The 72,089-nt window shown below is 35.2% G+C and overlaps 1 protein-coding gene across 1 annotated transcript; it reads right to left on the reverse strand.

The window, feature by feature from the left end:
* Positions 1–24,519: 24,519 nt before the first annotated feature.
* On the reverse strand, positions 24,520–56,824 carry LOC149542505 (semialdehyde dehydrogenase family protein). Its single transcript, XM_089797439.1, has 11 exons — positions 56,112–56,824; positions 55,923–56,008; positions 54,272–54,371; positions 54,048–54,170; positions 36,547–36,633; positions 36,390–36,434; positions 36,220–36,315; positions 35,980–36,081; positions 25,585–25,671; positions 25,257–25,324; positions 24,520–25,165 (listed from the first exon to the last, which is right to left on the reverse strand). The coding sequence occupies exons 1-11, from the start codon at positions 56,418–56,420 to the stop codon at positions 25,084–25,086; spliced, it is 1,185 nt and encodes a 394-aa protein (XP_089653565.1). The 5' UTR covers positions 56,421–56,824; the 3' UTR covers positions 24,520–25,083.
* Between the last annotated feature and the right edge of the window lie 15,265 nt (positions 56,825–72,089).

The following is a 72,089-nucleotide window of genomic DNA, read 5'->3' on the forward strand; positions in this document are numbered from 1 at the left end:
TGTAGAAACCCTTGTCAATAAGGATTTGCAATCCTTGTATCTTGTAGATGTTGAATTTGCAATGATGTGTGAAATCTCTATAAATGCAATGGATATACCAGACCCACATCATGGATCCATGGATGTCAATGTGCATCAATGAAGAAGATGATGAGTGTCTCAATGTAGATCTTATCTCTTGATGGCCAACAAAATACTAAATCTTGAAGAGGAAATGCTCACAAAGGATCCTTGAATCTTTGAATATCTTAAATGCTTGATGAAAATATGTTTTCTTGAATGCTTGAAATTATGGCTTGCAATTACTTTGATGTCTCATGATATTCATAGATGTCAAAATGAGGTTTCTAGGCTTCTTTTTATACTAGTTTTTGGGCATAAAAATAAAGCAAGCCAACGAGGTCACCTAATTTTACAATTCACAACCCTAAGACAAATTTGGCTTCAAGATTTAAAATTCCCTAGGAATAGTTCAACCTAGGTTCACTTATTCTATAAAATGATGATATGGGTCAATCTATTCCAAAATAGGTCATCCTAGGTTGACCTATTCTAGGGTTGACACATAAGGAGCCACCCTTAAGGTCTCACAAACTACATTGGTCAAAGTGAAAGGTATGAGAAAGAATAAGAGAAAGACATAATTAAGTACAATCCATCCTTGGTCCTTAAGGTCACTAAAGGATGGGAGATAAAAGGTCTTAAATGATGGGTATTTCAATTTTAAGATGGTAGATTTATTCCCCACTTTAATGGGAGTATGATTTTCCTCAATCTCATAGTAAAGTAGATCAAAAAGAAAAAGTTGATCTTCTCATGACTAAGGAGATGAAGAAACCATAAATCCCAAAATAGACTTGATTCTTCACCATATCTAGATCCATAATAAGAGAGATGTCACTAACAAGAAAAATTGTAGCCAACTCATTGTTGTGGCTTCACAATGCACACCCCATTTCTCCTTGAAATGGGGACCCCCTAGTAAATTTTTTGTTTCCTAGACCTGTAGTCTAGGGCCTAAGTCATTTTGGGAACTCCACCTAGAGTTTGGGTCAAGCCTTGGTCCTCTAACTAAGAAACCCAGTGGTCAGAACTGGAGAATTTGAGTGTTAAAGGATGATTGTTATTGCACAAAAAAAAAAGCTTATTGGGGGAAAATTATCTATTTTGACTAGTGTTGACCAAATTTTGTCAGTCTGAGTTCTGGAGAGTCCTCATTTGGGTCTTATAACATGAGCTAATTAATGTTTTCTTCTGTGTGCAGATAAAAATGTGTCCTTAACTTGTCAGGGTCATAACTTTTGACCTAGAGCTTGGAATTCAAAATTATTTACACCGTTGGAAAGAAGGACTAAGAATCTAATTTCAGTCCCTAAAATACTGAGCTTTTGGCTACCCAACTTTAGGGATGGATGAAAGTTTCAAGTTGAAATTTTTTGCAGAAGACCTCTGAAAAGGCTAGTTAAAAAAACCTAGAAAATCTTGTTGAAAAAGGTATGGAAGAGTTTCAAACATTTGATCATTCTAGAAAATCTAGATTACCTGACCTCTGACCCAAAAGGATTGGGTAGTTGGAGAGAAGAAAAGATCAAAAATACAGAGGTCAGACACATGAACTAGAATAGGTTCCTCATCTTATGCAACTATTAATGACAAGATTCAACACAGGTACCTTGGAATTTCAGGTAGAAGAAGCTGAAGGAGTTCAAGTTTATGAAAGCATTTCGATTTAAAAAGGGTAAATCATCAAAAGGATCAAAGTGCGCAATTCAAAGGTTTGGTGAATGAATTATCTCTTAAGGTGTGCAAGTGCACATATCTAAAACATCTAGAGGCCCCCTGAGATCATGAACATTACCATGGCTTCATTTTCTTATGTAGCAGCTAAGATCACACTCAAACCCATGAATTTCAAATTCCAGGGAATGACCAAGAAGTCACACTTCATGATTTCCAGAGGGATGTAAGGGTAAAGTATGAAGCTTTAGACTTATTATCTCCTCAATAAATCACCTCTCTTTTCAAAGGGAAACATCCACACATCATTTTGGTTGAAGGTCAATAAGACCCAGAAGTTGAAAAAAAATCTAACTCTAAAAAATTCTAAAGTTGAAAAAAATCTAACTTTGGAAAATTCTAAAGTTGAAAAAAATCTAACTCTGGAAAATTGTGAAGTTGAAAAAAATTCTAACTCTGGAAAATTCTGAAGTTGAAAAAAAATCTAACTCTAGAAAATTGTTAAGTTGAAAAAAATTCTAACTTTGGAAAATTGACACTTGGTGAAATTTTGCATTTTTTGCACTAGCTTCTAAGCTTCCAAGGTGCACTTCTTCCTAAAGTGTTTCACTATAAAGAGAGTATAAATCATCAAAAAGGACAAAATAAGTACACTAGAGTGCTTCCAGAGCTCCTCTCAGAAAAACCCAAAAATCATTTTCAAAACTAAGAACTTCAATTTTTTGGTGAATTGAGCTTCCAAGCTTCTGAGGTGTGCCAGGTGCACTGCTTTCGAGGTGCGCTTCTTCAAAGGTGCACCATAAGTTTTTGAAGAAGTCAAAGGTGTGCCAACAGTTAACTGTCAGTTCCAAATTTAGAGCTTTCCATGCATTGAAAAGGCATTCTGATGGCAATTTAACTCCTACAAACATCCAATGAAGATTGAGCTTCTATTTTTGGCACCTTCAAAGACTCCTACATCATCTAATGGCTTTCTTCTTCTTATTTTCTAATGCTTTCTTTGTTTTAAGACATGTAAAGGCTCATGCATCCATTAAATGATATAAATAAGAATGCAGTCCTACTTAGCACTAGTTAGAGAGTCAGTTTATACATAAATAGATTTGTTTTATTAGTTTAGAAGCATATGTTTGCATAAGAGATCTCTCACTCTCAACACAAATTGAGGAGAAGATTTCTCATAAATTCAGGAAAGTAACATGTATTTTAGGCTGCCATTATTTGGATGCAATAATATATGCTATTGGTGCTCCCATTTGGAGTATAGTGATTATTGCCTAATTGTGTTATATTTTGTGGATGTATGTTCATAGAATGTAATTGAGCCAACATTTTTATTGTGTTGTTCTAGTTGTGTGATCTTTTAATTCTAGTGCTTGCTACAGGTCTACAAATTTTGTTGACGTACTTAGTTTGAGAAGAGATCACCATATTGTTCCTACATAGCTTTTCATCTCACATGAGCGCACTTTTTGTGGCCTTGCAATTGGATGAAAAGTAAAACATCTTACAGTTATTAAATTCCCATCGAAAATTCATCAGCAAAATTAAGGAAGCATTGCTCCTATTTTCATGGGTTACCCATCGATCTTTTCAAAGGCTTAACTCGCAAACACATTGTTTCCATGGCTTATGCCCATTAGGATTTTACTTTTCATGTTATTTGCTTAAATTTTTTGTTACCCTATCTTCATTATTTGCTATACTAACCCCTTGGTTAAATTAGGAATTCATGTAGTTGTATTGTTAGATTGCACTCATCATAAAACTAAAGAATACAAAAATATATTTCTTTTTGTGTGGTTGTTATTTTGAGATAGCAAGTAGATTCAAAATCTTATCCAAATTGTTTAAGAACTAGCAAAGGCCTCCTCATGAACACTTAAATTTATCTTCAACTAAGTGGATTCTAGTAGGTCACAAGATTGCCCGAAACCTTGGAGTTGATTCCAAATTAACTTTTCAACAGAGGAGTTTGAAAGGATTCCTGTTGTTAAACATCATACAAAATGACAGCTCAACACTCACCTAATATGGTTTGTGTTACTTATTATAAACTACATGAAAAAGAAAGGTATGCTAGTAAAAAAAATAACATTCAATGGTCCAGTAAGTGTATGTGGCATGCTAGTAAACCCATCAAAGATGAATTGATGGTATAGAAAGTGTGTGTGGTACGATAGTCAATTCATCCTCTAAGGGACTGCATGTCCCAAAAAAAAGAATAAAAAATATGACATAAGGATAAGGATGTGTGTGTCCTTAATGGATTGGAAACAATATTAGGTTTATTAGATTGCTTATAGTCCAAAGAATGATCAACCTATGATCAGGCCTCCTACACTATTAGTAATCAAAAGAGGAATCAAAATTAAATATTGGGTCCCCAATAAATCAATAGTCCAAAGAGAGATCAAAAGGAATCAACAAAGACCAATTCCCCATGAACTATCATTTGTTCAATAGAGGAAAACTATCAGTGTGTGTGTGCACTAAAGTGAATGAAGTGTATGCCCCCATGTTAAAGAAATTGTAAATTCTTAATGGGAACAACTTTAACAAAATTGTACATGAATCAACTATAATGTTTCCACTATGAATGCACCCAAGAGCGACGACTTCAAGGGAAATAAATACAAGACAACAAGAGAGAGCACGAAGGGATCTACTAATTTTGGGGTCAATATGATCATTTGATATTATGTAATGTTATATCAAGTATGAAATGTCATCATTCCCCAAATGAAGTACAACTATAACACAATGGAGAAAAGGCACATAAGAGATATGAAGAAGAGTCTTTTTTGGGTCGGTAACATAGAAATTAAAAAGAACTGGTTCTACCATGTCTCAAGAATCCAAGTTGACTATACAAGGGAACATATATGAATAATAGAACATATACAATATAACATGTAATGACATATAAAAGAAACGAGGTACAAATAGAAGAATGTGTACGACATGTTTGATTACTTTATCATCTTATACCAATGGAGCAACAAGAATCACCTAAAGAAATGTAGACAAAACATATTAAAAACATCACAATATAGGGGAAATACAACATGAACACACAAAGAATACTAGAGAAGTGCACTTCAAGAAAGATGTGCCTCCCCTCATATTGGTTTGTAAAATAAGGTAAAGGTAGGTGACTTGCAAGAGGAGCATCCAACACAATAGGAACCACAGTTAGATCCAAGAAAGGACTTTGGTGGGAGTCATTATGCTCATCACTAGTAGTATTTATTAATTGTGTAGAAATCATATTAGGCAAATTATATTCCATATCAATATTTTCATTCATCACCACTAATATGAGAATTAGAATCATTATCAAGAATATCTTCCATATCAAGATTAATAGAATCTAAAATAGAAATAGAATGATCTTGTTTATCCATTTGCATATTGTTACTATGATTAACTTCCTCCAAAGGCTCAAGCATGGATTGATGAAAGGAAGGCAAAGGTTGAGACGAAGAAGTAGTTTGAGAAGCAAGAGTGTGGGTTTTAGCCTTAGCTTGAAAATTCTTGGGATGCTTACGAGCATGTTGGTTGTGAATGGTTTTACGATATAAACTTGAAGGATTAGTATCAATGGTCCTAGGCTTTGAGGAGGGAAAAAAAATGAGTTGATGAATGATAGGAAGAGGAATGGGTGGGGTAGGTAAGATAGATTTAGGAGGATTAACCTTGGGAAGGCTAAGTCCAAGAATATTTTCTACTTTATATAAAATATGATCAAGATGTTTAGGTAGTATTTGAGGGAGAGATGGCCAATAGACATCTATCTCAATACAATCTCAAGGATGTCAGGTTTTATAGAAAGAATGGTTAATGGTGACAACTTCTCAATCCTCCTTGGGAAGGCTAAGTCCAAGAATTTTTTCTACTTTATATAAAATATGATCAGGACGTTCAGGTGGTGTTTGAGGGAGAGATGGCCAATAGACATCTATCTCAATACAATCTCAAGGATGTGAGGTTTTATAGAAAGAATGGTTAATGGTGAAAACTTCTCCTTTATGGGGAGATTTTATGCACTTATGAATAGGAGAGGCTACAACTTGCATGGAAGAGAGTCACAAGATATCAAGCTTAACTTGAAACTGACTAGAAGTGGGAACGAAAAAAAAAAATAGTATAAACAACCATACTAGAAAGATTCATAGGAAGAATAACATAACCTTAAGGACAATAAAGAAAATCATTACAAGTTTGAAGCCAAAAACTAGATGTATTGTAGGTATCCTTATGCAATCCTTTATTAAAAAGATGTTCTTCACTGATAACATTCACAGAGGAAGAGGGGTCAATCAAAACACCACAGGAATAGATTTTGGGCAACCCTAGTAGTAATGTAAAGAGGACCATTAGGTATTTTAAACATATCATAACGATCAAAGGTGATAGGAAGTCAAGTTTTAGGAAGGTAAAATTGAAGGTTGAGGTTGAGACTCGACATTATTAACCACATGATTAGCTTCTTAAACCTTATCATCATAACTAATATTAGTAATAGGAGAAGAAGGTTAATTAGTGGCATTTTTTGAATGTGAAGGAAAAGGGTTGGTGTATATTTGTGAATTGTGATTAGGAAGTGCTACGCATTTATGCATACTATTAACTTTAGCATCAACATATGTAGAATTTGAATCAATGAGATCTCGAATAGTATTTTTCCAAGAATAACACTTTTGAGTATCCTACCTAGGTTGACAATGGTGTTGACAAAAAGAATTTTGATCAAATGACTTGAGTATTGGTTTGCTAGTGACAATAGGATGGATAGGAGGAAGTTTTAGAATGTTCACATGAATCAACATCGTCATCACTATAGGCAAAGGTTCAAATAAAGGAGTGTACTTATAATTATGATGATACATGGAGGAAAAAGTAGTTGTACCTTTATATGTAGTAACCACTTGATCATCAACTTTGTTGGTTTATTTGTGAACTTTAATGTAGTTGTTATGATTGAAGAATATGTTTTAATGAGCGGTAGTTTCACTCTTATCAACAATAACAGGAATCATTTTAGTAGATCTCTCAAGCTAGCCCACTTGTAACTAATAATGCTGAAGCATTGCACAAATATATGCAAAGGAAATATACTCAGTAAGGAGAATATTTTATCTAATATCTCTCTAAAAGTTAAAAATGAAAATACATTAAATATCATGATTAGGCATAGGATAAGATATTTGAGCATATAAGTGTTTGAATCTACCAATAAAGTCACTAATTTTTTCTATAATATTTTTCTTATAATGCATTAAATCAACCAAAGAAATTTGAGGATAAATGTTGATTTGAAATTATTGAATGAAAGCATTAGCAAGAATTTGAAATGAGTCAATTGAATAAGGGGGTAAAGAGCAATACCACTATAAAGCTTTATCCTTAAAAGTGTGTGTGACCAACTTAGCCATGAGAAAAACCAATACATATAGTTTAGAATTTTCTAACATGAATCATAGGATAACTCTTACCATTATAAGTCTCAAAACATAGTATTTCAACATGTTGTGGGATAACAACATCAATGATGTCTAAGAAAAGGGGATTAACAACGTCATGTGTAGGGATGTTATATTCAATTTGAGTGAATTAAGCGACTTGTTATAAAGAAGTGACGGTTTGAACCAAGCTACTAATGGTAGGATTATAAGACTTAATAGTAGAAATAGACATATTGGATGTACTAGAAAATTTTTAAGGAGTAGAAAGAAAAGATGTTGGTGGAGGATTGGAAGGAACCGGAAGAGGGTTGGAATACATGAAAGGAAAAACATTATATGAAGTTAATAAAGAAGGTATGGAAGAAGGAGGAACACTCGAGGGAAGTGAAGGGTTAGGGAGACCAACACTTAAAGTATTAGAGACTTGTTTATAATTTTTCATGGGAGGTGGTGTGTAAGTGGGAGTGCTAGGAAGAGTAGTAGAAATAAGAACAGAAGGTTCAATGATTGTAGGAGGAGTATGTTCTAACTCTTGAGAACAATCCATCAAAGGCTTAGTGTACATGAGTGTTAATAAGGTGAAACATACCATGTAAGATAGATATGTTATTTTCATCATGAGTGATAATATAATTAATAACCTCAATAGAGACAACACTATTAGAATTTTGGTTCTAACTCTTGAGAACAATCCATCAAAGGCTTAGCGTACATGAGTGTTAATAAGGTGAAATATACCATGTAAGATAGATATGTTATTTTCATCATGAGTGATAATATAATCAATAATAACCTCAATAGAGATAACACTATTAAAATTTTGGTTCTCTTGTGCAAGACAATTTTCCAATTTATCAAATTTATAAGAGAGCTTGTCAACTTGGGAAGGAGGAAATCTTAAGGCTTTATATTCATCATGGGAAGAGTGAGAAGATTTATAATCCATGATAGGATTGAGATCTTGAGAAAAAATATTAGTATCATCATGGGTCCTAGGAAGAAAAGATGAATCATGATCAAAAGAGCCCATAAGTCTATGACTTCTCCTAATGGGAGTGCTAGAGGTTGCACTTAACATAATGAAGTTCATAAAGTAGATATCACAAAAGGAAATTCTAATGAGATCTAACCACACAAATATCAATGTAACAAGGAGCATAAAAAGAGAGGTCTAACTACACAATATAGCTAAATCTAACTCCCAAAATTATAAAGAAGAGATGTGTTTGTTGGATACAATTGTTCAATTGTGTGTTGTCTTTGATGTTACACAAACATCATATTAGTCATCAGACAGAGTCTACCGAGCTCAGTTGGTCAGCAAGGCAAAAGACAGAGTCTACCGAGGTCAGAAGGTTAGCAAAGAAGATTTACAATGTCTATCGAGTGTTCTCGGGCTTTACCTTGTGTATTCAGTTGTTACCGAGCTCACTTGGTCATCAAGAGAGAATAGTGCAAGAAACAGTTCTAACCAAGATTTCATGGACAGTGAAGGAAATTTAGTTCTTACCGAGTTAACTCGGCAACCAAAGGATTTTGCAAATTTTGTAGTGTTAACTGAGTTAAGATGGTTAACATAGGAAATTATTTCTGGAAGTAGTATTTACCAAGCAGGGTTGGCCAGTGAAGGATTTCATTGTTTTGTGAAAGAAAGTTTATTTGTTTAATGTAATATTTGTAGCCGACTGATGTATGGTTTATTGGTAAATGTAACTTGTGAATGAACTGACTTGATAATCTGAATGGTATATATAAGAGGTCAAGTTGTGAATTGTAAGTGTAAGTGATGGATTTGATGTGATGTGAATGAGAAGGAGGACTAATTATTGTGAAAATGAATAGAGGACTAATCATTGAGGAGTAGCAAAGCTATATTTGATCAAAAAGGATCTAATAGTGTAGAATAGAGATTTGTAATCAACAAATTCAGTTGCATCTTATTCAGGTCAATTCATTGTTACTTTCTAACCATTGCAGCAGTGATTTCAAAATCTCTTAATAAGGTGATTAAATTCTCTAGCAGGGTCACACCTAACAGTGTGTATTGTAACCTTTAACAGGGTTGGCTCCTAACAGGGCTCACTTCAGAAGAGTGAAAATTGGTAGCTAGTTACTTGGTGGTTTTTCCCATATTGGGCTTCCACGTTAAATTTGGTGTCTCTTGTGCTCATGTTATTTACTTTTGGATGCATGTTAATAATTATGAATGCTTGAAGATCAGTAACAAGTTAATCTATCGAGTTACAGCATTTTTATAGTGTTTACCGAGTATTAGTAGTAATTAGTTATTTAAGACATCTAAGGGATCTGTGGATTTTTTTTTGTGGTAACTGATTCACCCCACTTCCCCCCCCCCCCCTCAGTTACTCAATCTATAATTCCAACAATTGGTATTAGAGCTCTTAGTGCTTGCAGGAAAAGATTTCAAGGATCTAAGCTAAAGATCAGGATGTCTTACAAGAGGGAAATTCCAAGACTTAACAAGGACAACTTCTCAACATGGCAGGGATTGATGAGACTTCATCTGGCTTCTATTGGTGATTCAAGGCTGAAGTACCTTGATGAAAAATATGCAGAACCTTTTGGTACATTATTTATCAATGATATTGCTGAAAAAAACTTACAACAACATGATGATAGATATTGCATCTGCTCTAAGTTATGAAGAATTTGATGGCATCAAGGATTGCAACACTGCCTTTGAAATGTGGAACAAGCTGAAAGAGATCTATGGAGGAGATGATAATGTGAGAAGAGCCAAAGCAGAAAGTTTGAGAGTACAATTTGATCAAATGAGGATGAGAGAGGATGAAAACATTGCAAACTATGTTGAAAGAGTTAAAGCATGTGTTAGTGCAATCAAAGCATCTGGAGGAGATATCAAGGAGGAGACAGTTATAAGTAAAGTTCATAGAACTCTACTTCTTATCTACACAATCAAAGTCTCTGCAATTCAAGAAAGAAGATGTGAAGCAAATCATAAGATAAATCTAGAGGCCATAGTTAGAAGATTGACTGCATTCGAGCTAGACAACTATGATAATTATGTTCCAGCCACCAAGAACATTGAATCAGCATTTGAAGCCAAGCTTTCACTCAAGGAAAAAGGAAAGAAGATAAAAGATCCTCAATAAAATAGTGATGAACAATCAAAACAGAGTTCAGACAATGATCTTGAGGTGGTTGAAGCTCTGCTAGCAAGGAAATATTCAAGAGGCAAAGGGAAATACAAAGGTAAGGTTCCTCTAATCTATTTTTCTTGTGAAGAAATTGGACACATTGCTGCTAGGTGCCCAAATAAGCAGAACAAGGATGAGAAGAAAGGTCACAAGTGCAATGGCAAGAAAGACTTCAAATCATTCAAGAATAAAGGTAGAAAACATGTTTTATGGCTAAAGATTCTAATGATTCTGATGATGAAGAAGATGATGAAATTGTTTACATTGCTATAAAAGATGAGTCAGATAATGATGAAGAAATGGCACTCATTTCTCATGTGAGCAAAAATGATACATGGATTATAGATAGTGGTTGTTCTCATCACATGACTGGTGATAAAACTAAGTTTGAACATTTTGAAGACTATGATGGTGGCAGTGTAAGATTTGGTAGCAATGAACCTTGTTGTATAAAAGAAAAAGGAAGAATCTCACTGACCAAGGAACTTGTATGTGATAATGCATATTGGGTAGAAGGACTAAAGCACAATCTATTGAGTGTGGCACAGCTACTCAATAATGGATTCAAAGTAGAATTCATGCATGGAAAAGCAAGACTGTTGGATGGCAAAGGAAAACTGATTGGATCAGGCACTCAAACAAAAGGTAACTTGTTTTATCTTGAACTTGGTGAATGTTCATATTTTATTGCTCAAGTTGAAGAAATTTGGTTATGACATAGGAGGTTATGTCATGTGAACTTTGATAACTTGATAAAAATAAGTAAATTCAGAAAAGTAAGAGGCATTCCTAACATAAAGAAACCTGAGGTTAGTCTATGCAAGAATTGTCAAATTGGCAAGATGGGAAAAACTAGTTTTAAAAGCAAGAACTATCAGTCTGAAAAAATTTTAGAAATTGTGCATACTGATTTATGGGGACCTATTAGCATTGAAAGTTATACTGGTGAAAAATTATTCAGTCTTGTTGTTGATGATTATTCAAGAATGATGAATGTCATATACTTAAGAGAGAAATCAGAAGCATTTGAAAAGTTCAAATGGTATTTGGCCAGAGTAGAAAGGGAAACAGGCAAAAGACTAAAATGTTTAAGGTCTAACAGAGGTGGTGAATTCATTTCACATGAGTTCAATAACTTTTGCATTGAAAGGGGAATCAAAAGACAAGTTTTAGCATCTAGAACTCTTGAACAAAATGGAATAGCTGAAAGAATGAACAGATCTATCATGGACTATGCAAGAACCTTAATGATTGAGAAAAGCATTGCTATCAAATACTAGAAAGAAGCTATCAGCACTGCAGTTCATACCTTGAACCGAGTACAGCTGAAAAAGGACTCATTCAAAACCCCCTATGACTTATGGTAAGGTTACAAACCCAATGTAAGTTACCTAAAAGTATTTGGAAGCAAATGTTACATTTTGAAAGAATCTAGAAAAGGTAAATTTGATGTAAAGGGTGATGAAGGAATATTTTTGGGATATTCTTGCAAAAGTAAAGCATATAGATGTTTGAATTTGTCTACTCACAAAGTCATAGAAAGTGCACATGTGAACCTTGATGAGTTTGCAGAAAGAATTGAAGAAGAAAGCAAAAGGGAACCTGAAGACTACAGGAGATTTGTTTACATTGAACCTTATACAGTGCCAAATACACTTGTCAATCAACAATCTTCAACTCCTAGGTCTTCAGTAACCGAGTCGCGGGAAGTTCAAACTGAGCTAATACCTACCGAGTTGCAAGAACCTGAGTTGCAAACAGAAGCTATCGAATCAATAGCTACCGAGCTCGAGCAACCAAAACCAGAACTAGAAGTTGAAGCATAGAAGGATAACAATGCAAGTCATTCAAAAGGCAAGGAGCTTGTGTTAGCCAAGTATGTCAAGAAGCATCATGCACCAGATCAAATCATTGGAGATAAATCAAAAGGAACAATGACAAGAAGTAAGTTGAAAGGCAATTGTTTACTTGCTGATTTTGAACCTAGAAATGTCAAAGATGCATTAGAAAATGAAAGCTAGATTGAAGATGTGAATGAAGAAATAGAATAGATAGTGGAAAAAAAAACATGTACTCTTGTACCTAGACCTAAAAACAAAAATGTGATTGAAACTAAGTGGGTATTTAGAAACAAGTTAAATAAAGATGGTAAGGTGTCAAAGAGAAAAGCTAGACTGGTATGCAAAGAATACTCTCAAGGAGAAGGTGTAGACTATGGAGAGACTTTTGCTCCTGTTGCAAGATTGGAAGGTGTCAGAACCTTACTTGCATATGCTACATACAAAGGATTCAAAGTTTATCAGATGGATGTCAAGTTAGCATTTCTCAATGGCATATTGGATGAAGAGGTTTACATTGAACAGCCTGAAGGTTTTGTTGATCCAGACAAGAACAACATAGTCTGCAAATTGCATAAAGCATTGTATGATCTAAAACAAGCCCCTAGAGAATGGTATGAAAGATTGCATAACTATCTTATTCAGATTGGTTTTCAAAGAACTGATGATAACGGTAGTTTGTACATAAAGGAAGGACTAGATAATAAGATTGTTTTAGAAGAGATATTTGTAGATGATACTTTGTTCACAGGAAATTACGATCTTTGCAAAGAATTTTTAGAACAAATGAGCAAGGAATTTGAAATGTCAATGTTTGGAGAAATCAAATTCTTTGTTGGTCTTCAAATTCATCAGAGTAAGAATGACATCTACATCACTCAATCAAAATACATCAAAGAGATACTGAAAACGTTTGGTATGGAATACTGCAAACTAGTTGGAACCCCTATGTGTACTAGATTGAAACTTACCAAGGATGATGAATCAAAGGAAGTGGATCAGACATTGTATAGATCTATGATTGGAAAGTTGCAGTACGTAGTGCACACAAGACCAGACATTTCCCTTGCAGTAGAAATTGTAGCAAGATTCTCAGCAAAACCAAAAGAAAATCACATGATGGCAATCAAAAGGATCATGAGATATTTAAAAGGAATTGAAGATTATAGATTATGGTATAAACTTGGAGGAAATCTAGATTTAAAAGTGTTCACTAATGCAGATTGGGTAGGGAATTTTGATGACAGAAAGAGTACAAGTGGAGGAGCTTTCTTTCTTGAAAAGAGGTTGGTTTCTTGGACAAGTAAAAAGTAGAACTATACATCCCAGTCCACAGCAGAGGCTGAATATGTTGCAACAGCAGTAAACTGCTCAAACATTGTGTGGTTTAAACAGTTATTGGAAGGTATGAAGCAAGAAATCAAAGAACCTGTTATTATGTTTTGTGACAACACAAGTGCAATTAACATATCCAAGAATCTAGTGATGCATTCAAAAACCAAGCATATTGATAGAAAGTATCACTTTGTTAGAAAATTGGTACAAGAAAAGGAAATTAGATTGGAATATGTCCATACAAAGGAATAAATTGCTGATATATTCACAAAGCATTTACCTAAGGATGCACTATTGTATCTAAGAGGTAAGTTAGGGGTCATTCCCCTATTTGAAGCTCACTAAAATACATTTTTAGTGATGCATCAACAGGAACATAATTGAAAATCTATCAGTTGATGCAGCAAAGTAATGAAGACATTGCATATGAATCAGTACATCAAGTACAATGCTATTCATTTGATTTGTGTTGTCTTTGGCATGTGTTGTCAAAGAGGGAGAGTTTACTGTCATATCTTTCTTAAATTTGCAAGAAAAAGAGAATTTGTGCAAGACGGAGAGATTATTATGAAAGAGAGAGATTATTGTATTTGAGGAAGAGGGTGAAGTATTCTGTCAGTAAAGATTTGTTTTCAAATTTCATTTTGCTATGACATATTGTGTTGCCATCAATGCCAAAGAGCGAGATTTTTGGATACAATTTTTCAATTGTGTGTTGTCTTTGATGTTACACAAATGTCATATTAGTCATCAGACAGAGTCTACCAAGCTCAGTTGGTCAGCAAGGCAAAAGACAGAGTCTACCAAGCTCAGAAGGTTAGCAAAGAAGGTTTACAGTGTCTATCGAGCGTTCTTAGGCTTTACCTTGTGTATTCAATTGTTACCAGGCTCACTCGGTCATCAAGAGAAAATAGTGCAGGAAACAGTTCTCACTGAGCTTTCATGGATAGTGAAGCAAATTTAGTTCTTACCAAGTTAACTCGGCAGCCAAAGGATTTTGCAGATTTTGCAATGTTAACCGAGTTAAGATGGTTAAGACAGGAAATTATTTCTGGGCAAGGTCAGCCAGTGAAGGATTTCATTGTTTTTTGTAAGAAAGTTTATTTGTTTAATGTAATATTTGTAGCCAACTAATGTATGGTTTATTGGTAAATGTAACTTGTGAATGAGCCGACTTGATAATCTGAATGGTATATATAAGAGGTCAAGTTGCGAATTGTAACTGTAAGTGATGGATTTGATGTGAGGTGAATGAGAAGGAGGATTAATGATTGTGAAAACAAATTTTGAAGGATGATCAGAGATCATTGAGGAGCAGCAAAGCTATATTTGATCAAAAAGGATCTAATAGTGCAGAATAGAGATCTGTAATTAGCAAATTTAGTTACATCTTATTTAGGTCAATTCATTGTTACTTTCTAACCATTATAGCAGTGATTTCAAAATCTCTTAACAGGATGATTAAATCCTCTAATAGGGTCACACCTAACAGTGTGTATTGTAACCTTTAACAGGGTTGGCTCCTAACAGGGCTCACTTCAGAAGAGTGAAAATTGGTAGCTAGTTACTTGGTGGTTTTTACTATATTGGGTTTCCACATTAAATCGCATGTCTCTTGTGCTCATGTTATTTAATTTTGCATGCATGTTAATAATTATGAATGCTTGAAGATCAGTAATAAGTTAATCTACCAAGTTACAGCATTTTTATAGTGTTTACCGAGTATCAGCGATAACTAGTTATTTAAGACATCTAAGGGATCTATGGATTTGTTTTTGTGGTAATTGATTCACCCCCCATCTCAGTTACTCCATCTATAATTCCAACAGTGTTGGGTTCACCAAAAGAAGGTAAACACCTAATGGAAAAGGGAGATCAAAGGATCTAACTCCAAATTCAAAAGGAAGGGATGTGTCATGTTTGCCAAAATATTTAGGTGAAATTGATGCAAAATAAGAGAGATCTAGAGAGAGCAAGATCTAACTCCTAGAAAGAGGCATAGGACATCGAGTTCACCAAAATGTTTAGTGGTGAAATGAATAGGGCTAATGAATTGAATAATATAAATTATATGGAGTGAATTCATTAATTAACCATTTCCACACTAACATTAAATACAAGAGAAAGCGGGGCTTCCAAACATAACTCTCAATACAACTCAAGGTAGATTAGCCAATCCCAAAGGGATAAAGGGATGCTAATGCTAAACTCAAATTATATCAAGGAAATACACAAGAAAGCCCTCTTTCAAGCAATGTAGGATTTGATTAAAGATATAAAAATGTAAATGTGCAATTGAGCTAATTGACTTAATGAAAAGTGTAACATAGCTCTAAATGTTTTGATTACATAAAAATGGTTTTAAAGGGCCTGAAACCTTTAACAAATTATCAGAGAAACAAGAACATAAAATTTCAGAGAATAGAAGGCCTCAAAGCCAAAAGAGAACAGATAGAATAAGCCAGAAAATAAGAGGTCAGACTATAGCTATGCACTAAAAGACAACAAAAGAAAAGAAAAAAGACAGCCCCCGGACAACTACAGTGTCTTAAAAAGGTCAACTACTTGGTTTGCTAGGATGTTCATATTTTCCATAGAAGCTTCCATGTCATCCAACTTTTTTCCTTCCACTCCTTCACTATTCTTGGAGTTAGCCCTTGTGTGCTTTCTCGAGGCCTGGTCCTCATTCACAGCATGGGAGTCTTGGCCTTTACTCTGTTCCAAATTGTTCAGCAGGGTGTTGAAGTTGTCAACCATAGTCTTCAAAATAATACAATTTTGATGTGCCAGTTTCTTGATTGTTTTCTCCATGTTACTCACTCTAGAATCCAGACCATCCATCCTTTTTTGAAGATTTTTGCCTAACTGATCTAAATTCCTATTCTTAGTTTCAATTGTTGGCACATGCTTCATCAAATTCTTTAAGTGTTAAATGTATGCAATCAACCCAATTAAGATATGAAAATAGGTCTAGACTGAAAAGTGAAATGAAAGTTTAAGTACTTACCTTGAAATGTGTAGAGGAATGTTGTTTTTTCTCTAAAAAATGAGGATTTGGACCTATGAGGGAACTTTTGGCTATGAATTCGCAATTACAATAGAAAACCAAAATGATGTTTTTCTCAAGGACTAATGAAGGCATCAACCTCATACAACATGTTATGGATGCTTTATGATAAAGTCATCATTTTCCTGGGACACAATAACAAAATTGACCTAACTTCTATGAAAATGTTTCGAGGAATTATTTTCATATCTATGATCGCAATTTGGCTATCATGTTGTTGCACACAGTAAAACTTGTTTTTTTTTCTTTTGGGTGGATGAAGGCTTGCCTTGGTCAAGCCCTAGATTGAGGAATCAACCTTGAAATTGAAATGTAAATATGTAAAAGAAATCAAGACAAATGTAAGAATTCACATTGTTTGTAGAAACTCTTTGTCACTAAGGATTTACAATTCTTGTATGTTGTAGATGCTGAATTTGTAGTGAAGGATGTGGGAAATCTCCACAAATGCAATGGACCTGCCAAAACGACATCATGGAGCCATGAATATAAATGTGCATAAATGAAGAAGATGATGAATACCTCAATGTAGACATCTTCCCTTGATGACCAACAAAACTCTAGATCTTGAAGGAAATGCTCATAAAGGATCCTTGAATCTTTGAATGCCTTGAATGCTTGATGAAAATATGATTGCTTGAAGCTTGAAAGTATGTCTTGCAATTGCTTGGATGTCTTTTGATGTTTATAGATGTCAAAATGAGGTGTTTAGGCTTCATTTTATACTAGTTTTTAGGCACGAAAAAGTCGCATCGAAATTGAATTCCGATTTGTAATCGCATAGATCATCAATCTACAACCTCCCCCCCCCACCCATTAGAATAGTAGGGCCCTTAGAAGCCACCCCTTTCAGATCCTTAGAATAGGAGGGGGCCAACTGATTTTAGGATTTACTACCTTGAGACAAAATTGTCCTTGGTTTTTAATTTCCTCAAGGAACAAGTTGATCTAGGTTGACCTATTCTAGGGTTGACCCACAAGGAACCATCCCTGAGGTTTAAGAAACTACATATAACGCCCTTCTCAAGAACCCAAGAGAAATAAACCTAACATGTCACAATGTTTATAGAACTTTTTTTTAATAATATTTTTTTAAAAATTGTAATTAATAATTAGTAATAAAAAGTTTATTTTTTGTTTATTTTTAAAGAGAGAAATGTGAAAAAAATTGTAGATTTACTCTATGTAATTTTCCATCAAACCCTAGCCCATCTAATTTGTTTCCTCGCTAATTATTTTGTAGAAAAAATAAATAAGAGTTTCATTTCGTTCACACATATTTGAGCTAATGAAATAGAATAACAATCAAGTTTCAAGAACCCCTAAGACACGAAACATATAGATCTTTTCAAATGAAATATGGGTTTTAAACGCTACCTCACATTGATGCTAACAATCTGGCAACCTGGTGAAACCCTAGCTTAACTGAAACCCTTCCAAGCTTCCAAAATTTCATTTTCTCAAAATCCTAAAAATTACTCCCCGAAAAACATGTGTGTAATAATGAACAAAAACCTCTAATATAGAGCCCTAACTTTTCTTTAAGGGTTTTTAATCTCTAAAAGGTCCAAAAATATTATTACTTTATCTAATTAATCCTTAAATAAAATTTTGACTTGCATTATCACTTCCAGTTGAGATGGGATCTTGACATGGAAAAAATGTGGCAATTTAAACAGCGCGGGGACCACATGCTCAAGAAAAAGCAAGTTCAAAGGATCAATATAGTTTGGCAGGCTTCGCCGATTGGATGGAAGAAGTTGAACTTCGATGGTGCCAACAGAGGGAATCCGAGAAGAAGTGGTTGAGGAGCTATTATTCAAGATGAGCAAAGTATAATGCTACAAGGAATTGCTAGAAATGTGGGCATCACTACCAACAATGTGGTCAAGATATCTTCTCTAGAGGCAAGGCTAAGATGGTGTTCTAATAATGGTATAGATAAATTAATCATAGATGGGGACTCACAAATCATACTCAATGGCGTGGCTAGAACTGAGTTCAATAATTGGGTATTGGCCAACTGGTTGCTGCAGATTGAAGAGGCATTGAAAACCTTGTATGACTTTCACATTCAACACGTTTTCTTGGAAGGGAATAGATCTGCAGACCACATGGGTAATCTGGGAATCAACTCTAAATCTGAGTTGATGTTCAAACAAATCGATCAAATCCTAATGGGGCTGCAAGAAATCATTTCACTTGACATAGCCTCACTCCCGAGAATAGGGATCGGATAGCGGAGGTAGGTCTTGACGACTCTACAGGAGGGAGGTGGCAATTGGGCATAGTGAACAATGCTAGTCACATGGCCCTCAACCTTTCATTTTTAGTCCTTCATATCCTCTTTATAGATTCTGCAGAATCAGCACTGAGGAGGGACATCACCTAGCATATTTTAAGGAAATTGTGACTTCACCATTCTTGCAGTAGCAAAATGGCAAGTTTCATGGGAATTGATTGTCATTGCAAGTAGGAGTCGCTAGTGGAGACGATGGAAGAGCAGCTCAACTGCATATTCAAACATGCCAACAAATAGGAGAAGGTGATCATGATAGTCATACTGGGGGTCGAATACTAATCAAGCAACTACGTACACGATGGGAGGCTCGTAGCGGACCTCTTTCAGCCCATCATTCAAAGTTATGGGTAACCCATTGACTGCTAACGGCATGATTCGTAGAATGGTAGAAGAGGAGTGGAGGTGGCTAATGTGATGGATTCTATAGACATCAATCTTTCTAATGGTTGTATGTTGGACCATTTTTTTCTTGAAGTAGAAGGGAAGAAGTAGCTCATGAAGAAGGCATGGGCATTGTATAAGACGTGCATCATGAAGGAGTATAATATAGGCAAATTTGAGGCCTTCTATCAGGCTAATGACAAACTCTTTCCAACAGAAGTAGTAGCTAGGCTAATCTCCATTGGTAAAGGGATTGGTTATCTATATCATTGAGTTTGGTAGCCTAGCTTGTTTTGTAATTGGAGAGATATCTCCTCCTCCATATGTAAGTTTTATTTTGGCAATATAATGGGTATTGCCCCCCTAGGCAAAGCTTGATTAAGAAATAATAATAATAATAATAATTTGTCTCGCTTTTTAATTAAAAAACTATTTTATTTGATTTTCACTTTGATATTTAATATAGCATGTTAAAGGCAATTGTGTATTATTTTAATTAATAAAGGTAATTGAAGGGCATTGTTTAAATGTAACTCAAATTAAATCAATATTAATTAAATATTTATACTTAAACAATATCTAATATCTAATATCTAAATTGTTTTTAATATAATTTTCTAATTTAGAACTTTAAATTGAATCTTTTAACTTAGTCATATATTCAAATGATTTCAATAAATGAAATATCATCTTACTTTAATATTTTCCCTTTTTAAATCAAACATCATTTAATAATTCAAATATCAATGATTAGTCCAAAAATCCTAAACAAGCTTTCAACCAAGCAAATCATATTAGTCAAGACCACATAAAAAGCATAAGGAAAATCGACCAAAGCAAAAGTCAATCAACATAGGCAAAGAAAGACTCACGCATTTAAAAAAGAGTAGAGAGTTAGATACAAGTCCTCCTCGCAAGACAAGTATTTAGGCTATGGTTGATATTGGATCTGGTCATTAACTTCTCATTCTTACCATTGAGTTATTGTGATAGAGCATGCTCATCTTGGCAATTCAGGGAAGTTGATGCCCAGTACTTGCAACCTACATAAAAGATGAGCATGTACATATGCATATATATTTAAGCTAAATAGGCAATGGTAGGGAGTGGTACATCATGTAGATCCCAACTAGCAGGTGACGTCGACTCCCTCCCTTAACCACATCAGACATGTCAAACAAAAAAGTAAAATGAACATGCACACCATACACATGCAAGTATGGGGTAAGTGCTATGATAAATCACGAGTCAAATCATTGAATGCTCAGATATAAAAAATGCATCATTATGAATATAAGATAATCATCATTTAGAGACCTATCACATGACATCATCATGAGAGAAATCACCTTTACTAACTAATCAAAGCATCATTAATACTCAAGTAATCATAATCATCAATTAACAAGTGAAATATAATCAAATAAGTAATCATTACTAATATATAAGTAAACCAAGTCTTGAAACAATATCATATAACAGTAAATTAAATATCTCTGAAACTAACACATGCATGAAATAGGCCTAAAAGAGTTTGGCAAATCAAAATAGAAAGACAAACTACGGGTGGGCATTAGACTACATTGGTGAAAGTGAAAGGTATAGGGCAAAACAAGATAAAGAAAGTATTGAGCACAAATCATCCATACAACATCACTAAAGGACAAGAGCTAAAAGGTCTTAAATGGTTGGAGCTTCCATTTTAAGATGGTATAAAAAGTTCTATGACTTTTGAGATTTTGAGAAAATATATATCACCTAATTTTATATTTCATGTTGCAAAATGTAAGACAACCAAGGATACATGGGATAAGCATGGACAATTGTATTGTCACGTGGATGAGATTAGGAGATGTGCACTTGGTATTGAGCTTCTTAGCTTGGATCCTAAGAACTTCGACACAATTCAAGACTCTGTTAGTAAGGAAAATAAGCTAAAGACACAACTAAGAAGAATAGAATTAGTTTGCCTTAGAGAATGTCTACTCTAGCTTTTTCACAACAAACAAAAATTGACAAGGAAAAGAGTCACGCATTTGGGACAAGTAATGCTAAAGGACAAGCTCCTTATGCACTACAAGTAATAATTCAAGATAACGACTTCTAGATTTAGGGTCTTCTCATCATATGACACCTTCACAGTCTATGTTATCTTCATTTGAGCAACATGCCACTACTTTTGATGGGCAATCATGCATAAAAGAATGTGATTGGGAAAGGATCCATTGATATTGGGTAGGGCACCTTTAATGATGTATTTTATGTACCACAATTAAACAATTATCTTCTTTCCACCTATCAAATCACTCATAGTGTAACAAGGAATAGTTCACACTTGATTCAGTTATCATTATAAAAAAGTGAAGATGGGGCTATTATTGCTACTAGGTGGTAGATCACTCATCTCAATTGTACTCATTTTTTGAATTTGTTTGTATTGATTATTGTGGTTTTGTAGTTGATGGTCACACTTCTAGTGTGAATACTAGTTTTGAGAACTTCGGTTACTTGAATTTGGGCATACTTGCATGTGATCCAATTCATGAGACTTGTATTTCATCTCTTTCTATTGAGATCACATATGTTGTTTCTTTTGGTGACAATTGTGTTGCTATAGTTTTGGCTTCTAACGATTCAATACAACAAGATATGTAGTCCTCTAAACAGAACTCCTTAGGATGACTACTTGACAAACATTAAAAATTTGTTTATGGGTTCAATCTTGCAAATTTTGAGAAATTATATTGACGATCATCTTCTATGTGATGGAAATGATCCTTCTTGAGTTGTTGTGAGGGAACACCTTGACCCTCTTCTTCATTCTTTATAATTTGACATGAGTGTAGATCCTTTAGAGTAGCATTTGGAGGAGGCCTCTTTATCTTCGAAGAGATACTTAAGTCTTTGGATATTGTTTTATATCTATTTCCCCTAGAACCTAGTATGTCTTTTTCAACAACATAGTCTAGTACATCAAATTTAGAGGGGGCAACTTTTAGCACATACAAGGCAACACTTGGTAGTTTTAAAAGACTTCAAACATCTTGAGATATTTTCGTACATATTACTTTTGAGATTGGGGAGTCTTCATTCATACACCTTTGACTTGTTTCTTCCTAAGGGAAGGATCATTGTTCAACAATCGTGGAGCACCTTCTGCATCCAACTTACAACATCTACAAATTGTGTACATTCTACATTCAAGGCAAGGGGGCTACTTAGTCTCTCTTCTCTCTTATGGTTAACTTTTTCCTCGTGTGGGGTTTTATTGTGCTTGTTCTTCTTTGAGAGTCTTTAATTATTTTTTCCTAATATTTCATTCTCCAAGGACTTGGACACACAAGTTAAGTTTAGTTAGTGAACATATAGGAATCTTAAGGAACATTTCAAGTGGTGTTATCATGTTATCACATTCCACATTATCTATCAACTCCGCCTTTAGTGCACTTATCACTTTATCATTCTCTACCTTTGACGTACATTCTTTGTTATATTTTGGAAGATGATTAACCTCCAATGGACATGTGATTCCACCTTAGATGGGTGACATGTTGCCCCTTGACTATCATGTAATGAAACAACAACACTTGCCATTGTCTCATCAATTCTTACATTTGTACTTTGTCCATGCACTTTCAATTTATTCTATTGCATTCTTAGAAAACAATTTATTCTCATCACATTCATTCTCTCTTGTTAATGTGCTTTCCGTTTGACTTCTAGATCATGGGTGGCTACATTCATAAGCCAATTTTACAATAGCAATGTGGCAATACCTCTAGTTTGTGGGTAGCTACCTTCATAGCCAATTTTACAATAGCAATGTGGGGGTGGGAGTGGCAGCAGGGGTATTTCTATATTTTATAGGAAGTTACTAATATGCCATTTTCCCTTACAAGGGCAAAGTTGTCAACAATTCCTTTTTGGTGTGGTGCTTGTGACTTTTATTGTAGCTACTTGGTTTACATTTTTTTCAATTTATGCTTGTTTAAGTCTCTAACCCTTGTGACTATTGTATTTCTCCTTCAATTTTTTCCTTGGAGTTATTTTTTTCTATAGGAATGTTCGAATACCCCACTGTTACCACTATCCAATGTTTTTTTTTTTAAATTAGATACTTGAAAAATTTATACGCAATAAACTAAAATAAATTTCCTTGTAAGTTAGATATTCTTATCACATAGAAGAACATTATGGTATAATTTCATAAAAAGCAGATGACACAAGCCATAGCTATTCGGCCTATTGTTGAAGAAAAACATTCTAAAATAAAAAGAAAAGAATTGCTCGTTTCTCATATATCCAGAAAATGATAATCCCTTATAACACAACCAGCATTATTATACTCAGGAGGGTAGTGGCAATTTTAGTCTATGAGAAGAAACCTTATAACCTAACAACCTAGAAATTTCCAGATAAAGAGCATAACAGGACTCATTTTTATGATTAATTTAAGTTGAACTCGCTCAGGTAAACAAAGACATTGCAGGTGGGTCCAGAAATAGTTTCCAAATACGACATTATATCAAAGAACTCCAAAGAAAGCAACAGTAAACAAAAACCATGGCAATCAAAAAACAGAATTATCAATATTGTATCATGGCCTCGGGCACTCTTTAATAAGTAAATTGTGAACTTCAATACTATCATAGTTGGAAGGATTGAATTGTCTTGCATAGACTGCAAAATTTTTACAATTTAGTGATGTTGAGGGTAATCTGAGTTTTGAATAATCTTCACATTCACCAAAAAACAAAAACAAACTGAGAAACGCCTATTAGTCCAGCTTGCAATTAGCTATTGGTGAAACAGGTGGTATTGATAATAGTTTCATATAACAGAAAACATATGAATAACATCATATCAGTCTGTTAAAACTAAAACATATATTTTTAATTATAAAACAGCACAAATGCTGTATTTACTATTTATTCTCTTAAACCAGCTAAAAAAAGATCTGAAATTTAAGGTAAGTTATCATGAATCATTTTTTCCTAACTCACATGCTACACACAGGCTGTACTGAATGCAACCAGATCTTCATATATGCATGGTGGAACTAATTTTACAAAATTATAATAATTAGTATTAACTTTAATTTTAATTCATTGCATAAAACTAAATCTACTCAGCACAAGGTTAGGAGCTATCTATATCAGCAGTTGCAGTTGACCCAGCCTGAAAGAGAGAACATCCTATTCCTGACATCCTCTTATTTATCTTTAAAAATATGCTTATCATTCAAATAATCATTAGGAAACCCTGATTGCAGAAAAGTCATGAATATTATGTTAAGGAAGAAATCGAAGAATTTTTTGCATCAAAACATGTAATAAAGACTCTGACACCCCTAATTTATGGCCCTTCTAGGAGAGACTTCACGACAACATCACATATCACTATTTGAACCAGCTTCTCAACTTGATGTCCAATGTTCATTAATATGCAGATATAGGATGGCCATTCTTCCAATACCTCTTTGACTCAAAAAAAAAACTTACCCTGCCTTTTACCTGGATATGCCAACAAATAGAGATAGGACACGGAAATCATATTCCCATTTCCTATAATTTTTATGGACCAACAAAGCGAGAAAAACCCTTCCATCTGGCATAAAATCCTCAACAAAATTGAATGAGATAAGAAATCATTATATAGCTACTGCGTACACTCTTGTTTCGTGTTCTAATTTTCAAAAAATGACTTCCATCTGGCAAAAATTCCTCCACAAAACTGAATGAAATGAGAAATCATTACACCGCATACAGTACTGTTCTCATAAAAGTTTCTCAGCAATTTGTACTGCATTAAGAGCAGCCCCTTTGCGTATTTGATCCCCACAAACAAAAATATCCAACCTGGTGAGCATAAACAGCAGTGCCAGAATATCAGATATGATAATAGCCACGCATAGTTTTGGAGAGGGGTGCAAGGATAATAGAGACGTACCCATAATTGCCATTTTGAGAAGCATCTTGCCGGATCCTTCCAACAGCAACGTCATCCTTGTTTGACACCTGTTGAAAACAGTTATGAAATGTGTTAAATGCCATATGCAACCACAAAGCATCAAGTTGAAATCATTACAAAAAATCTGACCAAATAGTACAGTGAGCATAGCAATAATGACTTTAAGAAATTTATAGTATTTCATATAATAAAGGCTAACATAACTCTAAGAGATTTGTTTATAAAAGTTTTTTGTATTACCTATCCAACGGTTACATACTCATGAAGAGCAAACAGACAAGGCAAATAAATGGAACAAAGGAAGTACCTCTAGAGGAGTTGGAAAGTGGTTAGCAGCTCGATCATCAACAACAACAACACCATCAGATTTCCTAAGAATCTCTCTAGCAGTATTCTGCATAAACATAGGGAAAATAATTATAGGTCAACGAAAGCATTGTATTTCTTGCAGAAGTATTACAGAATGAATGAAAAGTGAGAACTTGACACAATGATAGCTAAGTTCAGTCCAATCTGAATCACCACTGCCATTGTAAAGGCAGATATTAAAACATAGAGGACATCACAGAATTTTACTTTAAAATCACATAACTAAAAATACCATTTTTATGTTAGTTGTTTGGACTTACGGAGCATATTAAAGCAAGATAGTGTTTGTAACGTTACTGGTGCCTGGCATTTTAGTGCCCAGATGACTGAAACAGTTATCATAAAAGATATAACTGAGTTTGGGACTAAGAAAAATTGGATGGTTCAGCAAATTTTCCCAAGGAGACAAGGTGCAAGAAACTTCTTTTCAAAGCCCTAAATTCTACTACTGTAGAAACTTAAAATTTCAAGTTTTGAACTTAAAATAGAAAGGAATTATCAATAATTAATCTGTTGTAACAAGATTAATCATGGAATGACCACATAAAGCAAATGCCAAAATCTACATTGCAGCCTTGAAGCAACTAAAATGACTGCCTCACAGTATATAATCAGAAGCTGAAAATAGATGTTCAGAAAACTACAGTCAATAGTATTATATCAGCAACAAGATATAACAGCCATGCACATCTTGAACAATTGTCCCTATTGGCATTGGCATCCAAATATAGAAACTCAAAAAAGTTACTCACACAATAAAACATCTTCAATCATTCCAATCAAAGATCAAAAAACCATCATTAACCAACTTACATTAAAATAAATATTGTTATCCCGCAGTTCACTGTCATCTACATGGATTTTTCGGGGATCTGGTGTTATGTTCCTTCATATGACAACCCTGTTATGACTTCGCTTAGACACCTTGACTTCATGCGATGATATACGGAGCTGCTTCCGCCTGCCAATTTACATGCCCAGCTTGTATGGTAGAATGTCATACAGTGATAATCTTCACCATACGGTGGAAATGACTGGTCCATACATGGAAATGGTTGGATTGTATGGTGGATGGAAATACCTGTAAAGTGGGGAACAAATATGTCATACGGTGTTATTATTACACCCGTACAGTATGGTCTAGGGCACACATCTTCACTGCTGAATCTGTATGGTTTGCATAGGGGAAATTATGAGGTCCATTGTCATACGACAAGTCAGCTCATTCTGTACGACTTCTTTGTTAATGTTTTAGCATCAGTAGAAGTAAATGATGTTTATCTGATATACTAATCTGTGTTTATGTTTCCAGATAAATGTTCATTATGTTTATTTATACATATATCTGTGTTTATGTTTCCATTATATTGTATGGAAAAGATTGACAGATTTATACATACATACATACATATACATACATACATACATACACACACACACACACACACATATATACATGTCCATTGTCATACAAGAAGTCAGCTCATTCTGTACGACTTCTTTGTTAATGTTTTAGCATCAGTAGAAGTAAATGATGTTTATCTGATATACTAATCTGTGTTTATGTTTTCATTATATTGTATGGAAAAGATTGACAGATTTATACATACATACATACATACATATACAGACACACGCGCGCGCGTGCACATATATATATGTATATATTCTTTAAATTAATGAAATTATAGGCTGAGAGAATATCGACTGATTATACATCAGCAGAGATCATAATATACTTATCATTGCAAGTAAACATAGTAATCACCGACTACATTGTGTTAAGGTTAGTTTGTATTAAACAGCGGTTGTTCATGACTCTACGGGGGTCATGACCCTTCGCTGTGGTATATATACAAGCATCAGATCACTGTATTACAACACCTATAAACGGCATCTTGTCTCAGCAATCTGCATTCAGATTATTATCAGCACTTCTCTATATTATCTAATTTGCAGGGGCATCAAGTATTCATCTCACTTCATCAGCAATATACAAAGAAGTAGATTCTGCACACAGGTCTCAGAGATCATCAGTATTTGAAGAACAAAACTGCTCAACAGTAATCCAAGTAAGAATTCTATTGTTCTCATATTTATAGTAACAGTTTTATCTATCAGAGATCCATAAATCTTAACATTCTTCTCTCCCTCTTGAGTGTGCAGCGCATGTAATTATAATTATTAATAGATGCACAAAATAATCAACTCAGGGAATAATGCACAAGATCTGAAATATTAGTTTCTGGAGCTTCAATACAATTCCTCAGATACAAAATATCACAGACTGGGACCACCAGTAGAATAGAATGACGAGTTACTCCCACAAAACCTGCAGATGCCAAGTAGGGAGGATCTTTCACCTCCAAAATGGCAATTAACAGAACTTCAATGGGAATTCACACATACAAAGAATAGGCCTATAATTGAAAACTATATCTTGGAGGTGAATTTGCACAAACTTGAATCTGGTCACTTAAGAAGAAAATATGGTCTACAACTCATTACCCTAACAAGTCTGGGAGGATTTTCGTTCACTTTATAGCTGTGTAACATATGATAGATCTACCATTGGTACAATAAACAGTGTTTCCCAAGTGTAACCAATGGACCCAGACCTTCAATTGTGTTGAAACTTAGTTCCTGAATAACCCTCTAGCCATTTGTTCACAAATTTTGTTTGTCCATCTGTCTGCGGTTGGTAGCTCATGCTTGGTGGCAACTTTGTTCCTGTCAATCTAAATTAACTCCATCCAAAAAGTGTTGACAAAGCAGCTATCACTGTCACTCCCTATGTTCCGCATAAGACCATGCAAGCGAAATACCTCACGGAAGAGGCACTCAGCCCACTTAAGATGTTTGGCATCTGGTGGAGAGGGCAAAGAAATGGGCATATTTGGTCAAACAATTCACCACAACAAAGATGCAATCCCTCCCTTGCACTTTGGGAAACATGATATTGAAATCCATCGAGATGCTATCTCACTTTTGGTCCAGGATTGGCAATGACAGAAGCAGTCCCACAGGTAAGGTGTGCCCAAGAGATCCTTACTCAGATTTGTCAATAGGTCTTTAGGTACCCTAAGAGTCTGACCAAGGGTGAGTCATACATTTCTTTTAGAATGCTTTCCTTCATATTGGCCTCGGGTACCAAATAGATTCTACCCTTATAGTAAATAATGTTGTTGACCACCACCTTGTATCTTTCATCCTGCACTTGACCATCCATCAGCTGGCACGTGAATGTATTCTTGAAGTATCCAACCAACTAATGTCTTCCAATCAGCCAAAATCTGAGATAGAGCGCATATGACAGGTCTTCTTGACGGAGCGTCAGCTACTATATTATTCTTTCCCTTCACATACTCAATATCAAAGTCAGATGCTTGGATTTTGCTCACCCACTTTTGTTGTTCGTTCAAATCCTTCAGCTCCAAGAAATACACACGTTGTTGTGGCCTGTCTACACGACAATTTTTGCTCCAACAAGGTACTGTTGAAACGTTGTTAGTGTGTGCATGATGGCAAGCATCTCCTTGTCATAAATGGAGTACAACCACACCGCTCCCAAGAGCTTTCCGCTCCTAAATGCAATGGGGTGACAAACCTGCATTAACAATGGCTCCTCTCAATGCGTCACACTCCAAGATGAAGGGACAAATGAAGTCTGGCAGTGCCAAAACCGGACAAGAACTCATGACTTCCTTCAACTAGTCGAAGGGGTGTTGTGTCTGCTCATCCCAATGGAAATATCCTTCTTTGTTAGATCTATCAGTAGTGCACTGAGCTGTGAAAATCTTTCACAAACCTTCTATAAGAACTGCACAATCCAAAAAATCCATGCAACTCCGAGAGAATCTTAGGAGGCGGCTAGTCCAGAATGAAAAAAATCTTCTCTTAAAGTGTTTGAACCCCTTGAGCACTGATGTTCTCTACCAAGTACAATATCTCTATCATTCCAAACTCTCATATGGACCTCTTGGCAAACAATGATTGTGACTCCATGATTCCCAGCACTTCGTCCAAATGCCTCAGATGTTCCTCCCACATCTTGTTGTAGATAAGTATGTCATCAAATAACACCAAAATGAACTTGCGCAACTACTTGTTGAAGATGTGATTCATATAGGACTGGAAGGTGGCTAGAGCATTGGTCAACCCAAACAACATTACCACGAACTCATAGTGTCCATAATGGCAACTAAAGGTTGTCTTCTCCACGTCTTACTCCCTCAGGCAAAACTAATAGTAGCTGGAGCGAAGGTTTATTTTGGAAATAGATTGAGCCGTGTAATTCATCCAACAAATCATCAATCTTGCGATGAGATTCCTATTTTTTATAATATTTTTGTTCAATGCGTGGTAGTCCATGCACATCCTAAGGGATTCATCCTTCTTTACTAGCACTACTTACGATGCAAGGGGGATAGAGTTGGGCCTGATCCATCCTTTGTTGAAGAGTTCCTAGATTGTCTTATCTATCTCATCCTTGAACTTCTTACAATGGTGGTAGGCTTTGGTGATGACATGCTTGGCTCCTTCCTTCAACTCGGTGGTGTGCTCAAAGCCACAATGCGAAGGTATGCCAGGTGGGATGTCAACAACCATGCTATGCTTATCCATCACCACCTAAAGCTCCTCATCTTGGGAAAAATAAAAAAAGTCATCTACCCTTGCATAGATTTTGTTGAGACCAGGCAGTGTATCACCTAGACTACATCACGATGTCTAAAGACTGCCTCCATCTATCATGCGAAGATTTCCTTTCGGCTATCATTCAACATTCCCCTCAACACTACCTTTTTGCCATCCACTTTGAAGGAGAACTCCATCTCCTTGAAACTCTGTGTGTACTTGTCAAGAGTCTTCATTCACTGGAAGCCCAAAATGATCTCCATGTCATCCAGATCTACTGCAAAGAAGATGCTCAATTGCAAAACTATATGGGTACATGACAAGAGATTTCATCCATCTTGCCACCTTGACTTGAAATTTTTTGTGTGCCTCCGTACGCAAACCCCTTCGGTTCACAAGTGATGAGTTTATAATGTTGAGTGTAGTGGCCATGACTGTTGGCACTTAAATATCTCATTCATAGATCAGCATTCCTCCAATCTTGCCTTAGTTGCTCTTGCAATTCTTGGAGAGCAGGCTCTCAATCTCTACAAGGGGCTTTGGTTCACAGCAAAAATGTCAACATCGATGGTTAAGAGCTAAGTCACAAGGTTCGAGTTCGAGTTCAAGTTCGACAAGGATGAAGTTCGGATGAAGTTCGGCAAGTCAAAAAACTCGAAAAAAAATTCGACATTAAATTCGCCTCATGTAATTCTCCAAAAAATATGTTATTTATCATTATTATTATATGTTTGAGTTTAATGCAAGGAACTTTCAATTCATAACTACAATAGAAAACATCTCTTCATGTCTAACAATATATCCAATATATAATCAGAATAGTTTGAGATTACAAAATAGATTTGAAATCATTACAACAAAAGATATCACATTTATAAGATATAACCCATAAGAAACATGTGAAATCATGATTACAAAGTTCTTTTACTATCCAAAAGATAGATCAGCGTTTTATACTTCAAAGTTTAGAACTTCAAATAGTTCAAAATTAGCAAAAGTACGAAGATAGTTCTTGTCAAAATATTATAGTCAAAAGTCAATACTATTAAACTTCAAAAAAGCTCCAGGTTATCAAGAGCACTTGGCTGATCTACTCTAGAATCATCATCAGTGTCACTACTAAGCTCATCATCCAAGAAGTCTGGTTCCTCTAGAGGTCCAATTGCCATGTCTTCTAAAATTCCTTTTTGTGAGGAAGATGTGGAGTCCTTTGCTGATTGGTTCATGAGCAATTTCAAATTGCTACGAACATAGACAAGATCTCCCAACTTTCCGGACAGCAGCTTGTTCCTCTTTTTAGAATGAATGTGGTCAAAACAACTCCAATTCCTCTCACATGCTGATGAACTTGCTCCCTGACTCAATACTCTAATAGCAAAGCGCTGTAGTTCAGGAGTTTGTGCCCCATAGCTCATCCACCATCTAGACCCAGTTACCTCAGCTCGTGCCATGTCATATTGTGCTGCTTGCATTCCAAACATCCCTTCTGCTTTCTTGTATCTCCAACATTGGTCCCTGATCAAAGCTGCAGTGTTTTGATCCAGCTCATACTTGCTAATGGCATCATAAAGCCCTACCATAATTTCACTATCACTTTGTCTATCAATACGAAATAACTTGAGCTCCAAATAGCAAGCTGCTGCATGTAGAGGTGTGTGCATCATTTTCCACCTGAAATCAACTGCCTCCCATATCTCCATGTAGTCTGCTTCCACATTCTTCAATGCTCTCTGAATGGATTCTTTACAACGGTCCATACTTTCATAAAGCATGCCAAGGCAAGGAGCGTCACCATCCACCATACGAAGAACCTCAACAATTGGACCACATATGTTCAAAACCTTTGATCCACTTTCCCAAAAATTGTTGTTTAAAATGATTTGCTCTATGTTTTTCCCCTTAGCACTTTTAGAAAGTGCTGAACCTTCCCACTCATTAGAACAAATCACAGATCTCAAAGCTGCCTTTTCTTCAAGTACCCTCCTCAATGTGATATAGAATGAAGCAAACCTTGAGTCACAAGGCCTCAACAACTCTCTCGATGCATGTTTCCTGTAAAGACTCAAGGTGAGACGATGGTTTCTAATGAAATTTGCAACTGATCTCCCTCTATAAATTGCTTCATGTATCCATGGGAACTTGGCCAAGTCATGAAGCAACAAATCCAAACAATGGGCTGCACATGGGCTCCAATAAATCTGTGGGTACTTCTCTACAATCAGCTTCCCGGCTCCCACACAATTCGCTGCACTATCAGTAACCACCTGAACCACATTTTCCACCCCTACTTCAATAATGGCTTTGTCTAATATCTGGAAAATATACTCTGAAGTTTTCTTTTGATTGATCGTGTCAATCACTTTCAAGAACACAACTCCTTCAGGGGAAGCCACTAAAACATTAATCAAAGGCCTCTGACATATATCTGACCACCCATCACTCAATATAGTGCAACCAGTTGCCTTCCAAGTGTCTTTAACCACAGTTAACTTTCCTATCACTCTGCCTTTGGACCTCTCTAGAAGAGTTGTTCTGAGAGCCTCTGAAGATGGAGGTGTATAACCTTTGCCAAACTCTGCTGTTTTCGCAACTACATTACGGAAATGAGGATTCCTTGCCGAATTGAATGGAGTAGCACTTGTAAAAAAATAATCACCCCATGCATCATCCACCTCTTGTCTCTCTATTGGTTTCCAAAAGCTGTTTAATGTTCCACTTTGTTTTCCTGCGCCTGTAGACTTGAGCACACTAGAAGATGACACAGATGTGAACCTAGATATATCCTCTTGAATTCTTTGTTTTTTTTGCATGTTTATGTGGTCAGCTTCCCCCAAATGGGTTAGTTCTCTTTCTATATCAGCTACCATTTCATTAGTCACATTTGGACATGCTTTAACCCCTCCTCCTGTGCCCCCACTAATACCAAGTAAGTGATCTCTTGCCCTTGTTAGACTTCCTGTAAAATCTTTCTTACAATTCGTACAATAGAGTTTGGCACCATCTTTTGTCACATATTTCCATACTTCAGACTTCGATTTTTTGGGAGCCATTCAATTACAACCTGCATGATACAAAAGAAAGAATTAATACTTTTATTTCAAATCATTCAATATTTTTTTAATATATTAAAAGGAGATATAAAAAATAATTTTTTTGAACTCTGTAATGAAACATAAATAAATACCAAATTTCATTAAGGGCATACAATATAAAAAATATTATTAAATTGAAGTATATGTGACGTTAAAACAAAGTAAGATCACTAAATTTAACAAAATAAAACCCTTAAACTATATGATTTAAAATATAGAATAAAAGCATAATAGATTTTCTATGTTTATATTATTTATATACATTAGTTTTTTCATATAAAAATAGAAAGCAATTAATAAAATAATATATTATAAATTAATTAGTAATATTAATAATAAATAAAGATAGTGTAATTATTTTGTAGTTTACCTAAAACAAATATTGCATACAAAACTAAATAATTATAAAATAAAATATAAAAACTTGACAAAAATAAATATGATATTTAAACATTAATTCACGATATAATTTAATATAAAATAAAATATTACTACTTTTTATAAACATTATTATTAGAATATAAATCTATTACTATTTTAGTGTTAAAATCTTATTATTTAATATAAATATTTATATTAAAATATTATATTTATCAATTTAATAATTTAATTTATTATTTGTTTTGAGTTTACAAAATTTAAAAAAAATAAAACTATAATATAAAACAATATTAAAATATTAAACAATATAACTATAAACATTGAACAATAATTTATATTATAATATTAAACAGTTTAAGTTTTATAACTATAATTTATAAACATTGAACAATAAAAAACCTAAATGAACAATAATTTATATTATAATATTAAACAGTATAAGTTGTGTAACTATAATTTATAAACATTGAACAATTAAAAACCTAAACTGAAAGTCTAAAACAATGAAAAAAATCGCAGGCGCCAAAGGGAATGAAAGAAAGCCAGGAAGAAAGTGAAGGAAACCTACCTGGTATCCGTCGGCAGCAGGAGGTCGGATGCAAGGTCGTCGGCGGCAAGAGGTCGAATGCAAGGAGGAGGTCGGATGCAAGGAGGTCGGCGGCAGGAGGTCGACCAGACGCTAAACCAGCGTGATCTTTGAATGCGCATCCAACCAGCGTCCAACCAGTTTCTATAATGACTCCTGCTTCAAACGCCAGAACAATAAAAACAATTTATTTTGCTTCATGCGCTAAGTGGAGAAACAGGTCGTCGTCCCCTGATGCATTCCTAGTGAAGGGCTCGGGTTTTTTATAATACTTTTGGCCAAACCCTTAAACGGTGACCAATAAATTATAGTTTCCACAAAACGACGAAATTTTTTCTGCCGTACGAACTTATAGCGAACTTTTAACTTTATTTTTTAGTTTTTTAGGGTTCGCCGAATTTCGAACTTGAAGCCGAAAATTCGGCGAACCTTGTGACTTAGGTTGAGAGTGTGGATGTTGATGGTTCGCAACAAAATTGTCATCGTTTTGTCTTCTCTTTTGCCAACCTCTACCACATCTCCTCCATGAGTTGTTGTTCTTCTCCTTTGACCATGTTGTCATTGAGTTGTGCTTGGCTTTTGGTTAGCTCCCTTAACTGTACCATGACTTCAGCCGCAAGATCCTGAGGTTCCCCCATTCTATCAACAAAACAGTACCTCCATCTAGTGTACACTTGCATCCACGAATCACCAGCTTTGATACCACTGTAATGTTCCTGCAAACGGCAACCCTGTTATGACATCACTTCAGCACCTTGACTTCCGTACGATGGTGTATGAAGATGCTTCCACCTGCCAATCCCAAGTACCTAGTTTTATGGCAAAATGTTGTATGGTGATAATCTTCACCATATAGTGGATATGACTGGTTTGTATGTGGAATATCCATGCGATGAGGAACAAACATGTTGTATGGTGTTGTTATTTAACCCATACAATATGGTGTAGGGCCCATGTCTTCACTGTTGAGTTTGTAGTGTTGGCATAGGGGAAATGGTGATGTCATACAACAAGTTAGCTCCTTCTGTACAACTTCTCTACCTCTTGAGTGTGCAGCACATGTAATTATAACTATTAAATCAATGTACGATATGATCAACTCGATGAATAATGCACAAGATCTAAAATATTAGTTTTTGGAGCTTGATACAATTCTTCAGATACAGATATCACAGACTGAAACCACAAGTAGAATAGGTTGAGGAGTGACTCCCACCATAACTATAGATGCCAAGTAGGAAGGACCTTTCACCTCCAAAATGCCAGATAACAGAACTCATATACAAAGACTAGGATTATAATTGAAAACTATATCTTGGAGGTGGATTTGCACAAACTTGAATCAGATCACTTAGAAGAAAATATGGTCTACAACTCATTGCCCTAACAAATCTGGGAGGATTTTCATTCACTTTATAACAATGTAACATATGATAGATCTACCATTGGTATAACATATAATAAACACTATATATATTTAGAAGACCATGGGATCTGAATCAATCCGGATCTCTTGCATCATCTTATTGTTTGAGAAGGTGAAATGTATCGCCCTTAAATGAACACTACGTGTCTGAACAATTCTCAGCCTTTTCTTTGGAAGAGAGCCATCATGTACAACATTATGATAGTGGATTACCTCATCAAGTGGCTTGTCGAATTCCAGATTAATACTCTCTGCATGCGCTCGCATTACTGGGACCCGTATACAAGTTGCAGTCACTCTTACATCTTGGTCATTCTGTGCAATAGTTTCAGTGTAAACAATTCAATGATTATTCATCAAAAAAAATAACTGAGATAATCAGTGATGAAAGAAAAACATATTATATGTGAATATCAGAAGTCCCCAAATCAAATATCCTATAAATGTACTCACCCAAATTTTCCTCGTCTCTTTTACTAGCTTCATCTCTTCCTCATTGTAGCCATTTGGGAAGATTTTTGTGTTGTGGGAGAAGAGATTGAATGCATACTGCAAAGCAGAGCTCACAGAAGTGACTTAACAAGATCAAAATATTTATGGTATCTCATAAGTTCTAAACTTACCTGTTGACTAAAGATATTACAAGTTGGTTCTTTTCCTTCCAAAACCTGATTAAATTCCAGAAACAAATAAAAAAAACTCATTAACTTCTCAATGATAAAGAAAACTTATCAAATTCAGTAAACTTAGAAAATGAAAGGCGGCAGGAAAAATAATTACCTCACGTGTTTGCTGTTCAAGCTCAGCCATAGCTGCAGCACCAGCACCACTTGCTGCCTGATAAGTGCTCACCACCATCCTTTTCACCTGTCATGTCTTCATGGATTAGCAATATATTTTTGAACATTTTAAGGGATTGATAAATTGTATCAATAATACACATTCCATTCTGATGGGGGAAAAAGCTGAATCCTTAGCTTATCAGCCTTCTTAAGCTCAACCTGGCCCAAGTAAACCAAGTGAAATGCAAGTGCCATGGTCAGCCTGGATAAAACATTAGAGTTTAAGTCCCACAGACAGTTACAGCATAGAGAACATGAGGATGTGAAGAAGCAACAAGAGTTTCCATAAGAAAATGCAATGCATGATTTCACTGATCAGAAAAGCACGGTTTCAATGATAAGGAAAGGCAGAGGATTTTTTTTATGCAGATAAGTTAATAGAAATGTCTATGTACAATAGCTTAAAAAGTTAGATAATATGAGGATTCAGAATAGAATCTGTTTTGATTTTGCCTCAAATTGTGAAACAGAAGCATTTGACAGGACAATACTATAAACGAAAAAGCATGTCAGTATTCTGATGGGCCTGCCAAACAACAGCAATTAGCAACGTATTCAACCTTCATCACATAATATGGTGTCAATTACAAGTTCTATTAAAAATTTAATGTTGCAGATCCGAACATCTCTTACTGGTTGTCCCTTAGGTTTTTTGGAGCCAATATTGTATGTGGCATAGATGCAGTTTAGGAGTATGATGGGAAGACATTCAGCCTGACAGTCCCTTGAGACAAACCGACTTGAGGCATCCCAAAATTAAATATGGTGTACCAATTTTTTATGGGGGTACCATTTCTGCATTCTAATAGCCAAACAAATGAGTGTTAATTCTCAGAAGCCATGGGGACAGATTGTGTTCCCCACTAAAAATCACAGTGACATTCCCACTATAGGATTAGAGGATGCTTAGCATACCGCTTATCAATCTACATCCAAACTCAAAGGATAACTTAGTGTATCGATGATCACCAATTATTGACAATTTCCAATAATAATGATTAAAATGACTATTTCTGCAGTACTGTGGTGCATTTTACTGTCAACAGCATTGTCTTTACTATTTGCATTTATACCATAGAAGATCATAGGCTCAAACACGTTATGAGAAATTCTTGAAATATGTCTCAAACTACAATTATTTTCAATGGAACATGGGATCTATCCCTTGTTATCTTGCATGTAGAGAAAATTAGCTTGTTATTGACTTTAAAAAAAATCGTATTGCATATACCATTCCAGTTGATACCTATGTTACCAAAAACGCAACGGATGCACTCCATTTCACATTCCCAATGAACGAAACGGCAATTCTCATTGGCAACTGCCATTTCCAAAAGTGCAAAGGGTTCCCAACCGCCATTGCAATTCTGTTTTAATTTTATATATTTTAACTCTATAAATCTGGGAACTACTGCACATTAAGGCTTGGTTAACTAATTGCTTTTAAGATGCGGATTGATATTAACAATTAATGATAAATTTTGGAGCCGTGTCTATGCTGCTTGACATGAACCCCTGATTTATTGCTGTATTTTTGTTATATTTTGATTATTTATTTATCAACTCTATGATATTTACAGATATCTCAAGTTTGTCATTAACGTTAAACTGCAAAATTATATATTATTAAAGTTAAGCTAGTAAGAGACAGTAAATTTCCACAATCCACAGATGATCTTTTTATGTTTCTGGATTCAATTATGTTGCTATTTTTTTGCATCAACATTTCAGATCACACTCCATGATCCATCATCAGAATGAATGACAGAGACAAAAGAAGTCAAATTAAGCATCTTAAATTAGTTTTGAATGCAAGTTAAAGGCTATATCTAGTTATTTAATTGAATTGTTTTAAAGCTTAGTTGCCAATTTGTAGCACGCTGGCCTAGATTCGGAGGTGGATGTGCCAAGGATGCCCTGTGGATGCTCGAGGAAGCACATCCTGAGCATCCAGATGCCCAGGATGCGCTTCTTGTGAGCATCCACAAGGCATCCGTGAGCCTCCAAACACCTCCATGGACCCAATGTCAAAACTGATGCTTTTTTGGATGAAAAAATAACTTAAAGCACATTAAAACATGTCCTAAATAACATTTGTAATTCGAATTCGGATTAGTGAATCTTGAATCTTGATTGACGAACATTGAATCATGAACGATTTTTTTTTTTTTGTAATTGTAATGATTGTCCGATTTGCATTGGGATTGTGAACATAGACATATATGATATGGCTTATTTAGTTATTTCAATTTGCATATTTGTGAACTATCAAATATATCATATCATACTATCAAATGATTTAATTTTGTATATTTCTTGCATTGCTTTGCATATATATATATAAACCCTCCCCCCCTCAAAAAAAAAAAATTTAAAAATTGAGCATCCGTATCCGCACCCGAATCGTTAGAAATATTCTATGTTTTATAAAATAATAAAATTATTTAAACATTTTAGTATTTTACCCGTGAATGAGTGTTGTGGGGTTATTCTCTCCCCTCCGCTGCTTCATGTTGTCCAATGGGGAAGACCTCAAGAATGTTGGTCGAAATGTATCCTTGATGGTGCTTCTAAAGGTGACCCTCCCCCTTCTGAGGCACGATTCATAATCAGAGATTCAAATGGGGATCTCATTGCTTGTGGAGAAAAGCATCTTATGGGTACAAACAATGTTGTGGAAGTTGAAGCAGCTCTCTTGACAATAAGAGCATCTAAAAAGTTAGAAGCCAAAAAGCTACATGTTGAAGGTGACTCCCAAATTATTATCAAGGTCATTGTCAAAGGTGGCATGGAAGCCTGGCACCTATAGAACTTCATCTCCAAAATCAATGATGAGTTTGCATCCTTTGAGGATTTTAAGTTATCAACTATTAGAAGGCAAGGGAGCAAAGAGGCTAACATCATGTTTGAAATTGTTTTATTCGGAATTTCCTTTATGTCAAGTGGGAGGGATGAAATTATTCCCACATTTATTCTCTTACACTTTGTGCTTGTCACGATTTCCCCCCGCCCCTGAAATGCAACATGCAGTCGATGGTTTTAAGGTGATGTCCTTGTGTGAAGCACAGCGGTGGATGTGATAGGTTTTTACTTACCTTTCCATCGATAATCACCATAAGTAATTGAGGTGTGTGCTCTCAAAACCAAAAAACATTAGCAGCTTGCAAAGAACTAACGATGCAGAGGTCATTTTGGGTTTGAGCAAGATGGAAACTGCATTCACACTCCAATGCCAAAAGCAACAAAATCCATTTCATGGACATAGCAAGAAGGTTCGCGTGGACAAATGTTCAATTTTGTTCACCACAATCTTTCCATAGTGGTCGGTTGGTTATTGGGTAAGATGTTTTACCAAGTTGAAAACTGACATCAAAATAAAATTGACATCTATTCGATGATCATGGTGTGGGCTTTTAAGTTGGAAGAAGGAAAAGACATAGTCAAATTCATGATGGTGAAGCTAGTCAAATTCATGATGGTGAAGCTATTGGAGTTAATGTTCCAACAATGGTAAATAAATAATTGTTGCATATGTGGCAAACTATTACATCCTAATTTTTGCCCTAAAATTTTTAAGCTGTTTATAGCCATTGAACCAAATTAATTTTTTTTTCTTATGTTCATGTGAAATCCAGTTAGTTTATTATAGCCGTTGTTAGTTATAGTCGTTATTTATTCTTCATGATCATGTGAAATTGAATCAGTTTATTATAGTCGTTGCATCAATTTGATTATCAGTTAAATCTAGTCGTTCTGTTCATGTGAAATGGAATTAGTTAATTTTAGCCGTTGTACAATGAAATTTCCCAACAATCACTTGAAGGTTTTGCTTAACAAATTATGAATCTTGAACTGATGTTTTGGCAAGAATGTTGTATAAAAATGTTTAAAGGATGAAGACTGGAGAGAGAGGGGAAGCATTACGAAACAAGGTCATTCGAATGGAATGATCATATGATTCAGTCATCCTGAATGACAGGCTTGACCTAAAAGTCGCCATGGCAAGGTTATTAGGGCTTGACAATAAATTTCTTAGTGGAAATCGCATGAGCTTAAATTAAAAATTAAAAAACAACATAATTATAAAATTAGCAAAGTTCTTACCTCTATTGAATTTACTAAATAATATTATCACTTAATATTATTTTACTCTCTCGAGTTAAAATCATAAATAAATAAATACAAAGTGGCACTATTACATTAGAATTATTAATCCAATAATGCCACCTTGCAAATACGTATTTATAACTTAACCAAGATGATAAAATAATATTAAACAATAAACTTTTCATCTTTCCTTTTTCCTTTCATTTTTCCCTCTTTCTTTACGTTCTTTCTAACTGATGGAATTAAAGAATTCGAATGCAATCTTGAAACGGCAGGAAGCCGTAAAGTCTCTTTCAAAAGTTATTTATGATGGCCTTGTCGTGTTTCGGCTCATATAGAGATATCCGACTTCTACTTTATTTTTACAATTTCTCTTGATTCCCTTGCTTGGATACGACGTCCATAACACCTGAATTTATACATATTTGCATGCCATAATCCACTGCTTCTCATGGAGATCTGAAGAAGGCGTCTAAAGTTCAGGTTATAGCCAAATCGATTGCATAGCATTGAGTCACATAAGGAGACCTTTTTATAATTCTTTCCTTTTTCTATTCTCTCAACTTGTTAAGCCGAGTCAGCAGTTGAGTATCGTTCATGTTTTCCAGTCAATAATAAGACAAGCCATCTATTATAAGAACTGATATATATATATATATATATATATATATATATATATATATATATATACACGTAATCATCTGTATTTATGTCCACTTCATAAACTATAAGTGTCAATAGAAACAGCCGACTGTGAATGCCATATTGGTTTAATATATTTTTCTCAAGAATAATCGATTGCCACAACTTTGAATTTCTTTGAATATAAGATTATTCCATCACCATTCCGTACATGTTAAACTCTGTAGATTTTCCTGAAATGTTTTTCTTCTAATAAATATGTTTAATAAAATAGAACAAAGTTCAATTCTGAGATAAGTACAAATCCAAGTACCAAGGAAACTCACAAGCTGTAGAGCCAGAATCTTGTGAATAGGTACATGTTATATTAGTAGAAGTTAATGGTTCAGGCACCAAAGATACACCGGCCTGATGGCCTATTAATGGTGAGGAGGTGTTGATGAACTTGTTAAAAAGAAAACAAGAATAAAAATCAATAACCATTACAATGCAAATAAATCTAATGCATTTAGCTCATGCAAAATCCGCTTTCGAAATTAGTTGTCAAGCTTTAGTGGTGGAGATTGGGTTATAAACCCACATCTTGAAATCCTTGGTCGAGGTGGTAAAAAGGCATACTTGCCACAACAAATTGATCATGTTGTTGTCCTGATGCTTCAGTTATTCTTTTGAATAGCTATTGGGACCTCAACCCACCTAATTACTCTGATGGCTGGATCAATGAACATCCCGTGCCTGACCTCGAGGTAGGGAGGGCCGTTTTATTAATTTAGAACTTGTGGGGATAAGTAAAAAAGTCCGCGGTTGGGAGGTTAAGCCTATGATAATGCTTCTCCTCTCATCAAAGTCAGAGCTTGGACAACCAATTAGAAAGATTCTCAACTAAAAGCAATATGTTCTTTCTTACCTGAAAGTATAGTAATTTTCTTTTCAAGCTGTAAGTTTATTTTACTGAAAGGTTAGATATTATCTGAAATTCTAGTTAGATGTTCATGAGCATATTAATTGTATTTTCATTCAGTAATCTATAATTAGATTAGATTTATTTTCAGCTGATTATATCAATTAATAGTTATTGTTAAACTTGTTCGAATAGAAAAGCAATGTAGAGTTAATTAGTTTTAAAACTGTTTTTGAATTCTATGTCATGTGAATATGAAATATAAATCAGTTAGTTTAATGATGAAATTAGTTAGTAGAAAAACCTGTTGTTACACAAACCCTGTTTGAGTTGTTGGCAACATAAGTATAGTTCAGATGTGAGTCAAAGAGTTTTAGTTTGAATCAATATATAATTGTAGATATGTTTGAGTTAGGTGTCCATAAGTTTTTGTTAGTTGTCAAGTTTATGTTTGTGTTGTCAAACATAAAGTAGTTTGTTATCAATCTAATTAGAGGTCATTTAGGAATGTTGATAAGTTAAGCTATTGTATAAAATTGCATCTATTATTCAATAAAATTAAGCTAGAAGTTCCATCTTTCTCTGTTTTAAATCTGCTGTTCTATTTTTCTAATATGCTATCAAAGCCATCTTCTTATTAAGTTCTCTGTGTTAGAGAAGAAGTTGTTAAGAAAATGAGGCCTAGAGAAGAACCGGCGGATGATTATGATTTCATTGAAGAATTTATCCTATTTTGAAGGTCTACACTTTGAAAATAGGAAAGGATGTAGTAGAGGCTAGATAGATGCTCAAATAGTCTGAGGTGCTTATGGATTGGAGAAACTATACCTCATTGGGGTTATGAGACACGTGTGGATTGGTGTCCAATCGTTCAAGGAGATCTGAAAATATGGAAGCTTTGCATCATACCTTTTACGAGGGTTACGAGGCATTTCATGTGGAAGTGTGTCCAATGGTGTTTCAAAGCTGAATGACAGCTGCATGACTATACCAGCAGTTGGGAGCAACTTGAGGAAGTCTTATTCCTCTATGACCTATTTTCAAAGTATGATTTCTACATAATGTTTCCTTTGGATGTCACATTAAGTGGGGGTGTTGGAGTTAATGTTCCAACAGTAGTAAATAAATAATTGTTGCACATGTGGCAAACCTTGTTTGAGTTGTTGGCAACATAAGTTCAATTCAAGTGTGAGTCAAAGAGTTTTAGTTTGAATCAAAATCTAATTGTAGATATGTTTGAGTTAGGTGTCCATAAGTTTCAATTAGTTGTCAAGTTTATGTGTGTGTTGTCAATCATGAAGTAATTTGTTGTCAATCTAATTAGCAGTCATCTAGGAATGTTGATGGGTCAAACTATTGTATAAAATTGCATCTATTATTCAATAAAATTAAGCTGGAAGTTCCTTCTTTCTCTGTTTTAAATCTGTTGTTCTAGTTTTCTAATAGAAGCTAGTTCCACCAGGGGATTTCTTGGGAATGGATGAAATTTAGGAGGCATCCATTCCTAGCATTAGGATTTTCTATCATGGCCCTTTAAGTGTTTTTTATCACCATGATGAAGTAATTTGTTGTCAATCTAATTAGCAGTCATTTAGGAATGTTGATGGGTCAAACTATTGTATAAATTTGCATCTATTATTCAATAAAATTAAGCTGGAAGTTCCTTCTTTCTCTATTTTAAATCTGTTGTTCTAGTTTTCTAATAGAAGCTAGTTCCACTAGGGGATTTCTTGGGAATGGATGAAATTCAGGAGGCATCCATTCCTAGCATTAGGATTAATTTGATTAACAAGCTATTAGAAATAGATAATACTGAGAAGGGGGGTGAATCAGTATTCTACAAACTTTTGCCCACAACTGAATACTGTTAATTACTTTATAACTTGCATATAAAAGTAAACCAACAATGTTAAACAGTAAATATAACCATACACAAAGAGAACTCATAACACCATTATTTGTTAACTAGGGAAACCCTGGCCAAGGGAAAACCCCAATGGAGATGATACCCACAAGATGATCCACTAAATAAAAGAATCCTATTAAAGATATTGATCCTATTAGGATTCTATGAAATACATATAGTGTCTCGAGTCCTTGTTAGAGGACTAAACCCTGTTAAAAGCCTCAACCCTATTAGGAGTTGCTAGATCAAATACAATGTATGCAAGAAATATACAATAAAGTTTCTTCACAAGAGTAGATATACATACAATATTGTCTTGCCATTGTATCTCGCACTTGTTCTGATCATACATAAGATTTTGCATCAAGGCTCGCATATCATTCAAGCTTCCTTCACATATAGTTCGCATCACATTCATAATTCACATTATTTGTGCACGATATGATCTTTACTTATATCTCACAAATTAATAAATCTATGCTTAGTCAGCCTTGATGCTTTCACACGTTTGACCAAATATAAAATAACTTTGGGTAAACATCTAGGATGTCAGCCCAACATGATTAAGTAATTATTTTGTTTCCATAATTATTCCTTAAGTCGTATACTCCAATTAGTTGTCGTGCTCCGTTTTGCTCTACTGATTACCTAAACTGGTAATTTACTGTAACTTGCTCCATACAGTCTGTACACATATGTACACTAACATATGTCATCGTGACCCTGTCAACCATCAATCCTCAACTAAGCATGAACTAACTTGAAGTTTGTTGTCCGTACATACTATATCTCTCTCTACACTACTGTAACCTGTCTAACACTTGCACAATTTTCTAATTCTAATTGCATAAATGAGATGCTAAGTATATGTTGCCATAAATGACAACATTCAGACCTCTATCTAGCCATATTGCCAACACAAGCAAAGTGGACTGGAAAAGATTCCAAGCATACGTACACCCCATTCGCCTGGAGGCTTGAGGAAGGGTTAAGGCACAAATGATTCAAGGAAATGAGAAAGGCTTGGTTTGCCCTTAAAATTACTAGTAATGCAACAAATTATTGATGAGGACATTACAAAGATGAAGGCTCGAGTGGGTTGGACTGCAACAGATAAAGAAAGGTTGCAAGAGCTAAGGTGTGCTAGGCAGGAAACAAAAAAAGTGGACGAAGATTGGTCCGAGAGTTGCACAAATGCCATGTTAATAGCAAGAATTCGGGGCTTTGTCTCGCAAGACCTCAAATGAATTATAGGTGATCCTCCTCTTTCCTTTGGTGTCTTGGTGTTTGTTTTTCTAGGTTGTTTGTTGTTTTGAAGTGTTATGTAGTTTTTGTAAAAACCTGTTAAAAATCTAGCTGGTTGGTCTTCCAATTGGTGGAAAGAATCATCTAGTTTTTTGAAAGACACATTCTTCATGGTAGAAGTGTAAATGCCAATTTTGTTTGCATGCTCTAATAGAACAGTTTGATCAAGGGTCTAGTTGGTGCAAGTTTCAAGCCCATTTTTGGATAATCACGTATTGTGCTTAATTGCAAAAACATTCAGCAATAATCGAGGGTTGTGTAAGGAACAAGTCTATGTGCTTCAATGCCACAATTTTCTTCTACGACATAATTGTAATTGTCAAAGTGTTTGTACTCACAATTGCGTTTTATATCTAGTTTTGGGGTTAATTAGGGCATGGCTGAAAGCCCAATTCTGTTAACACCGTACTAGTTAACATTGTAAAATCTCTTTGTAATGGTTGTGGTAGAGCTCATCAAATGAGTCTGTATTGTAAGTTCAATGGATGGTTTTCAGCTAGGTTACCATAGTATGTTCCCCCCGCTGAACTAGAAGAAGTTTGAACTAGTCCGCAGTTCTGGTCCAGTTCAAACTTGGTTCGAGCAGGGTTTTGTTTTTACTATATGAGTTCGATTGGGTTCGAACCCAGGTGGACCAACCCAAAAAGTTTGAACCAAGTTTGAACCCGAGCGGACCAACCCAAAAAGTCCAAACCAAGTTTGAACCCGCAACGAACTAGGCTTTGCAAACAGCTGGAAAGTTGTTTTTTGGGAAAATAAATAAATGTTTTTCGTGTCCACAACCCTAAAAGGTTGTTATGAATTGCTTTTGGTGGCCTCTCATTGTAATTTTCTGTTTCCAAACAAGTTATTTTGTCTTAAGGAAGCGCACATAAGTGGTTGAGCAAGAGTCCAATTGTATAAGGAGTTTGAAGATTGATTTGTGGGTGTTCTTCAAGTGTTTGTGCATCATTCATACACATTTGCAAGCTTGTAATAGCTGGAAAAGGTAAGATCTTATTCCATTTGTTATTGTTTTTGTTCTAGTTTTTTTATTTTTCCATTTCTCTTTCAATCTTTATATGATCTTTTTCCAAATTTTTAGAATTTTTCATTTTATTGCATATAAATTATGAACATGTATCTAATTTATTGCCATAGGAAAAGGAATGGCAACTACCTCTTCATTAGTAGGCAATACCGAACAAAGAATAGAACCCAACTCTGATTATCCTCTATGGAAGTATGTAGACAATATAAAACCCCTTCCAAGAGGTTGTGCATTTCGTTGGAGATGTTAAGGTTGTGGTCTAGAAAGAAATAGTTCTTATTATCGTGTGGTAGGTCATTTGTGTGGATATACTGGCAGAGGAGTCCAGGAATGCCCTAGCAAAAAAGGTGCCCCTATACCAAATGAAACCGTGTTAAAATATATAGAAGAGCATGAGGCAGCAAAAGAGAGAGGACGTAGGGCAACAAAACTTAGTAGCAATAAAAGTAAAAGAGCAAAGGGAATGCACCCCCTAGATGTTATAGTACAAGACCACCCCCTTTTTAGTACCGCAACAGACACTAAGACTGATTTTGTACTCCTTACACACAAAAGAAAGGGACCACTAGAAACTGTTTTTCAAAATAAGAGTTAGGAAATTGCTCACATTAAGGTGGGAAGATGCTTGTATGCAAATGGGTTGTCCTTTAATGTTGTTCGCTCTCCATTTTGGAAGGACATGTTGAGGGGTACCAATGAAGCTCCAAGAGAGTATTATGGCCCCGGGTTTGAGAAAGTACACACCACCTTGTTGGATCAAGATGTTTAGCGGATTAAAGATCAATTGAAGCCCATAAGGGACTCATGGGTTGAGACTTTAGATGGGTGGAAGGATTCTAGGTATCGTCCCTTGATCAATGTCCTTGTAGTGTGCCCTAAAGGGATAATGTTTCTGAAAGTAGTGGATTGTGGGGGCCAAGTAAAAGATGGGCCATTTATTGCTAATATCCTAATTGAGGCCATTAAACAAGTGGGTGCACGAAACGTGTCCAAGTCGTAACGGACAACACAAAGAATTGTAGAGTAATTTGTTTGTTGGTTGAAGCGCGATATCAGCATATCTTTTGGACACCTTCTATGGTCCATTCACTCAATCTTATGCTACAAAAAATTGGGAACCAAATTGAGTGGATCGAAACAATGTGTGAAGAGGTTGAGGACATTCAAATGTTTGTCACAAACCACCACATGACTCAATCTCTTTTTAGAAACCACTCAAAATTGGAGCTACTGACGGTAAATGAACTTGAACTCAAGTTAGTAATTTAATTTTTAATATTTTGACAATTTCTGATTTTTCATATTTTGCTTGTGCAATGTATATGCTTTTCTAAAATATGTATCTATTAGTTGTTTTTTTTGCTCTACTTTATGTCACAAGTTGTTGAGACCCACTTTCCATCACATATACTCATCTTGAGACGACTTATGCAAGTGAAAAATGCACTTCAAGGTATGGTAATTAGCCACAATTGGGATGTATGGAAGCAAAAGAACACTGATAGGGCAAACAAAATAAAGAATAGGGTATTGGCTAACTCATGGTGGGAACGTGTGGAATATCTCCTTAAGATCACCGAGCCCATTATGAGCATGCTTGGGTACACTGACGTGGATAGGCCTTGCCTTGGAGAGATCTATGATGGCATAGACTCAATGCTTGAAAAGATCAAGCAATTTATAAATGAGGAGCAAGATCCGCAAGAGAACTTTTTCAAGCAAATGCATGCAATTATTGTTGAAAGATGGGACAAAATGACTACTCCATTACATTTGCTTGCTTATGCCTTAACGCCCAAATACTATAGCTCTCAATATTGTAGTCTACTAGGAAGGTTGCCATATAGAGATATTGAAGTGTCTGACGTGTACCAAGCAGCATTTAAAAGACTATTTCCTAGTGATGATATGAGAGATGTAATCATGGATGAGTTCACAGAGTTTGTGAATGCTAGAGATCTAAGTAACGATGCTCTTTGTCATCGATTCAAGAAGGATGCTCATAGTCGGTGGTACCTCCATGGCCAAAGATTTCAAACATTGCAGCCCCTTGAAATCAAAGTTATATCACAAGTAAGTTTTATTTAAGAAAATTTAGCTCTTCAAAAGAATCATGACTAGAAAGTGATTTTAAATTATTTATAAGATTGAATTAAATCTTTAATTGCTTACCATGTGTTGTCTTCATAGGTTGCTAGTTCTTCTACATCAGAAAGAAATTGGAGCACCTATTCTTTCATCCACTCGGTGAAGTGCAATAGGTTGCAATCAAAAAAAGCAGAGAACCTAGTATTTGTGCATTACAACTTGCACCTTCTTTCGCACAAGAGTAAAGTATACAAAGAAGGGAAGATAAAGAAGTGGGATATTGGTACAGAAATTGCAAACTTGTATGCTTCCATTGCTTGGCTTACAGTGGATGATTTTGATGATTTTGATGACTTTGATGCCAATATCAATGTTGCTTCTACTACTGATCCCATTGGCATTAGCTCAAGTAATACCGAAGAAGAAGAAGACAAAGAATCTTAGTAGATTTTCATTCCATTAGTTGAACAATGAACGTGAAACAATAATACTTAAACTTGATATTTTTAATGATTTGAATCTTTGATGTTGAAGTTGATTGAATTATATGATGGTATGATCACTATAATTACAAGTTCATGGTATTTTTGTTGTTTAAATGTGTTTATGCTACTAAGCTACATTCTAATTTTAACTCATGTTTCATTAATATGTGTGTGTATTATAATTTTTACATGTTTCTGTACTAACAAACCCAAACCCCAATCCAAAATTTTGACGAACTTGTGAACTAGTTCGCGAACTTCAAACTTGGAACGAAACCAAACCCAAACCTGTAACTTAGGTTTTCGGGGTGGATTGTTCATGCTTGAGGTTCCATCAATGTAAGTTTGAAGCTAGTGTATATTATCTCTTTCTACTTTTTGTAATGTATTTTTTAATAAAATCAAAATTATTACCAAGGAAAAAAATTAAACATTTTTTTTTAAATTGGTAGGTATTTTTTATTTTATTAAATGATAAATTGTTTGCAATAAGTATTATATTCTAAAAATAATTTAATGATAATAATCTACGGGCTTCTTCAACATCAAGTGTTTGATGATATTTTTCATATCTTTCATTAAATTGAAATTATATATATATATATATATATATATATTTCTTTTTTTTCTTTTTTCTTTTTTCTTTTTTTTTTAAATTTTTTTTTTCATTTCTTGTACACAACTTCTAAATATCTCATTTCTCATTATGTTTTTATTGTTGTTGCAGTTTCCGTTTCTCATTTCTGGTAACATAGGTTAATACACATACCATTCTGATCCACAAGGCAACAAAAAGACAATCAATAGAGCCATCCATGGATTCAAAGATACACCATTCCATAGCGTTTGCATTGCAATCAACACTACTTTCTTTTTTAAGTTTTATAAAGAGCTTGGCATTTTCAACATTTTATCCTCGAAATGCTCTTCTCCATCACATTTGAGTCCAAATGCAATTATTCTACACCATTCTAAATTATATGGCAGTAAATGAGACATGCAAATGTATGTATATGGCTAAAAGGATAATTGTATAAACATCATTTTTCATAATGTAAAAAAGGTTTTCAGTCATTGGATTGATATGTAAAGTTTCTGACAACAATTGTTTAGTCTGATTTTATCAATGTTTCAAATCACATTCACACTCCACAAATTCAGAGGATGATCTAAAATGTTTCTAAAATCAATATAAACAGGCTTTTTCAGAAGGTCTACATTACAATCAGATTTCTTACAGTTGTTTTCATACTTTTCTATCCTCAATTGAAATTAATATTACATCACTCTCAAAGACTATAACAGATCCTGCTCTATAAATTTGGAAATATGAAATATATTTATAATTTGAGACAATCCACACAAGTTTTAGCACCCTATAATGTGCCCTTTTGGTAATATACTTGATTTACCCTATAATTCCCAACTAGGGTTTCGATTGTGCTGGAACAGAAAACTACTTAGTCAATGTAATGTCCCCTACTAGGAGGCTACCAATTTTCAATGGCTATCATGCATCACTATACATCTAAATCAAACTGAATCAAGAAACAATGAAGGATTAATAATACATTTGACACCTAACATACTTAAGCCCAATCCCTTACTTCTCTCCTAAACATGTCCACCAAAGAAGAAGAGGGAATGCTTGTCAAAGGGCACTTGGAAACAAATCCACAAATTAGGCTCCCTCAAGGTTTTTACAACCCATATTCATACCCATCTCGGTACTACTCCCTCAAGGCTTCAAAAATACAAATCATATTAGAGCTTTGATCCTACCATCCTACAAGGTAAAATTGTGGATGGATTTAACCTATTACTGGGTCCTTGTAGGCTAATATCGGTGATTAGAGGACCTTGTGAAGGGTTATGGCTCCATTTGTTGGGACTTACAAATTATAGTAAGTCAACAAATTGTCCTAATGAGCTCAGATGAGTTAGCGGAATTGAATGATGCTCTCAATTTTTATCTCTGGCTTCAGGGTTGGGCTCCAAGAGTCTTTCTTATTTTTATGTTCACATTGTCTTTCTTCATCAGGCTCACTCATGTGTTGTCAAATTTAGATTTTGATGCTTCTTCAATCATTTTCACAAGATGTATGAATTATGATTATTATTTAATTGAATACACTGAGGTTGTATATTGGCCACCTTAGTGTCATAGCTCATTGGAACCAGGTTGAAAAGTATTAAATCTTGGGCATAGGAAACAATGACCTTGTGTGTTAGAATATTATAATATTGTTGAAAAGGTCATTTTTGGAGCCAAAGGGAGTTAATATATTATATTATTCAAATATGTGCCTAAGTATAAAGCAAAAGGCTTTTAAATGAAAGGTGTATCTAAGACGCTACATGGTGTTTAGTGTGATGGTGAAGTTTTGGCTCTTAAATGTTCTAAAAAGCACCCTATGAGACAGATCGATCATTCATTATCTGTTTGTTTTGATTGAATTTGGAAAACTCCAAGGCTTTGGTATGGGTATTGAGGAATTCCTAATCTCCTCCATTCAGATTGCACTTTGAATTGGTCATCAATGCCAAAGAATTGTGTATTGTTTCCACTGAAACAGTGATCTGCAAATCAAAACATATCTGGGTGGTATCAAGCTGAAAATCAACTGTTACTGCAAATTGGTAGGAAAAGGGACGACCTTGGCTGGGGCTTGGTATTCTGCAATTACTGGCAGCATTGGAAGGTCAGGCTTTGCATACTTAATGTTTGCAATCACCATTTAAGGACTTGTGTTTCCAGTTTGTAAGCTGCATTGAATTTCTACCAGCATTTTATCTGTATACTTGGGCTGCGTTCTTAATATGCTAGCAGCGTTTCTACACTAGGAGCTGCGGTATGTTATAGAGTGGCTTGGATTTCATATCACTGCTGCAATTTATTATTCCAGCGTCATTCTTCAATTCCAGGTTCTGAATTAAATAAAACTATCACATTTCTGTACATGCTTCAGGTTCTGAATTAAATAAAACTATCGCATTTCTGTATATACTTCGTGAACACTTGTAAATTGATCAATAGCAAATAAAGTTGGAGTTTGAATCATAATCTTTAACTTTGCATTTCAAAGCATTACTATTTATAAATAATGAAATTGCAAAAAAAATTATATCCACAACAATAACAAAAATTGCGAAATTAATAAACTCAGATCCAAAAAGATAATTCTTTAGCATAGCTTTGGAGTGAGCCTACAAGGCTCATTACAGTGGTATTAGAGCTTGCATGATAAATGTTTGACAAAATGTCAAACTACTAAGAAGTTAGGACCGGTTGGGTTCTTTACAGTGGTATCAGAGTTGGTTTCCTGCCATCTTGTGTGGTAGGGAAAAGATTATTATTTGGTCTTGTTGTTAATTGATTGACCAACACTCTTGCACTTGTTTCAGTTATGGATAAATACAGGAAAACTAGTAAACAGGGAAACCGGTTGAATAGCACAGCTTATCTCAAGAAGCAAACAAATGCTCTGATGGAAAGTATGGAAAAGCTTAAACAAAATCAGGAAAGGATGGATGCATTACTTTCGAATCCAGGAACCCTAGATAATTGTGCAAGTTATATGGTTTCCATTTTTAGAAAGTCTTCCTCACAAAGAAAACAAGAAGAGAATAAGAAGGATTGTACAGGTATAGCTTCAGCAGGCAACAACCATCAGAAAGTGGAGCTTTTGCTCAGTGGGGCGGCTACTAGTCCTTCTCGTGTGCATGATGTTGGAGGCTCTTCTTGGGAGCATGTGGTTATGACAGACTTGCTTGAAGACAATTGCATCGAGTCCCAACATCTACATGAAACAAGAGCTAGTGACCAAGAAAATGCTGATCACATGATAGCCACCATTGATGGTATTCTTACATTAGTTGGTTGTAATGAAAATGCTCGTCATATAGGGTTTGATATTTATGACAACAGTCCTATTTTTGAGGCTCTTAATGGTGTTAATGACACAGTGAGTGTAGAGAATGTCGTTGGTATCACTATGAGTTTTGACTCAAATGACGAATGTTAGTTTTGAGGATTGCATTGAAAATATGAGCTTCAATAGCTCTGATTTTTATGACAGCAGTCATAATGGTGAGCCTATCAAGAGAGCAACTTTTTCATATGTTGGTGACGGTTGCATGGAGTTCCCTTGTGTTGACACTTAGGATTCAGGTGTTAGAAGTGAGTCATATGATAAAGATTTGTGTCATAATGATTCTGGGCCATGCTTGCAGCAGCTTGAGACAGTAGAGATTTTACAGGTGGATGGTGTTGGTACTCGTGATTTGGGTACTACTGAATTATTATTATTTAGGAGGATGATACATGCTGCTGTGAGTCTGATTTGTCATATCTGACTTTAGCAAATACTTCAGAGGACTCATTAGTTGATGATAGGTTCCAAGATCATGACTCACAGGGACTTGCAGTTACATGGGGAGTGGAAGCATAGTAGCACCTTCTACTTATTCAGATAAGACATTCGTTGAGGTACCCAGCAACAGTACCTCAGTTGCTAATGTGTGCGAAGATGATAGCACACATGATGTTATGTGTCATGAGGTGAGTGATGCAGATACAATTTCCTATAACAGTGCCAAGTTTGGGTCAAAGGACATGTGCAGGAGACAGCGGTTACAGATTCCTTATCATTTGATTGGGTAGCTGAAGATTAGTGATACCGTTATCTAATTTCATTTTTTATGCTTTTAATAGCATCTTGCATGTTGTTTAAGTTGATGTAATGAATTTATATATTTAGTACGTCATTTTTTTGGCCAAGTCCTGAGTTGAAGTCAAAAAATTCTGGATATCAGTTTTTCTCCAGGTCCAAGCTTCAAAACTATTTTCCCAATTAATAGATTGATAGAAGAGAACAATTAATAATTGTTGCATTACAAAATTGCTTATGTTAAATTGGAATCGATCAAAAGGGGGATAAAGTATTCATTCGTAAGCATGTGCAATAACAGATACCTTTGCATGACGATGCAGAGGTGTCGCTGCCATAAGACATATAATAGTTGAACAGTTTGGATTCGCAATAAGTGCTCCCTCCTTGGAACCAAGTTTTATGTGAGCCATTGCCTCTGGATTAACCTGAAAAATATCCAAGGATCTAAATTATAAAAAGTGCATGATTTTCCTTCACTGATCTACAACAATAAAAATAAAACCAGAAATGGATGAAACTTACATACCTCAGGAATGACGAGAGGAATATCCTCATCCATCCGGAACGCAGAGCTATTATCAACTACAATTGTACCTTGTTTAACAGCCAATGGTCCAAACTTCTTGCTGAAAACAATAAATGAAGCAAACATAAGATTCACGATAGGGCAGAATGCACCTTCTCAACACAATATCTCCATGGTACAAACCTCAAAGCTGCTTTTGCACATTTACTCATTAAGCTTACCCCCAGCTTCATGATCTTTGCAGTTTACGCTACATAACATAGCAAAATCACATGAAAACTATGAAATGAATGTGGAACCCCTCCCTACTATGTCAAGAACATTCACAAACATGTTCAGGTAATCTAATATTGTTTAATATGGTAAAGCTGCTGCAGATGGTCGAAAACCCATGAGTCAAAGATGGAGTTTAAGTGCAGCCAAACATGGCACACAGTAAGTCAACTTGTCAGTCATAAGTGGTATTAACAATGAAAATATGATGATATTCAATTCCACAGGGTCTATACTGTGATAGTTAGAAGAGGGGTGACACAAAATTAGTAGAACTGCAGACAGCGCTTGGTAATTCCCAAGAATATCTCGACTCTTTTAAGATAAATCCTAATTTTGCATCGTGGGTTATGTTGGCTACTGTAATAGTAAAAGCACCAATTTGTATTTTTCCAGGCAAGGCTTTTCATCATATATAAGATTGTCTGATGTTTGCAGAAATTTTATGCACCCTCAATAGCATGTCCTGCAACCATACATGGTACACTAGCAGCACATATTCAGTCACAATAATATGATCTACTTTACCTTATGAAGATAACTACCATCATGTGTCATAATCATTGATCAGTAATTACCATAGTATCTGAACAACCTCGCCCTATGAAACTCTGTGAACCCAAAGGGTAATAGTGTTGCACTAACTTAATATTGAAGTCCAACTCATTACCTGTGGTCGTGTATTAATGTGACGTGTGAGCTAATTTATTCTGCCTTAGATAGCCAGCATATTGAAATAGTTACATAGTCACACTTCAGATTCTCTCCTATTGCATTATTATAACCTTTGTCTCCCTTGCAAAAATTGGCATTTTCTTGTGGAAAGATAGTATCTGATCCATTTCATAGACCAACTTATTATATTGGGGATTAGCTTGAAAAAAGTTGCAACTGAAAATAAGGTAACAAGCTAAGTAGACTTGATTGTGGAGAAAACCCAACTATTAAGAAGCTTATATCATGTGATAAACCAAATGTTCATGCCGCAGTAGTACTGGGATTTATGATCTCTGGGAAGTCCCAGTTACCGAGGCAACTCCTCGAGGTGAGTATTGAGGATATTGGATGTTTATTTTCATTACTTTCAATTCTACAGCTTTGCCCCTATGTGCACCACCTAATTCTAGGAGTGTCAAGTTGGTCTCTTAAAGTGCAAAGATATTAGTCATGGGAGGAATGGCTAATCCTAACAAATAGATCAATAAAATTGAAATGGCTCGAGTGTTAGATTCTGAATACGGTAAATGGCCCAAAAATGACACCTGTGACCATTGCACTGCGGGCTCTCTAATTGCTGAATAGTCTGGACTCTGAATAGTCATTAATAACAACCCTAAAACTGCTTCAAAATTCAATCTAAGAAGGATTCAGAACGCACCTTATAGAACCACCAGCACTAAAAAGAGCAATGTCAATACCACCAAAACTGCCCTCTGTGAGCTCCTCTATAAGATAATCTCTTCCCTAATAAGATTCAAAGAAACAACAACAAAATGAGCACTTGCAACTGACACTTGGCAAAATATGACCTCTCGCAAAATCGAGGACATGGCCTATCCTAACTGACCTCGAATGTCGTGTGTTTTCCTGCAGATCTCTTGCTAGCCAGCAGCTTAAGATTCCTGTAGGGAAAATCTCTTTCAGTCAGCACCTTCAAGAATTCCTGGCCAACAGCACCAGTCACACCCACAACGGCCACTGATGGCCCATCTTCCTTGAGAGCCATTCTCACTGTTTTTCTGGCTAACTTGGAAGGAAACTTGACAGAAGAAACTGATCTAAGACTTTTCCCCCATATTTGGCTGCTATTGTTAGCACCATTGTGACTTGAAGTTGCAGGCAATGCAGATAAATGATGGTGAGTAGCAGCTGCCATCGCTGATACAAATGTTTTATGCAGAATAAACTAGACTTCTCAAATGAGAGGCTCTGAGCTCCAAAATAGCATTAAACACGGCTGCTTGAATATTTACTCAATATATAAAAACTCAACTGTTTGCAACCGCACTTGGTACAAGAGCACGAGGTTTTAGGCGTTCAATGGTTTTGTGTTTCGAAGAGACGTACACCTCGGGGCTTTTGACCATGAATTCAGATGTGCTGAACATGGGGTTGGTTTAACCATGTGAATTGCAAACAATTAAGTTTTTATATATTGAGATAGATAAATAGATAAAATTTTAACGTCTACTAGGCTAAAAAAAGTCTATGGGACAGCAAGACAATTCAAGCAGTCTCAAGTAGCACTGTTCGCTTCTTGTTCAAGATGATGATGAGTCCACCCAATTGCTCGATTTACTCTTCGTTAAATAGGTTATGCCAAGAACTGTCACATATAGTATCTGCAAATTTATCTCTACTACTCTTGTAGGCCTCACATTCTAAAATTTTATCTATCTATCTATCTATGTGAATTAATGCAAATTCCAGGAATTTTGATTTTTAGAGCTTGCAAACCAAAAGCAACTAATCCTCGCTCAAAGAATTGAAAACTATGTGGCAATGGTGTCAGATCCTTGCACTTGGCAAGACTTGATCCTTGGTGAGCTCTTTATGAAATATTTGTCCAATGATTTCAATCAATGTTTTAAAATAATTTAAATTAATATACTTTGGAGAATATAAAATTGAAGTGGCATAGAGATTCATAGAGGGCAACAACCTTTAGCAACATTATATTATTTTTCACAGGCATAAAAGTAAAGTAACAAAGAATGTTAAACTGTCACTAATGATACAAACTGTATAATTTACAAAGAGAAGCCTTGCTTAGCTAAGATAATATACAATTCTAAAAGAGAATCAAATAGGGAAATAACCTTGTTCAAGTCAACTTAAGTGACATATTCTTTACTCTTGGTCAAATGTGTACCACAAAATAATCTATGTACCTACAAAAATGAACTTGATCTATGAAATTGACCTATAGCTTTAAAAATATATGTGTGCCTTTTTATGTTTATGATCTATTTGTCTCAATATTTAGACCTCTATATGATTTTAATGTTGATGAATGTCTTTAAGAGCTTTCTATGTGGATATATTATCCTTAGTCAAATCCTTGGGTCTAAATTAATTATCTTGATAATGAAGACATGCAAAGTAATCATGCAATATATTTGTTCTTTTACTAGTGTCATTTTCGTATTTATTTTATTTATCTTATTGAATTAAGGTTGTTCTGGACTAATTAAGATTAAGAAAAATATTTTATGATAATTGATAACCCCCCTCTCAATTATCCAAATTATTCACCAATTGGTACCAAAGCTTTGATTCTTCGAAGAAGAGATTAATTGCTTGAAGTAGATCAGATGGAAGACAAACAGACAATTCTTGTGTTTAATGGATCGAACTATAGTTTCTATGAAGTGCAGATGAGAGGTTACCTGATTTCCCTAAGCTACAATGCTTGCAAAGTTTTTGAGACAAAATATGATATAGTAGCAAATGGTCATTGTTGTAGATGATATTTTAGCCTATGAAGAGAATGAAAAAATAAGGTATGCAATCTATGGTACTTTATTAAAGACTTAGTTAACAAAAGTTAATTGAATACTAGTTACGAAGTTTGGGACAAGTTGAAAGAATTCCATAAAGGAAATGTTGGATTCAAATTATGAAAAAAGTTGACAGCTACACATAGATATGAAAACTTGAGAATGGAAGAAGGTAAAAATATAGTGTTAGAGTAATTAAATATTTTCTAATTAACTCTATTTTATTTAAGCAAAACTTTGGGCATATAATAATTAATTCTTTTGTCAATATTATCATGCAACCTATGTTAGATTCTTGTTAGGGTTTTGATCTCTTTTCATAAGGATAGATCTCTCTTTTAATTTATTGATTCATTCACTTTCGATAATAGCAATATCTATTTTTTCTCATCAAGAATGTATCATCTATGGATCTAGGAATTCCAACCTCTGTAGCTTTTGTGTCTTTCTTTCTGTGATAGGTGTTTGCTTGCAGGGGATTCTTGGGAGTTGTGGCATTGAGCTTTCATTAACTTCAACATAGTATCAAAGCATCAAATCTTCGTGCCCTTGTTTTTTTGTGAGAGATTTGACATCAGTTTTCAGATTTGTGGCTTTCAGAGGATTTTGTATTGGATCTAGGGAGGACCTATTATTCGGAACACTTTGAGCCCAAACAAACATCATCATTAAGCTCAAACTACTCGAAAGCTCTTATTACCGTATAAAATACATCGATTTTGGATGCTATTGAAATTTGAGGCAAATTTATTTTACACCCAAAATATATTGTCATGGGCATGATTTATGAGGCAGTGATATTTTTTTATTTAAAAATTATTGCAAGTTTTTTTATTTTAAATCACTGGTTTCTTTTGTTTGTTTAATCAAAAAATCAAAAGTGCATGGGATAAGGGAGGCATTGAAGTTTTTTTAGAAAAGAGGACTTTTGTATAGTGGACCCCGCCCCTATACCCTGCAGATCCTTAGATAGGACGTTTGCACATTTTAGTGAACCATCCAATCGCGTGACTCCCACTTTGGCCCGTGTGTGCCATTTTAGTAAATTTTTTTGCATTCATGTTATCTTGAATGAAGGCATATTTTGCCTAGATGCCATGCAAAATTAGCACATGGAAACCTTTTTGTAGTGCATGAAAATAGTTTTGAGCATGCCTCTCATGGAATCCACCTTTTTTCCCAGTGGGCATTTTATCAATTATCATCAACGATTTCAACCTCTGTCATTGGGTGGTTGTCTACCTTATTTTTTGGCATACTTGGCATCTGTCATTTCTTTTGGTACATTTTTTGTGCTCGATGTTATGAGGGTGTGATTTTAATCAGAGGATGTCTTGCTTTAGAGGCAGCGCCTAATCCCTCTACCTTAGCTACATCAACATGTAGTGAAAGTATGTACTTCATTTAAGGGGTCACGTCAACACCCTTTTACATGCAACGTACCATAGATTTTTCTTTGGATGTGCATTTATTTGTCATTCTTGAGCGCTTAATGCGTTTGGGACTCCCACATGCATACCACATCAATGATTGTGGTGGATTTTTTTTGGATTTGATGCGCTCAAATTGGGATTTACATGTGTCTTCCCTCGACATAATTAGTTCCCACATCAGCATGCAATGGCAAATTCTATGCTACCAACAGCAATTTTGGCCTTTTCATTAGGTAGAGATGGCAGTTTTCGCCTTTTCATTAAACAATTTTTTTGAGAGGATCGTCGGTATTGACCTTTTTTGACCAATTATTTCCCAGTTTGAAAGGTGGTTTTTGGTACTAAGAGTGGTATTTCGCCATGAAGCTTTTTTTGACACAAGGCAATTTTTGGCATATAATAGGCGATTTGGAATTTTTATTAAAGATTTATTTTTCCACATGTTTATTTATTGGCCACCGAATTTTTCTTCTAGCACCGACTCTTTATTTTCTAACAAGTAATAACTGGAATTTTTTTCCCATAGGGGTCATTTTTTAGGCTTTTTTTTTTTTTCGACGACCATTTGACCGTTAGATTTATGCTTGTCACTTGTTGACATCAACATTGCATCAACACACGTGTCACCCCTTTTGGCTTTATTTGGACCAATCTTCAATTTTTTGCTCATATCTCAGGCATACAGACTTTGTCTTCCACAAACAAGATATCATCAGAAGACTAGTTTTGAGCCTGTCACAATGGTACATGTAATTTGAAGTTTTAATTCTTTCTTATGGTTTTTTCTACTGTCAAAGTCAGGAGCTATTTTTTGCACTCCAGGAGACATATCTTAAGCATCTGATCTCCAATTTGGGAATTCTTTATATCATTGGAAATGTCTTTCTGATCTCTTTCTAGTGATGTTGATTATTTTTTCATATTCTACTCCAAACACATTCTATTTAGTCTTTTGCAATTTTTAATTCTTGTGGATATCTTGGTTGTTTCAAGTATAGGGATCGATTTTATTGCTTCAAATGATTTATCATGGGTTGTACTATCTGTTATATTAGTTGTATGTCTCTTTTGATCTATTTAGTCATCTATTGTATGCATTCTTGCAAACACATAGAGATAAAGTGTCATATTTTATCTATATTTTTGTTTTAGTTGTTTTGCCTTGTTTTGCCTTTTGATTTGAGGTAGTGTCATCTAAGGACACTCATACAAATTATTATATTCTTGGGATTTCCATATCTTGTGCCTTATTGTGCATGCACTACTCCGATTAAAGTGTCATAGGGGGTTGATGTTTTGCCTTTGTTTGTCATCTTCCTTTGTGGTGCAAAGAACCTCCCTTCTTTGGTTGATGGTTGGTTTAGATATTTTTTAGGGTTAGATAAGATTCTTTGTGTGATTTAAATAAGATCCAATGGTCTTTTGGATCCAAACTTGTCCTAATTTGTTTGTAAGGGCAAAAGTTGCTCATGGGGTCAAAATGTTGTCAAATGTTGTCAAGTGGATCAAAAGTTGCTAAGATTGAGAAACTAGAGTACTTGGTCTCCTATAGGGTCCTAAGGGTCCTAGGATAGGTCTAGGAGCACCCACTTGCCTAAAACACTCAAAAAGCAAGAAATGCAAAAAGTTGCTGACAACTTTCAAAAGTTTGCAATTTTTGCAAGAAAGTTGCAAATGAAGAAATGGGTAGTTGTAACCACCCATGCTTAGGTATTTGAGCATGGGATGAATATTTTTGGAGGTTATAATGAGAACCAATTGCAAACCACACGTGTGACCAGACTGTATAGATATTTTCTTGACTTTTCCCTTGCATTTACTATATTTTTGCACTCTTGTATAACTATGTACAGATTGGAATGCATGATCTGACTTCATGGAAATGTAGAGTTTTGTTTTAGCTTTCTTTTTCATGTTAAATTTTGATTCCAAGTTGTGAGGTTGGAGAGTTATATGGTGTTTTAGGTGACTGGACTGTAATTTCCATTTGCAGAGTTATAGGAACCAAAATGGCCCAAACCTGATCATCCATGGAGGAAAATGCAAAAAACCTTTTGGAATGATAGGTTAGGACTTGTACATAGTGATTTTGTTTTCATTTCTGTCTTTGCAATTGATCTCCTAATTTTGGAGTGATGCCCTAGGCTGACTGCTTGGAGTAGGTGAGTCAAGACAAGGAGAAGATGTGTTTGAAGAGCACACCCATGATCTGATATGACGAATGAAATGGAGTGGATGGAAGCTTTGGAATGTCTCATTGAAGGAACAAGTGGTTGGTATGAAGTTTGAAGATTTCTAGGAAGCTTTTTTCAGAGATTAGTCTAGAGGCCTAATAGATAGCCCAAAAATTAAGGCCTGAGAGCAATTAGGGTTGTGGGTGATTTGAAACTCTGTAATTTGGGATTCTTGAAGTGTTAGGTGATAGATTTCAAAATCATATGGTTTTCCATAGGGTTGTGTGGAAGAATTTATGGTAAAGGACCAAAATAATAAAAATGGACCTAATACAAATTAGGCCTAATTAGCCTAGTTGGGGGTAGTGATAGCAAAGTGATTACTAACATGTCCAAAAGTGTTTGAAAGGACTAGAAGGGACAAGGAGGCAACAAATACACTAGTAAGGACCTAGGATGTGTGTGGGAAAGATCCTAAGCAAGGGTTTGGAGTTCTAGGGGAAGGAACAAGGTAAGCAAGGGCTAGTAGGACTAGTCCCTAAACAAGTTAGTTTTTGTTCTTGCATTAACCCAACTATACATAGGAGGCAAGTTGGACTAAGGGTCTTGGAGACCAAGGCTTGTGGTGAGGACATAGAAGGAAGGAACCATTGGATGGTTCAAAGGGTTGAACTCTAATTTGGGGAAGATAAACACTAGAACCCTAGACCCTATGCATCAAAGTGGTATCAGAGCCTGAACTATGGTAAATTTGGTGTAAGGCAATGTGAAAGGGTTTCATAGTGGACTTAGTCCAAGACCTATTGGCAAGGGCTAATCTAATAGGATCAAAGAGTAAAAGGAGAGTCATTGAATGGGGAGATGAATGTAAGGAAGAAGATGAAAGCCAGATAGGAGATACATCTAACAAAGGTAAAGGAGCAGAGTTGGAAAAGGACCAGAAAGTGTTCTTGGATGCCTTCAAATCTATCAATAAAGATAGTATGGAACACATTCCTTACTATAGTGGCAGTTTGAATAGAGAAGAGTTGCTACATTGGTTGGAGACCATAGATAATCAATTTAACTATAAAGAAGTGTCAGAGGAGAAGAGATTCAATTATGCCAAGGCTAGGCTCAAGGGGTCGACATTAGTTTGGTGCAATATGATGCAAGATAATAGGGTAGCGATTGGGAAGAAGAAACTAGTCTCTTGGGATAGGATGAAAACCAGGTTGAGGGCACAATTATTGCCCACTAATTATGAGATACAAATGAATCAAAAGTTACATAATCTAAGGAAAAGGGAGTTAACAGTAAGTGCCTATACTGAGGAATTCAACAAGTTGAGTCTGAGGGCAAGGATACAGGAGGAGGAAGTAGAAAGGGTGGCTAGGTATCTCAATGGATTGAGGCAAGGAATCCAAGATGAGATCAATATGATGGCCCCTAATAACATGCACAAATTCTTTCAATTAGCATTAAGAGCATATTAGAAGGCTAGAAGGAGACATGATTCACAACAAAGAGGAAGAGGCAATAGGGGATTCAAAGTTAGGGGTAGCTTTGGAAGAGGACAAAGCTAAGTTGGCTAGAAGAAGCTCAGTCCATAGATAACAATGGAGGTAATTAGAATAAAGGTACATTTTAGAGGGGAGGATATAGGGGAAGAGGACCTCCTAGAGGCAAGTTTCAATCACAAGGTATGGGTAATTTTGTCTTCACTAGTAGATGCTACAACTATAACCAAGTGGGCCATACCAGTGGTAGGTGTCCTGAAAAATGTTCCACCCCGTCCATGGGAGAAAGAAGAACTCAGTTAGTACAATAAGAGGACACACAAAGTGTCAGTTCACCAATCTCCAAGGTAGGGCTAGAATTTGATGGAGAAAATCTTATGTTGAGAAGGACATTGTTGAAAGTTCCTAGTGTTTCAGAGCCACCTCAAAGGAAGAGCTTGTCCAAAACTACTTGTAGGTCACATGGAAAGATTTGTAGGGTGATAGTGGATTCTAGTTCCACAGAGAACATAGTGTCAATAGAGATGGTGGACAAACTGAAGCTTAGAAGGATACCTCACACCACACCCTACAATGTGTCATGGTCAAGCAAGGGCCAGCAAATAGTGGTGGATGAACAAATTTTAGTGGAGTTTGAAATAGGAGAGTACAAAGACAATGTGTTATGTGACATAATGTCTATGGATGTTGATCACCTCCTATTAGGATGTCCATGGAAATATGATGTAAAGGTCATTCATGATAGGCAAAAGAACAATTATGTGATCACTAAGCAAGGTAAGAAGTTTCAAACAAAACCTAGTGAAGAGAAGCATGCAGGGTCTAGCATGATGCTTTTGAGTAGAAAGGATTTCCTTAAGGTCATAAAGAAGGAAAAGGGGATTTGTTGTGCAGTAATAGTAAAGCCAAGAGAAAAGATTAAGGAGAAAGTCAATATGCCTCAAGAAGTACAACAATTGTCGGAGAAGTATCATGAGATAGTGTAGATGATGGACTGCCTAGTGCTTTTCCACCTATGAGAGATGTGAGTCGTTAGATAGACCTAATACCAGTAGCTAATCCACCCAACAAGGTAGCCTATAAAATGACTCCAAGTCAAAATGTAGAAATTACTAAGCAGATACATTACTTTCTAGAGAAAGGGCTTATAAGAAAGAGCTTAAGTCCTTGTGTTGTGCCCACTATCCTTGCACCCAAGAAAGGTGGAAAATGGAGGATGTGTACTGACTCTAGGGTCCTTAATAAAATAACAATAAGATACAAATTTTCCATACCTCGGATTGAGGATTTGTTGGACAATTTGGGGGGTTCTTGCTATTTATCCAAGGTGGATTTGAAATCAAGGTATCATCAAATCAGAGTTAGGTCTGGTGATGAATGGAAGAAAACCTTCAAGATAAATGAAGGGTTGAATGAGTGGCTTGTAATGCCCTTTGGCTTGACGAATGCACCTAGCACATTCATGAGGATCATGAATGAAGTGCTAGCATACTTTATAGGTAAATTTGTAATTATTTATCTAGATGACATTTTGATTTTTAATAGGTCTAAGGAGGAGCATATGAAGCATTTGGAGATGTTCTTGAGAAGGGTACACTAAGAAAATTTGATGATCAACCAAGAAAAATATGATTTTTTGAAAATTGAACTAGTCTATCTTGGATTTGTTGTTTCTAATGGATGCATAAAGATGGATCCTGATAAGGTCGGAACTATATTAGAATGGCCACCACCTAGATCCATAGGGGATGTTAGAAATTTTCATGGATTGGCCTCTTACTATAGGAAGTTTGTGGGGAATTTTAGTCACGTGTGTGCATGAATCCTAAACACCATTAAAGGGGGAATTAAATGTCAGTTCAAGTGGATAGAAGAAGCAGGTAAAAGCTTTGAATGTTGAAGAAAAAGATAGCAGAACTACCTACTCTTAGGTATCCTAACTTCAATCATCTATTTGTGATGGTGTTTGATGCTAGTAAGCTAGCCATTGAGGCAGTGTTGAATCAAGAGGGTCATCTTGTGGCATTCTTCTCAAAGAAGTTAAATGAAGCGAAGCAAAAAGTACTCCACCTATGATTTAGAGTGGTATATAATGATACAAGTGCTCAAAAAGTGGAGACATTATCTCCTACTAAAGGAATTTGTGGTTTACATAGATAATCATGCCGTTAGCTTCTTGAATCGGCAAGAGAAGTTGAACCAAAGATACCTCAAGTGGGTAGAGTACTTGAACGCATATACCTTTGTCATAAAGCACAAGTAAGGTGTTAGCAATAAGGTTGCAAATGCTCTAAGTAGGAGAGTGTTAGTTATTCAGGATATACACTTACAAAGTGTGGGAATGAGTGATCTTATAGACCTCTACAAGGAAGAAAAGGATTTCAAAGATATCTATGAAGCATGTGACAAGTTCAAATAGGGATTTAGAGTGGAGTTGACTGACTATATGTTGCAGGAAGGACTATTTTTCAAGGGACGCTTATTTTGCATACCTCAAATCTCAATGAGGGAGAACATAATCAAAAAGAAGTAGCAAGGTAGGTTGAGAGGCCACTTTGGAGTGAAAAAAACACTTGAGCAAGTGAATAGGTATTACTATTGGCCTAAATTCCAATCAGATGTCAGAAAGTTTGTGGAGTTGTTAGATATGTCAAACAACCAAGGGACATAATAGCGACACTAGATTGTACCAGCTTCTATCCATACCATAAAGACCTTGGGAGTGTCTAAGCATGGATTTTGTTTTGGGATCGCCTTGTTGAAAATAATTGTTCAATTGTATATTGTCTTTGATGTTACACAAAATGTCAAGTCTTTACCAATCAGTATCTATCAAGCTTACTTGGGCAATGAAGATAATTTCTAGTATTTGTCAAGCATTATAGTGTAAACCAAGTTTGGAGATAGTATGTGTCGAGCTTCACTTGGGCACCAAAGATAGTTTGCAGGAAGACAATGTCTACCAAGTTCACATGGTTAACAAAGGAAGTCTAAAGAAAGTCTTTTTTGCATTAATGTTGATTGAGTTGGGTCAGGTAACGAAGCATTTTCTTGAATCGACATATTTAGTTTGATGAATTTATTTGTTAAGTTTAGCCAACTTAAGGGATGAATATTGAATATTTGTAAGTGTATTCAAGCTGACTTGACTATGCATAAGATAGAAGTATAAGGTCAAGTTGTGGGATTGAAAGAGAGGAGCTTGGGATTGAAAAGATAACCAAGGAAGTGGATTGAAAGGATAATAGAGTATCCTGAGTTGACTGTGCTGCAAAGTTTTATTTGATCAAGGAGGATCAAGTATTCGAGCTAAAATAGAGATCTGAAACCAATAATACAGTTGCATCAGCAATTGAGTCATATTATTGTTACTTTCTAATAATTGTAGCAGTGTATCAAATCTCTTAATAGAGTTAGCTTAACAACTATTTGCCAAATCCTCTAACAAGGTGGCATTTCTAGATTGAAGTGTCTAAAGACCTCTAACAAGGCCACTCCTAATAGGGTGATTAAATCCTTTAACAAGGTTACACTTAACAATGGGTTTTGTAACCTTTGACAGGGTTGGCTCCTAATAGGGATCACTTCAAAAGAGTGAAAATCAGTAACTAGTTGCAATTGGTAGTTTTTCCCAAATTGGGTTTCCACGTTAAATCCTGGTGTCATATGCATTCATGTTATTTGCTTTATATTCTACAACTAAATTAATTGTGGTTATTCACCTTAAACATCTAAGGAAGTAATATTTCAGTGCTTACCGAGTTACAATAATTCTTAGTGTTTGTCGAGTGATTCAGTGCTAATCGAGTTACAATAGTATTTTTAGTTTCAACAGAGTTTGGTTTTGATTTGCATTGACATCTAAGGGATTTGAGATTTATTTTTGCGGTAACTGATTCACCCCTCCTCTCTTAGCTACTCCTCTTATATTTACAATAATTGGTATCAGATCTTTTGGTGCTTGTAGAGAAGGTTTCAAGGACCTAAGCTAAAGATAAGGATGTCTTATAGAAGGGAGATCCCTAAGCTGAACAGAGATAACTTCAAGGCATGGTAGGAACTCATGAGATTGCATTTGGAAACCATTGGAGACTTGGGCCTAAAGTACCTAGACACCAAGTATGTGGAACCTACTAGAACTATGATTGTTGAAGAAATTACAAAAAAGAAGAATCATAACATTATGATGATTGATATTGCTTCACCTCTCAGCTATGTTGAATTTGATGAAGTCAAAGACTGTGTTACTGCTCATGAGATGTAGATCAAGCTAAAAGCCATATATGGAGGAGATGATAATGTAAGAAGAGATAAGGAAGAAAGTCTTAGAGGTCAGTTTGATCAAATAAGGATGAGAGAAGATGAGAATATTGAAAAATATAGTGAAAGAATCAAAGCCAGTGTGTGTACAATCAGAGCCTCAGGAGGAAAGATAGAAGATGAGGTAGTGGTAAGAAAATTTCTTAGAAGACTTCTTCCTATATATGCAATTAGAGTGTTAGCAATTCAAGAGATGAGATGCAATCCCAGTAATGCTATAACATTGGAGTTGACAACATTTGAGTTGGATAAATATGACAATTATGTTCCTAACACTAGCAACCTTGAGTCTTCATTTCAAGCCAAGCTATCACTTAAGAAGAAAGTTGTAAAATCTAAAAGGTAATCTAATAGTGAGGATGAAGATGGTTGTGATGAAGATCTTGAAGTCATTGAAGCATTACTTGCAAGAAGATTTCCTAAGGGCAAAGGGAAGTACAAAAGCAAAATTCCTTTTATCTACTTTTCTTGTGAAGAAGTTGGTCACATTGCTACAAGGTGTCCAAACAAAGAAGGAAAAGAAGAAAAGAAGAATGATAAGTACAAGGATAAGAAGGAGTTCAAAAGTTACAAGGACTACAAAGACAAAGGTAAGAAATTTTGTTACATTGATAAAGATTCTGAAAGTAGTAAAGAAGAAGATGAAATGATCTACATTGTTGTTAATGATGAATCAGATGATGAGAATGATAAAATGGAACTTATCTCACATATTAGTAAGAATGATACATGGATTATTGGTAGTGATTGTTCTCACCATATGACTAGTGACAAATCTAAATTTGAGAACTTAGTACACTATGATGGTGAAAGAATTAGATTTGACAATGTTGAACCATGTTATGTGAAAGGTAAAGGTTAAATTGCACTAAACAATGATCTTAGATATGATAATGCTTATTGGGTTGAAGGACTGAAGCATAATCTACTTAGTGTGGCTCAATTGAATAACATTGGATTCAAGGTAGAATTCATGAGTGGAAAGGCCAATCTACTAGATGGGAAAGGAAATTAGGTTGGGACTAGCAAGCAAAAAAAAGGTACTATATTCTACCTAGATCTTAATGGAAGTTCATGTTTCATTGCTCAAGTAGAAGAAAGTTGGTTATGACATTAGAGGTTATGTCATGTGAATTTTGACAACCTTATAAACATAAGCAAGAACAAAAGGATTAGAGGCATTCCAAGCCTAAAGAAACCTGACATGGGCATGTGCAAGAATCGTCAAATTGGTAAGATGGGCAAGACAAGTTTTAAAAGCAAGAACTGTCATTATGAAGAAGTGTTGGAGTTGGTCCATATAGACCTTTGTGGACCTATTGGCATAGAAAGCTACATAGGAGATAAGTACTTTATTTTATTTGTTGATGATTATTCTAGAATGATGACTATTATGTATTTGAAGGATAAATCAAAAGCTTTTCAAAAATTCAAATGGTATTTGTCTAGAGTGGAGAAAGAAATAGGAAAGAAACAAAAATGTTTGAGATCAAACAGGGGAGGAGAATTCATTTCTAATGAATTCAATGAATTTTGCAATGAAAGAGGAATCAAAACACAAGTGTCTACACTTGGTACACCTCAACAAAATGACATTATGTAAAGAAGGAATAGATCAATCATGGATTGTGCAAGGACCCTTATGATAGAAATGAATGTTGCTATCAAATACTGGAAGGAAGCAATTAGTATTGCAATTCATACCTTGAACCGAGTTCAATTGATGAAGGATTCAAATCAAACAACTTTTGAGGTATGGGATGGCTATAAACCTAATAAATGTTACTTCAAAGTATTTGGCAGCAAATATTATATTCTAAAGGAGTCTAGAAAACAAAAATTTGATGTCAAAAGTGATGAAGGAATATAAATGGGATATTCCAATAAGAGCAAAGCATATAAATTTTTGAATCTATCTACTCATAAAGTTATAGAAAGTGCACATGTGAAGATTGGTGAGTTTACAGAAAAGAGTAAAGAACAAAGCAATAAGGAACCTGAAGACTACAAAAACTTTGTTTACTATGAGCCTAATATTGTTCCTAATGTTCAAGCAAGTGGTAATCAATAGCCTTCACTATCTGAGTCCCCAAAATTTCCAATTCAACCCAAGTTGTAGCAAGTGCAACCTAAGTCATCAAAAGGACCTAAGTTGTAGCAAGAGGAAATGGAGTCACAGTTCGATGGACCTAAGTCACAAACAGTGGGACCCAAGCATGAAACAAAAAATATGGTGAACCTAGTGATTTTAGAAAGGATCCCAGACTTGTTGGATATGGCAGAAGGCATCATGCACCTAAGCAAATCATTAGAGATTAGTTAGTTGATACAATGACAAGGAATATAAATTTCTGAATCTATCTACTCATAAAGTTATAGAGAGTGCACATGTGAAGATTGGTGAGTTTACAGAAAAGAGTGAAGAACAAAACAATAAGGAACCTGAAGTCTACAAAAACTTTGTTTACTATGAGCCTAATATTGTTCCTAATGTTCAAGCAAGTGGTAATCAATAGCCTTCACTACCCGAGTCCCCAAAATCTCCAATTCAACCCGAGTTGCAGCAAGTGCAACCTGAGTCATCAAAAGGACCTGAGTTGCAGTAAGAGGAAATGGAGCCATAGTTCGATGGACCTGAGTCACAAACAATGGGACCCGAGCATGAAACAAAAAATATGGTGAACCTAGTGATTCTAGAAAGGATGCTAGACTCGTTGGATATGGAAAAAGGCATCATGCATTCGAGCAAATCATTAGAGATCAGTTAGTTGATACAATGACAAGGAATAAATTAAAAAGTACATATTTTCTTATTGAACTTGAATCTAGATTTGTAAAAGATGCACTAGAGAATGAAAGTTGGATTGAAGCTATAAATGAAGAAATTGATCAGACTAAAAGGAATAAGACTTGGACTCTTGTTCCTGGACCCAAGGATAAGAATGTAATTGGCACAAAATGGGTATTCAAAAAAAGTTGAATGAGAATGAAGAAGTGTCATGAAACAAAGCAAGACTAGTTTGCAAGGGCTCTGCTTAAGAGGGCGTTGACTATGGAGAAAACTTTTCTCCTGTTGCTAGACTTGAATGTGTTAGAACACTCCTTGCATATGCAACACACAAAGGATTCAAAGTGTATCAGATGTATGTGAAATCAACATTCCTGAATGGAATCTTAGAAGAGGAAGTCTACATTGAGCAACCTAAAGGTTTCATTGATCCTAGCAAAAGGAGCATGGTTTGCAGACTACACAAAGCTTTGTATGGTCTCAAACAAGCCCCCAAAGCCTAGTACAAGAGATTGCACAAGTATTTCATAAAGATTGGTTTTCAAAGAACTAATGACAACAACCTATACATCAAAGAAGAGCCAAATAGGAATATTGTGTTGGCATAAATCTTTGTAGATGATACATTATTTATTAGAAATAATGATTTGTGTAAAAAAAATTAAGAGGAAATGAGTAAGGAATTTGAGATGTCAATGTTTGGAGAGATCAAATTCTTTATTGGTTTGCAGATTCAACAAAAGAAGGATGATATCTATATTACTCAATCAAAATATATCAAGGAGATACTAAAGAAGTTTGGAATGAAAGATTCTAGACTAGTTGGAACACCTATATCTACTGGACATAAGCTTTCCAAAGATGATGATTCAAAAGAAATAGATTAGACTACATATAGATCAATGATTGGAAAACTTTAGTATGTGGTGCATACAAGACCTAATATAGCATTAGTAGTTGGAATGGTGGCAAGATTCTCTACTAATCCAAAATAAAATCATATGATGGCAATCAAAAGAATCACGACGTATCTAAAGGGTACTGAAGATTATGATTTCTGGTATAAGAAAGGAGGCAACTTTGAATTGAAAACATTTACCGATGCTAATTGGGAAGGAAGCATTGATGATAGGGAGAGCACTAGTGGTGGAGTATTCTTTCTTGGAAAGAGGCTAGTATCTTGGACAAGCAAGAAGCAAAATTGTATCTCCCATTCAATAGAAAAAGCAAAAGATGTTGTTGTAATAGTCAATTGTTCAAATATTGTTTGGCTCAAACAACTATTAATAGGTATGAAGGAAGAGATCAAGGATCCAATTGTTGTCTTATGTGATAACACCAATGCAATTAACTTTTCCAAGAATCCTATGATGCATACCAAAACCAAGCACATTGCAATTAAGTATCATTTCTTAAGAGAATTGGTGCAAGATAAGGAGGTAAGATTGGAGTATGTGAATACAAAAGAACAAATTGCAAACATATTCACCAAGTCATTACCTAAGGATGCATTCTTATATCTAAGAGGTAAGCTAGGGGTCATTCCCCTATTTGAAGCTCACTAATCAAATTTTAGTGATGCATCAACCAAGTATGTTGAAGATTAGTCAAGTTGATGCAATATTGTAAAGGGAAGATTGCATATGAATTGGTACATTAGGTACATGGAAGTTCACTAAATGCTATCTTTGGCATGGGATGTGAAAGAGTGAGAGTTTTGTCATACATAAGAGAAATTTAATGTCTGATAGAGAGATTTTGCTATCATATATCAAAGATATTTTATATATGTTAGAGATGTCAAAGAGGGAAAATGAACTTGAGTTTGATA

This window comes from Cupressus sempervirens, chromosome 8 (assembly GCF_028749045.1).
Source record: "Cupressus sempervirens isolate cs-2001-9-10 chromosome 8, ASM2874904v1, whole genome shotgun sequence".
NCBI lineage: Eukaryota > Viridiplantae > Streptophyta > Pinopsida > Cupressales > Cupressaceae > Cupressus > Cupressus sempervirens.

Excerpts from the sequence above, each read along its gene's own strand:
- LOC149542505 (XM_089797439.1), bottom strand. The coding sequence starts at position 56,420 with ATGGCAGCTGCTACTCACCATCATTTATCTGCATTGCCTGCAACTTCA. Across the intron at positions 25,672-35,979 it reads TCGACAAGCCACTTGATGAG|AATACTGCTAGAGAGATTCT; the intron begins GTAATCCACTAT and ends ATGTTTATGCAG. Across the intron at positions 25,166-25,256 it reads TCTCAAAATGGCAATTATGG|GTTGGATATTTTTGTTTGTG; the intron begins GTACGTCTCTAT and ends TATGCTCACCAG.